This window comes from Bidens hawaiensis, unplaced genomic scaffold (assembly GCF_021521415.1).
Source record: "Bidens hawaiensis isolate Kalapana, Puna unplaced genomic scaffold, B.hawaiensis_p1.1 tig00041170_1, whole genome shotgun sequence".
Classification (NCBI taxonomy): domain Eukaryota; kingdom Viridiplantae; phylum Streptophyta; class Magnoliopsida; order Asterales; family Asteraceae; genus Bidens; species Bidens hawaiensis.
The window spans coordinates 24675-96763 of NW_027497284.1; the positions used below are offsets into that span (position 1 = coordinate 24675).

At 37.4% G+C, this 72089-nt stretch overlaps 1 protein-coding gene and 3 pseudogenes across 1 annotated transcript; 2 read left to right on the plus strand and 2 right to left on the minus strand.

The window, feature by feature from the left end:
• Positions 1–35826: 35826 nt before the first annotated feature.
• On the plus strand, positions 35827–43039 carry LOC143592731 (subtilisin-like protease SBT1.7 pseudogene; annotated as a pseudogene).
• A 223-nt stretch (positions 43040–43262) lies between these two features.
• LOC143592727 (subtilisin-like protease SBT1.7 pseudogene) lies at positions 43263–45559 on the minus strand (annotated as a pseudogene).
• A 7733-nt stretch (positions 45560–53292) lies between these two features.
• On the minus strand, positions 53293–55788 carry LOC143592733 (subtilisin-like protease SBT1.7). Its single transcript, XM_077072579.1, has 2 exons — positions 55292–55788; positions 53293–55187 (listed from the first exon to the last, which is right to left on the minus strand). Exons 1-2 carry the CDS (start codon positions 55773–55775, stop codon positions 53392–53394), a joined length of 2280 nt encoding a protein of 759 aa, XP_076928694.1. The 5' UTR covers positions 55776–55788; the 3' UTR covers positions 53293–53391.
• A 12144-nt stretch (positions 55789–67932) lies between these two features.
• LOC143592729 (subtilisin-like protease SBT1.7 pseudogene) overlaps positions 67933–72089 on the plus strand; it is a 7280-nt pseudogene continuing 3123 nt past the window's right edge.

Sequence of the window (72089 nt, forward strand, 5' to 3'; positions counted from 1 at the left end):
AAGAATTTGAAGTACTTTAGATGATAGATAGATTGTTGTATGCTTGTTAAAGACCCAACAAAATTTGTTTGCTAATTATTATGAATAGCAAAGGTATCAATTTGATTATCATTTATAGAAATCCCCGATTAGTTATAAATCTTAGAAGAAAATAAAGAAAAAGATGTTGTAAAATTAAGATAATATAACCACTAAGATGATAATTATTCTTCCTAATTGAGTAGAGACCTTCCAAGCCTTCTAATCAACTCCAAAATGCTTGATTATAAGTGCAAAGTGTGTGCGCTTAAGTAGAATTCCCATCTAAACAATGAAACAAGTTTCTTTATTTATAGGCTGAGCTAGTAACCAGACAAGGCCCAATGCTTCACAAGCACAGCCCCGTGCTATGATATTTGCATGCGCATTTAATGCTTGTCAGGAAGCACATTCAAGGACTAAGCACGAGGGTGTGGAAAGGGAAGCACGGTCTCGTGTTTCATGTGTCAGGTCTACACTTTTGTCTTATTTATGACATCTGGACATGGGGACGTGGAAAGGGAAGTATAGCCCCATGTTAGAGTGTCTGGAAGTTTGAAATTTGTCATTTTCAGTCCCTGAACTTGTTGAATACCCAAATAACGAATATACTTGAATAAATTTGATTATAACACATGATTGAGTTAGTTTATCATGAATAAACATAAAACCACATAGTATAACATGAATCCATCGATTTATTGGTTGAATAATGATTCTAAATACAATATGGATCGGGTTTTGTCACACCCAAATCTAGACCATAAGTTGGTACCTGTTTTGTAAATATATCAGAATTTAAGGTTGCAAAGCGGAAGACTTGATTAAAATATTATTATATTTCAAAAGTCGAGATTTAAACACCCAATGGTTGGTAAAAAAGATTTTGGAATTACAAAACCATAATTTGCATTATTTTATTAACAAAAACTCTATCCGAGCCATCAGATCGTCTAATGGCTAATCATCCTCTCCAATCTCCTATTCTTGATTACCTGTAAAACAGTTTATAAAATACGTCAGTAACACATGCTAGTGAACACGTTGACACAAAACATTTTGATACTCAATTATCCCCTTGAGACATCGTAGGCCTTGGCCCAACGTGGCTTAGAAAATAACCAAGTTCTAAAAGTCTAAATTACTATTATAAACATTCAGCTCAACTCGAAACCACTCAGCAAACACCGCAGTGTTCGAGGACTTAGCAACTACCCATATGCGCAAGATAATCCCCTCTCGAACATTACTTAGGTCCGGCCCAACGTGGCGGAGGCATTAGCAAGTGTGGTGTAGTGTGCCCACCGTCTACCCGCATATGTAAGGATCCAGACAAACGTATACGATAGCCTGAGTGCCAGCGATTACCTTTGTTTATAAAGTTTTAGGGATACATAATCCCATGTAAACATTTAAAGACTCGATTTATAAAGTTGTAAAAAGTTTGGACGTATTCAACATTGTTCTTGATCAGTGTGTCTCATTGATTTATGCTTTATTGTTACCTCGGACTTATAGTATGAGAATAACGTTTTATAATACTAGATCAATGATATAGCTTCAGACCTTTAGTCTGTTTACATAACCTTTACTAGGGCTGCCACTTTTACCCGAAATCTGACCCGAAAAAACCCGTACCCGAACCCGAACTAACCCGACCCGAAGAACCCGAACCCGATAAAAGACTAACCCGAACCCGAACCGAAGTAATTTGGGTTGGTTCTCGGGTTTGATTTATAAGTTTTGGGTCAACCTGAAAAACCCGAATAAACTTTTAGTTTTAAAATTAAATAAATTTTTAGGTATAATAAGCTAAGTCTTAGATACTAAAGTTATCATTATCTAACTCTAATTGACTGTTGTCATTCTAACATATTTATTATAAATTTATGTTTTCCGTTTATTACTAATAGCAACCGAAATCGAACAACCAAATCACGCCCAATTGAATACGATTAAGACGCGAGTTAGTTTTACTCTTCTATTGAATTGTTTTATCAAGTTATGTTGGTTTGTTATTTGATTATTTGTGTTATAAGCAAAAAAGTATATGTTGTTTTAATTATAGCATTGTAGTTTTTAATTTTTTTTGTTTTTGTGTTTTTTTTTTCTTTTGTTTGTTTGTTTTCTAGGATACTCGAAACCCGATTAACCCAACCCGAAAAAACCCGATCCTGAAAACCCATGAGAGATTTGGATTGGGTTTCGGGTCAAGATTTAAAACTTTGAAACCCGAAGAACCCGACCCGAAAAACCCGAAACCCGAAAAACAAACCCGAAGAACACCCCTAACCTTTACCTTGATATTTATATCTTTATAAAACATAAGGACCTCTAGTCCTTTCTTTGTTCATCATTTATGCACTATGTTGAAGAAGAAACGTATATATTAAGTTTCTTCTGTCATAAGAAACATTTATAAAATCTTTATATAAAATAAAGAATGATATTTCATCTATAACCTCGTCTTATGAAATCTATATTTCACTTATTATATGATCAAGGTATGGGCTATATCCTTGACTAGGGTCTAAGCCATTTATAATGAAATAATCGGTCAGAACCCCTACCTTGTATGGCTTGTTTATAAGAAATGCCTAAGCTTGACGAGGGCAGCACCTCTACTTATCGCCGGGTAATCAATAGAATAAACAGATAGAGGTTCTACTTCTTGCACGTACTTCGAGACAACGAACGCCTTTGGAACGTCGGAGTCATGGCATGTATTTCGAGGTAATATGTGTGATTGGGTGGGATTGGACGAATGAGGATTCATCCTATGGCCACCTATTTATAGGCAGAAAAGGTGTTCCATCGCGTAGCGCGTAGGACAATCATATCGTTCGTTCGCGTAGCGTGAACGGCTAATAAGCCGCCTCAGGTTTCTTTTGTCCTTTGCATAGGGTGAAGCATCCTTCGCGTCGCGCGAAGTACACCCATAGGTCTGATGAGTTGACAATTAGGCTTTCCACGTGTCACCACGTGGTGACACATGTCCTATGACGTGTTGCCACGTGAGCTATCAAAGCGCCACATTGCACCATCGCCTGAGCCCATGCCAGTGCGTGTGCGTGTCGGGTGCTTCGCACCCTCCACTAGGACTATTGAGAGTGGTTAGTCACATAAGAATATTACAATGAAAACTTTCTTTCTTATAAAGGGCTTCCACTTTCTTCCCTCTTTCCATTCCATGTGGGATGAAGTTTCTCTATCTCCTTAACATAAAATTCTTTTATTTTCTATTTCTTATTTTTTTTCTATTACTTATCTTGAAAATATTTTTGGTCCTTATCTTTATTAACTTGTCAAATTTAAACCAAATTTTTTGTGGATGTTACAGGTTTCTAATATGAAAAGTTGACGAATGTCACACGGGTAACCTGCTAAAAAACTCACCATAATTCCTGACTTCAAATAGTGTACCACAAAACTCTAAGCTCAATAGATTTAGAAAATTATGAAAACTAGCAAAAGAATGACAACTAGTATGAAGAACTTGATCTTATAAATCCATTTTCTAATAGTTCGTCTAACTGTTTCTTTAATTCTTTTATATCCGTTTGAGCTAGTCTACACGAGGATTTGGCTATTGGAGCGGTTCTAGGCATCAGGTCTATTCTAAATTCAACATCACGCTCCGGTGGTATTCCTGATAATTCTTTTGGGAAAACTTCATGTAACATCGTGAAAATACCCCATCTAATTTTGGGCTAAAAATGTAAATTCTGAATGTTAGAGGGTTGAAAATGAAAATTTTGAATTTTAAGACTCATCGCGCTACGCGATGGTTTATTGATAATACCATCGCGCTACGCGACAGACAATTACACAAATCAAGAAAGGGGGGGAGGGGGGGGGGCGCCGCGCTACGCTACGGCCAACCCACATGGTCCATCGCGCTATGCGATGACCATGTTAAGTAATCTGGTACAGGTGTCCAACCACGTGGCAACACGTGGCACGATCTGATTAATTGTGGCGTCACGCTACGCGATGGCCACTAGGGAAAGACCATCGCGCTACGCGACGTGCTGCAAAACTCAAGTATAAAAGGGCAGCTACGGGTTCAAACCATTTCATCCCAATTTCACCTTCACTCTCACACACTTAACCTAGGAGTGTGTGCAAAGGTTTTCCGAGGTTCCGAGGGCTTGATTTCGAGAAGAAACGAGGTGCCGAGACGTTGTTAACGACCTGTTGCTCCAATAAACGAAGCACTGACTGACGAGCTGCCGATTTTCTTAGTTTATAGTTTCCAACTAGCTGCTTAAGGTAGGAATTATGTTATAGTTACTTTATTACATAGTTAATTAGAACCTAGTTAGGGTATAGTCGTTAAACATAACTGATTTTCTAAATAATGTTTTACAAAGTAAAGACGTTGCTTCCACAAGAAGTAATGTTATCAAAACTATATTTTTGACAGGCATGTAGTAACTGGAAGGAGGATATCATTAGTAGACTCTTCTTGCCTAAGGTAAGTAATTTGTACACATCCCAATCAACTGCAGAACCCGTTTACTTACCTGGAGAAGTTTGCCAACGTGATAGACTCTATTAGGCCAAAGCGTGCCATACCAAACGTCATTATATAAATACAAAGTATTTTTGTAAAATAACTATAACTCTACTAAGGATAAAGCCTGCTGAATAAGTTAAGTTATACAACTACGTATTTATGCATACCTATTACAAATATAGGTTAATAGCATATTGAGGAAGAGATTCTGATATCACCGAACTGACAATACAAGGTGAACATGTTAAACCTTTTATGGTCTGAACTGATTTTACTCTTATAATAGGCAGGTTGTTTATTGCAAAGAGTCTAATAAATGTTTGCATGAGATTATTTTTCTAAAATCTTTATAATACAAAATAGATAATAAAAAGCAACTCAGACATAATACACATGTGTCTGGATCCGTACATAGCTGATAATTGGCATACAAAACCAAGTCAGTCATAACCAGTTATCCAACAGGGTTACATAGCCTAGGGGAATGTTGTCTCCGAACAGGGGCTATGTACTCGGGGAACCTTTGAACAGGGGCAGTGGTACAAATCTCGGGAATGACAGGCGTTCCTGCTGAGTTTATGAAACAGAAAACTATATTTGTATTTGACGACTATTATAAACTGTTTTATAGAGTCAACGTTTCACCATCATATAGTTGGCGTGTTTTTCCACCCATGCAGGTAACTAGGTGCTGATAGTAAATACAAGGATATGAGTCATGATGTTAGAAGATCGCACAAGATGGCTCTATTTTGATTATATAAATCCTTGTAATAATAATAACACTGTTTTGTAACAGAAAATCTTGGGTATTTAATTCCCAAGAAATTTTGCAATGTAAATTAATATTTTAATATTTTAGACTTCTGCTAAAATGAACCCACTACTCTGATATATTTACAAAACAGGTATCAACTCGGGATGTCGCACCAGGCCCTGAACCGAGGTGTGACACGTCAGGAACTTCTGAGACAATTGAATTTCTTCTCTTTGGGTTCTTCTGTCACATATACCATGAATGCTAAGTATCCTTTACGCAAACATTTATTAGCTTTAATTATCGAGATTAAGCTAGCATGACCTGCATCTTTGTCTCCAGCGATTTGAATTGTATTCCATTGATTATATGAATTTCAATGGCTTTCTTATCACATAAGATACGAGCTTGGTTATCAGATAACCAGTTCATACTTAAAACAATATCAAATCCTGCCAATGTCATGGGTAACAACTGGATAGGTATGACATGTCCTTCTAATGGAATTTTGCCCTTATTTAAGACTTCATATATTCTTACCAGATTACCGTCGGCCGTTTCGACTATAAGGGATTTGTCTAACTTAACTAAGGTTCGTTTAATATACTGCAAAATCTCTTATCTATAAAACTTTGGTTTGCACCAGAGTCAATAAAACCCTAGCATAGACATTATTAACGAGAAACGTACCGGTTACGACGTCCGGCACTTCAGCTGCCTTTGGGTGTTGAGCACAAAGACACGTGCATTTCCCTTTTTGCCTTCATTCTTGGTGCCATTACCACTTGCACCATCTCCACCAGTCTTTCTCTTCTTCGGACATTCATTTGAAAATGTCCCATATCACCACAGCCATAGCATGCGATCTTATTCTTCCAACAATCAGTTGTTGAATGACCCACTTGTTTATAATTAGTACAAGTGACTGACTAATTAAACCTGCACTTTTCAAGTGTCTTCGGTTGCATATCCTACACAACGGAATTGGTGACTGGGAATTTTTCTTCTCTTCACGATATGGTTTCTTATTTTCCCTATCATTTTTCTTGAGCACAGCTTCCTTTTTTAATGTACTTTCTTTCTTTTCCTCTTCATGGGTTCTGATTAAGCCATTCATCATATACCCAGCCAATTCCATGGTCGAATCGATGGTTTAAGGTAGAGATGATCTGACCATATCTCTAATCTCTTTTGTCAAACCCTAGATATAACAAGTGACCTTATTGTTTTCTGGCATTACCAAGTGTGGTACTATCCTACAATACTCCAGGAATTTAGTATGTAGTATTTGAGATTCGTTCCTAACACCTTATGGTTTAAAAACTTGATATGAATTTCATCTTCTCGTTCATCAGACAAAACTTCCTGACTACGAGATCTATGAATTATTCCGAACTCAGTTTGTACATGTTTAATCTACCCTTGGATTGTATAAGGGTATTCCACCATTGCAAAGCTTCTCATTTGAATGATTGGAGGAATACTGAATTGCTTCTTCTTCAATACACTTACTGATGACTAGGGGTGTTCACGGTCCGGTTTTGACGGTTTTTGGGTCAAACCTTATGCCAAACATTAGTACGGTTTTTGCTAATCAAAAACCGAAGCCAAACTGTTGAAAATAAAAACCAAAGAGAACCGAACCGTTACTGGCGGTTGGCTCCGACCGGTGTCACGGTTTAGGCATTAATATGCTATTGTCAAAAACTTAAACTCTAATTCACAAGTTCAGATTTCAAGTTGTCCAAAAATAAAATAACCAAAATGCAAGTTCCCCATAATTAATCATATTGTCCAGAATTTAAGCCTAGAACATGACGGATACTAGACTTTTAGTAAAGTTGGGCTAAATTACACACTAGCATCTTATAGTGGGCTAAGACAAGAAGCCCAATTTTTAAAACATATGATATATTATAAATAATTATATAAATCTAATATCAAAAAATAAAATTTACATATAAATCAATCCTATGGTCCGGTCCGGTTTTTTACGGCCGGTTTTCAATAAAAACCGAAAGCCAAACCGTTCATTACGGTTTGAAAATTTTGAAGCCGACCGACCGAATGTAAAAAAAACGACTGTGAAGCCAAACCGATGACCGGCTTGGGCGGTTTCGCGGTTTTAAACCGATCGCTGAACACCCCTACTGATGACATTAATGGCTTCAATTTCTTCAAGCCATCCTAGTGCAACAATAACACCATCGCTTGTAAGGCCCCGAACCCGGTAGCCCTACTTTAGCGTTGGATTTACTCATAAACGCAGTTCTAAATATCATAGTTAATTAAAACATTCGCGGAATATAAAAGCTTTCATAAAACATTTCGTAACAAAACACGTCTTGTCTTAAAACATCATTTTGTCTTTCAAAATTAACGAACATTAACTTAAACGTCTTGAGTCTTCCGATGCCAGCCTCTTATTCAGTGCCACGTGTCTCCTCAAGCGAGCTGCCTCATCCTACTCACCTGCGTGCATACTAAAAGTCAGCTACGCTGAGTGAGTTCTAGTTAATCGTACGCCATACAATACAGCACATACATACATATCCGAAGATACATATCCATACTTCACTAGTTACCCTTCTGTTCTACATACATACTTGCTACCATACATACATACATATCTACCATCACTAACCTCAGTCTACCGAGAGTACGTTCATAGTCCGCCGTCTATACCTGCACTCACGATCGTGAACACGTAAAAGGTCCGCAGTCCTTACCTATGTTCACCATTCATGGTACGTACAAGGTCCGCGGTCCTTCCCTATACCATCATACATCCACAACACGTACAAGGTCCACGGTCCTTCCCTATGTTGCAACCTAATTCATAGCACGTACGAGGTCCGCAGTCCTCCCCTATGCTACAAATAAAGCACGTATAAGGTCCACAGTCCTTTCCTGTGCTGACGCCTATCTACATTACGTATAAGGTCCGCAGTCCTTATCTACGTTACGTATAAGGTCCGCAGTCCTTATCTACGTTGGCGTCTATCTCCTATAACACGTATAAGGCCCACCGTCCCTATCTACGTTTACATCTATCATCTACATCACGTATAAGGCTCGCAGTCCTTAACTACGCCATCACCTGCCAAGTCTATGTCCAACAGAAGTTAGAGGGATTTGCCATCCTAACTTACTATGTCGAACGTAGAACTCACATACCATTCGTGTACCTGTATACACATACTTCACATATACAATAATTACATTATAGCATAAAAACACTCTAGGCGTTCTTTACATCATTCATTAACAACCATACCCCTTGTCGATACGTGCAATATCCGAAGATCGTTCACGCCCCGACAAGTATTCATTTGTAATGTTCATACATCTTCGATATAGTATTCGTACTTTTATTTTTAACCTGACAGTGTACGCGCAATATCCGAAGATCGTTCGCGTACCGACAAGCAATCATTCATATCCATCACATATATCACATATGGCATACACTTATCACTTAGGATAAATGTATTAACAACACATCGAGTATGCACACAGCCCCGAAAACATAACAAGGAATGGGGCTAGAAACTCACCTGAACTCTGCTTCTTCCTCTGATAGTTGTAAATCCCTTCTTTAACTGTGCTCGGCTGACTGTATAAGTTACACGTATCAATACTCGCCTGATCTAATCTGGTGGCCTAGTATTAGCTTACTTTTACTTATCGTTTTAATCTATTCTCTAATCGAACTTGACTTTAGGCGAAGTTAAACCTTAGGCGAACTTAGCTTTAGGCGAAGTTAAACCTTAGGTGAACTTAGCTTTAGGCGAAGTTGTCATCAGGCGAACTTGGCTTTAGGCGAAGTTGTCATCAGGCGAACTTGGCTTTAGGCGAAGTTGTCATCAGGCGAACTTGGCTTTAGGCGAAGTTGTCATCAGGCGAACTTAGCTTGCAGGCGAAGTTGTCATCAGGCGAACTTAGCTTGCAGGCGAAGTTGTCGTCTGCAGCTACTGTTCGTTCTTAAATCCCTTAATCACCTTCGTTTTTTAACCAAATAACTCGGTTTAGGTACCCACGGGATCGTCTGACCGGCGCCTACAAACCCCAACCATCAAATCAACCTAACATCGATGTTTAAAGGGTGCGATTTAGGCATATAGGTTACGGGTTCTTTTTATCAATCGATTAACCCATCAAATCATAACCATTTTCAGTAAGATTAGCTTTGTTGGATTCGTTTTTACCATACAAACTCAGATCTATCATTTCTCAAATCAACCCGAACCTACACGAACTATTTCTAACTATAAACATACCTTGAACGAGTCGAACTACGAACACGGTTAAGCCTTGATGTTGTTTTGGTCCGTCACAACGTTCCAGCACCAACAAGCTCGGGTTTTCGCCTTCGGATCTTGGTTCGGGTCGTGTGTGTTTTGGGTGTGTGTGTATGGAATATGTGAGAATGAGGATTAAATGGTGGTTAATGGTATTTATATTTAGGGATCATGGGCTTAAGCCCATGGACTCTCCTTCCTTCTTTCATAACCCAAGTCCATAACCCATATCCATTACCCAACACTAGCCCGACCCATACCAACTCCTACTCTATTTATTTATTTCCCGATAACCCGAGTAAACTTTCCCTCTATTATTAAGTAATATAATTAATATCATTTTGGAAATTTCGGGATGTTACATCGCTTCCATAAAAATCTCTAGGCTTAAACGTTTGGTATGTCTTATAACTACATCCTTTCTTAGTCTTCTGTTTCTTAGGTTTCTTCTCTTCATAATCACTATCAACATTAGAGCTGACATGTTCTTCCTCATCTCTCCTGGACTTGATAGATTTTTCATTGCTTGATGTTTCTTTCTTTCTCATAGCCTCGAGCATAGCTGGGAAAACCTCAGCAATTCCTTTTGCAATTAGTTGTTGCATATCCTCCTTTCGTACGAATTGATCACCAGTAGGAGGGGTAGCATTTACTTCCTGATTTTCGATGTTTTTCTTCAAACTCCCTCTCGTATTCCTTGAGGTCCACTATTAACGTCAAAGTTTGAATTTCCTCCTTTTAACATGCTATAGACGAGAAATAGGAGGTAACTATTAGTTACTATGTCTAAGAACTTTTTCCAAATACATATATCTCTTATCCGTACTTTCATGCACTTAAATTGGTTAAAGCCTAAGTACTTTTATAAAATACTTAATTCACTAAAACCGATGGCTCTGATACCAACCTGTCACACCCGGCCTTCGGGCCTAAGCGTGTGACCAATAGTTGGCACCAATTATGTCAATTTATCAAAGTTAGAGTACGCAGCGGAAAATGTTTAAGTAAAATATTTACTTTTCATAACATAAGGAATTAAATACCCTTTTTTTTTACAAAATTACTTGTTTAAAAACAAGTTTCATATGTGCTTCATTACAAAATTTAGCTGAGCCACCAGCTGTATTCTATGCCTAGTGATCTTCTATCTCCACCAGCATATCCACCTCTATAATTTACTCCTGATTACCTGAAAACACTTGTAAACATACGTCAGCTATATGCTGGCGAACACGCTGACTCGATAAAAGGTTTTTACAATTCGTTATGACACAACATCAATAGCATTCAACGACTCAGTGGGTCTCAATCCTATCTCATCGGAACTAAACATACGCACAAAGCACTTAATTGGACTTCACTCTCCCTAGAGACAGTTACTTGCCTCATGGTCAATATGTATGTAGTGTGCCCACTATAGTATATATATATGTAAGGATCCAGACACATGTGTATTTTAGCCTAAGTGTTTGGTACTACCTTGTATCAAAACGTTTTAGAGGATTTGAACCAACCCTCACGTAAATACTTTTCTAACTCTTTACATATGGATAACCCTCCATAATCTAAAAGAGTAAATATCTTTTAAAAAGACAGTACATAGACGTATTCACGTCGTAAAGAAATTTCAACATGTTCATATTATAAAAAGGTTGAGCGTATTCACCTTTTGTTATAATCAATGTATCTCACCGATGTATGCTTGATCTTTATCTCGAACCTATACTACGATAATAATATTTTATAAATAACTAGATTTACAATCTAACTCTATTAGCATAATCTTTACCTTGATGTCCATTTCATTTATAAAACATAAGTTTAACATTTATACACTACGTTTCTTTTTCATGAAGAAACATGTATATCAAATTTCTTCTTTCATAAGAAATATCTTTATATAAAATAAAGAATAATATTCCATCTATAACTTTGTCTTATGAAAACTATATTCCACTTGCTTATCTGATCAAGGTATAGACTATACCCCAACTAGGGTCTAAGCCATATATAATAAAATAATCGGGCAGAACCCTATCTTGTATGGCTTGTCTATACGAAATGCTTAAACTTGACGTTGGAAGCACTTCTACTTGCACGTACTTCTATACAACGAACACTTCAAAACGTCAGGATTTTGGCACATATTTCGAGGTAGAGTGGGTGTGGATGAATGAAGTGGTTCCCACCCTAGTGCCACCTATTTGTAGGCTGAAATGTGCTCCTTCACGTACCGCAAAGGATTTCGTTTTAGCCGTTCACGTAGCGTGAAGTTGATTCGATAGCCATTCGCGTCGCACGAAGGACAAAGATTACTTCGTGGCTACTTCGCGTAACGCGAAGTTTCCTTACCTATTTTCTTCACGTCGCGCGATGGAACTTAAATCTCAAAATTTTCATTTTTAGTTCCTAGTAGCTCGTCACGTCTTGATCTATCTTCCACAGTTCAAAAATACTAATGCGTCTCTCAAGTGTGCGAAGTGCAAAGTGTACCATCAAAACGCCACATTATGCTCATCGCCCGAGCCCGTGCATGTTGAGTGCTTCGCACCCTCCGCTAGGACTACTGAGAGTGGTTAACCACATAAAAATATTACTATGGGAACTTCCTTCCTTATAAAGTGCTTCCATTTCTTTCTCTTTTTCCATCTAGGATGAAGTTTCCCTCTTTATTTCCTTAACATAAGATGCTTTCATTTCTTTATCTTATTTTCCCCATTACTTGTCTTGAGAATATTTTTGATCGTTCATCTTTTATAAATTTGTCAAATTTGAACCGAAACTTTGGGGATGTTATAAAAGCAACAACAAACAAGCTTCAAATGTTTTAACTGCAAACATCAGAAGAGATAGGTAGGCAACTTAGGTAGTGATCCACTATTCTCGAAAAAGGTGATATCCTTAACTCCTTTGGTATACAAGAAAAAAATCCAATGGTTAATATCTTCATCATCCAATACCCCCCCCCCCCCCCCGGTTTGTGTAGAGCACAAACTTTCTTATGGCACCTTTAATATGAAGAAGAATCCTACTGATAATTCTCCCATAAGGTTTTTTATTGCATTCTAGTTTTGATAAATACATAAAGAAGTTGTCAACAAATACAAATTGGCTAAGCATAGTCCATTTTAGCCAAGATAACGGCCCTTAATGCATCTTTTAAAGGCAATTAATCCTGACGATCCATAATATTAGTTACCACATTGTCAGACATGTTGCTAATGAAATCTTCTGGTGAATGCTTTGGGGATTTATGTGTCCCCTGAATCACTTTCATTACTCTAACAAGAAGATCATAAACATAAAAGTAGAGATGACGTTACAAGAAGAGATTTAAACTTCAATTTATAAATTAGTATCCTACATATAAGTGTCTTTGTCATATTTTCATTTCTAGCGTTTCTTGAGTCACTCAAAATTCTGTGTTATGCTTATTTTTTTAAGTTATACTTAAATTACTTCTTAAAAACGTTTTTGTTGTATTAAAACTTTTCCTGTTATAGGTTTTGATTAATTTCGGGACAAGATTTCTAAAAGTAAGGTATATTGTGACATCCGTCAATTCCCAAAAAAAAAGTTGGTCTTAAGTGCACCGCGTGTCGCGGAGTGTAACAACTCAGGTTTTCACATACAAATTTATATCTATTCACTAACCCGTTTTATGGCTCGAGAAATTTTAACAATAAAAGTATCACGTTTATCAAGAATTTATATTTATTTATTATATTCGTTAAATATATATATAACTTTGGAAAATATACGTTTTTAGCCCAAAACTAAACTTAAAACCCTTATTGTTCCCACCTTGAATCTCCAAGGATTTAATTGCAATTTCTTCATATTATCTTTATAACTCTTTTGGTCCCCGACCTGTAACCCGTATCCGTTTACCAAAATCATGACTCGATGGTTGCTTGACCATTAATCTTCGTTCTATAATCAAAATTGATCTTCCGGTATCGTTTCTACGACGTAAATCGTCCTAATCCTAATATAATTAGGTAAAAATATCATAAACTGATTTTAATTCCAAATTAAACGAATCCGTCATAATCTCCACATGTGATTTGCTACCTAAACATAATATAGTTCAATTAAACACATCTGCACCTCCTATATAACTCGGCGATCAAAACCCCTAAACTTAATTGCATTACTTTTGGCCGTAATCCTCTGTTCAATTCTTGTTCTAGCCAAAGCGACGAGTTCGTGGTTCTCCCTGGTTTCATCATCATTAGAGGTAATTAAAACATGGATTCAGTTCGTCTAACATCGTTTTACATTAACCCTAACTTTAATTCAATGAACAATGAACGGATTGATCGATTGTGTTATCTAGGGTTTATAATCAAACTGGTCTTGATCTGTTTCTGTATATAGTTATCTGTTTACAAGCTTAAACCAAATGACTCACCAGCGCAGACGGCTGGTGTGTGTGTGTTCGAAAACGGGTCCGGCCACTGGCGCGGGTTCGAGTCCCGGCCAACCTATAATTTTTGGTTATTTCTATTTTTATTGTTTTTAAATGGTTTTAATGGTTTATAAAGTATTATATTTAATATTAAATATTAAATAAACAATATTTTATTAAATCCGACATCCTAAAGTTAAACGTTTTGTGTCAAATAATCCCGTTACAAGTTTTCGTGTATATATATATACATATATATATATATATATTTATATAGGGGATGGTTCAGGAGAGAAATGCGAGAAATTAATATGAGCCACTAATTTTAATTTAGGTTTTAAATGCTTAAAGATAAATAAGGAAAGTATTAATGCATGCTCTCTCTTCAATTAATATAACTAATAAATATAATAATTATCTATTTAATTAATATAACTAATCAAGTTATTATAATTGGAAAATATAAAGAATTCATTTATTTTTATAACTTATTTTTTTCTTTCTTGAATTTTTATCCTACACAAGTACAATTTATTCATACATTAAAATTTCTTTTTATCCAAAACCAATTTCTTCCAACTCAATATATTAATATCCATCAACACGTATTTACATTGTGATGAATAGTATAAAAAACTATCTTACACGTGTTTACATTAAATATCAACAAAAAAGTACACAACCTACACAAAAACATATAACCTACACTTGTTCTAAGAATAAGAAAACATATAATCTACACACGAAAAACATATAACCGATACACAAAATTCAGCATCAATAAACTACACACGCACACGAAAACGTATAACCTACAAACGAAAAACATATAACCTACACTCGAAAAATTTTATCCTACACATTTAAATACAATTTATTCATACATTAAATATTTTTTCTATCCGAAACCAATTTCTTCCAACTCAATATATCAATATCTATCAACACGTAGGTACATTGTGATGAATAATACAAAAACTATCTTACATATGTTAGCATTAAATATCAATAAAAAATATACAACCTACACAAAAACATGTGACATACACTTGTTCGAAGAATAAGAAAATATATTACCTACACACGAAAAACATATAACCTACACACGCATAGGATGTGTGTATCCTTTTCTAGTTTATATAATTGTTGATGTCGAATTACATATGTAAGTTGTATACTTTTTTGTATGCTGTACATTTTTATTGCTCAAAACAAGTGTAGGTTATATAATTTTGTGTATGTTGTATATTTATTATTTATATTTAATGAACACATTTGTATGATATTTTTTTTATTATTATTTATAACAATATTTTTTCCAAGTATATCAATTGAAAAAAAAAATAATATGTTTTGATAGTTATTAATTAGAGAGAATTTTTTTTGGTTATATTAGTTGTATTAATTGAAAAGAGAGGGATTTATTATGGTTAGCTTAGTTGTATTAATTGAAAAGAGAGAATTCATTTATTGTTGCATTTACATTTTTTTCATTTATTTTTAAACATTTAAAACATAAAATAAAACTAGTGGTCCATATTTATTTCTCACAGTAATTTCATTTCTCTCCTGAACTTAAGCCTATATATATATATATATATATATATATATATATATATATATATTATTAATAATGAACCAACAGTTACGTTATTAAAATCTAACGCCAATATTGATGTTTCTCGTCGTTGACACGTTTTCATAAATATATATATATATATATATATATATATATATATATATATATATATAATATAACTAAACGTTTATTGTTATAAAATATCTTAAATCTTAGTTATTTAAACTAATTATTCGTAAATCCGATTTTATGACAAACAATTATTTTTATAATTAAGGAATAACAAAAATCCGTAGCAATCAATCGTTCAATCCATAACGTACTAATAATAATTGTAACTCAATCCACATCGAAATCTTAAATTCTATACGTATCATATCATTTATAATTTACTCATAATATCGTTTAATTAGGATTCTTGTCGGTAATTCTCGAAGAGTGCGCTTCTACTTTCTTGTCGCATTCATTCTCGTTAGCTGATTCGATCAGGTGAGTTTGATCATTCCCCTTTTTATATACTGTTTTCAAACGTTTTGGTTACATATGCGTACTTATTCATATTTTCTATCATATATATATCTCAAACAATCGCAAACATGATCATTGTGGGTTGTATCAATTAAATGCTATTTGCTAATTGCTAATTGCTAATTGTTTAAGTGTGTTTGTATCTATCAAGTCTTGGATTCTCATTAGTATGATCATATGACTGTCTTAGTAACCTGAGACCGATTCGCTTGGCGAAGGTAAACCGATAATTTTAGTCATTGTAATCAATGCCCGATTCACTTGGTAACGATTCATTGGCACACTAGCACGATTTGGTTATATACATGTTTTGTTATGATTTGATTGATTACTATCACATGGTTGGTTTGCGTATTTATCACTTACTTATCAATTATCTATCATATGTATATATATATTATTATTTGTTTTGTCAAAATTGGTGATCATCTCACTCAACATGTGTTGTTGAAAATCCATTTTCTACGCATATGCAGGTTGCTTACATTGAAGTATGGATATTTAGTAAAGACCATAGGTTATAATGAGGACGATCGTTAAATCATGTTTAGAACCATTTATTTGAATTGTTTTGTAATGTTTGTAAACGTGTGTGTATATTTGAATTTAAAATAATTAATTAGATACTGTCACTTTTACAAGTATCTTTGAGCTATGAACAATCGAATCACGCCCCGACAATTCCGCCTTAGGTTAGGGTGTAACAGATTGGTATCAGAGTCGAAGGTTATAAGATAGGTTGTTAGAAATGATCATAGACATATGTTAGGAACCCTGTACGTGCTTATCTGAACTGTCTTATGTGCTATTTAATAAATTGTTTACAACTTGCTTAGATTAATTATTGAATCGTATTTATCTTATATATTTATTGCACACATACAAAAATTTCGAGGCTATGCCTCACATTCATAATATTTTTCAAAATTCTTATTTTGGTAGATTATCTTTTATTGTGGGAAATTCCTTAAGAATTTCCGTGTTTTGTTTTGTTCCTTCACCTTGTGTAAGGCCCCGACACCCGGTGACCCTACTTTAGCGTCGGATTTACTCATAAACACAGTTCTTCAAATCAGAGTTTATTAAAACTTTTCGCGGAATATAAAACATCAATCATTTGTTACAAAACATTAAATCTTTTCTTTGATACCATAACACAAAACTTTATATTTAAAACATCTTTACTCCTTTCTTCAGATGCCAGCCGTTCAATCCATGCCGTGTGTCATCCTCATGCTAACTCTATAATCAGCTCATCTGCGTGCATACTAAAAGTCAGCTACGCTGAGTGAGTTCTAGTTAATCGAACGCCATACAATACATACACATTCATACATATCTGTAGATACATATCCATACTTCACTAGTTACCCTTCTGTTCTACATACATACTTGCTACCATACATACATACATACATATCTACAATCACTAACCTCAGTCTACCGAGAGTACGTTCATAGTTCACCGTCTATACCTGTACTCAAGGTCGTGAACACGTACAAGGTTCGCAGTCCTTACCTAAGTTCACCATTTATGGTACGTACAAGGATCGCGGTCCTTCCCTATACCATAGTACATCCACAACACGTACAAGGTTCGCAGTCCTTCCCTATGTTGCAACCTAATTCATAGCACGTACGAGGTTCGCAGTCCTCCCCTATGCTACAAAATCAGCACGTATAAGGTTCACAGTCCTTTCCTATGCTGAAATACGTCCACAACACGTACAAGGTTCGCAGTCCTTCCCTATGTTGCAACCTAGTTCATAGCACGTACGAGGTTCGCAGTCCTCCCCTATGCTACAAATACAGCACGTATAAGGTTCACAGTCCTTTCCTATGCTGCAACTTAATTCATAGCACGTACGAGGTTCGCAGTCCTCCCCTATGCTACAAATACAGCACGTATAAGGTTCACAGTCCTTTCCTATGCTGCAACCTAATTCATAGCACGTACGAGGTTCGCAGTCCTCCCCTATGCTACAAATACAGCACGTATAAGGTTCACAGTCCTTTCCTATGCTGACGCCTATCTACATTACGTATAAGGTTCGCGGTCCTTATCTAAGTTTACATATATCATCTACTTCACGTATAAGGCTCGCAGTCCTTAACTACGCCATCACCAGCCGAGTCTATGTCCGACAGAAGCTAGAGGGATTTGCCATCCTAACTTACTATGTCGAACGTAGAACTCACATGCCATTCGTGTACCTATATACACATACTTACATTATAACATAAGAACACTCTAGGCATTCCTTACCTCATTCATTTAACAACCATACCCCTTGTCGTTACGTGCAATATCCGAAGATCGTTCACGCCCCGACAAGTATTCATTTGAAATATTCATACATCTTCGATATATAATATTCGTACCTTTATTTTTAACCTGACAGTACGCGAAATATCCGAAGATCGTTCGCGTACCGACAAACAATCATTCATATCTATCACACATATCACATATGACATACACTTATCACTTAGGATAAATGTATTAACAACACATCGAGTATGCACACAGCCCCGAAAACATAACAAGGAATGGGGCTAGAAACTCACCTGAACTCTGCTTCTTTCTTCTGATAGCTGTAAATCCCTTCTTTAACTGAGCTCGGCTGACTGTACAAGTTACACGTATCAATACTCGCCTGATCTAATCTGGTGGTCTAGTATTAGCTTACTTTAACTTATCGCTTGATAATTTATTTTCTAATCAAACTTGGCTTTAGGCGAAGTTAACCCTCGGGCGAACTTGGCTTCAGGCGAAGTTAAACCTCAGGCGAACTTGTCATCAGGCGAACTTAAACCTCAGGCGAACTTAGCTTTAGGCGAAGTTAAACCTCAGGCGAACTTAGCTTTAGGCGAAGTTAAACCTCAGGCGAACTTATCATCAGGCGAACTTAAACCTCAGGCGAACTTGTCATCAGGCGAACTTAAACCTCAGGCGAACTTGTCATCAGGCGAACTTAGCTTGCAGGCGAAGTTCATCAGGCGAACTTAGCTTGCAGGCGAAGTTCATCGCTTGAAGGCGAAGTTGCCCAGATGAAGGCGAAGTTGCCCAGATGTCCGCTGTTTCGGTTGCTGATCAACATTTCGGGCGATTTTAACACCCTTGCTATGGTTCAATATCACCCACTACGCTACCCGACCATTTTTTGGTCGTTTATACACTAAAAAGCTTGGATCTTTAAACTTCAAATATCAAGAATCATACCTTTTGAGCTTGTTTGGATCTCGTTTATCTTGGTATCACCACTAATCTTTCTCTCTTACCCGGGCCTCGCTCGATCCTTCCTTCTTTCTCGGCCCGGCCGGCGGCGGTTTTGGGTGTGCTTGGTGTGTGTGTTAAGGAGTTTGGTGAAAAATGAAAGATATTTTGGGTTTAGGGGATATTTATATCCCTGAAATCCCATGGACCTAAGGCCCATTCTCATTTAACCCATTTCTATTAATCCAAGTCCATAACCCACATCCATTACCCGACACTAGCCCGACCCATGCCAACTCCTATTCTTTATTTATTTCCTGATATCCCCAGTAAACTTTCCCTCTATTATTAAGTAATATAATTAATATTATCTTGAAATTTCGGGATGTTACAAGTCTTCCCTCCTTAAAGAGGTTTCGTCCCCGAAACCTAACTTATTCCCTATAAAAGGAAAAACTTCTTATATTTACACGCTTTATTGAATCGCCTTCGCTTTCTGAGTTATCCTTCTTACTTCCGACTTTGCAGTCATCGAATGGTGGTCATGTGTTTTAGCTATTTAAGGTAGCTTGTCCATGAGACCGTCGATGTACCACAACTCATCTCATACCTCCAAGGGCTTCGATTAGTACTTTTAACACTATTGTCTAAAACAACATTTCATCATAACATAATAATCATTCATAACCTACTCAATATATTACACGTCACTGATAACCATAAGTTTTAAACCTTAACACACAACAAGTTCTTAAGCAAAAGCAACTTAATAAAACCATTGCATGAACAATTATTCCTTCATCAAGCGTTCCTCTCTGCAGTTTCCCCAAGTCTTTATCTTTCCGCACCTCCCGCCCCTGATTCCTTGCAATCCCTAGCCATGTGGTCAGCTTTTCCGCATTTGTAGCACTTTGGACGATCAGGGCAGTCTCGAGAGTAATGCCCACCCTTTCCGCACCGATAGCACCTGTTTGTCCCAATCCTGCATTCCCCCGGGTGCACTCGCCCACACGTCTTACACGCATCCTTGTTCCCAACCTTGGCCTTCCTCTCATCAGTTGTTGTCACCATCTCGCCAGACCGCTTAGCAGAGGTAGCCCATTTCTTCTCCTTCTTTTCCCCCACCACCACATCGTCCTCAGCCAGGTCAGCATAAACCACTTCTGCAAGTTCAAAAGCAGAGTCAAAAGTAGCAGGTTTATTTGCCCTGACCAACATGCGGACTTTTTGTGGCAATCCCCTCACATAACATTTGATTCTTTTGACCTCAGTGTCAACCATATCAGGCACCAACCTAGATAGTCGGTTGAATTCAGTAGTATACTCACGATGCGTCATCATACCGGCCTTTAAATTCAAGAACTTCATCTCCGTCCTTTCAACCTCGGCATCTGCGCAGAACTTTTTCATCACCAACTCCTTCAGATCGTCCCATCTCAACGCCTTGATCTCATCCCTAGTCTTTCTCTGCTCCACACCTTCCCACCAATACATAGCTTCTTCCTCAAATGACTGAGTAGCATAACCCACAGCTTGGTCGGGACGGCATTCGCTAATGCGGATAACTTTGTCCATTGTGGCTATCCATTGGAGAGTAGCGATTGCGTCTCCCAAACCAGTCAGCTTTGGCGGGTCGCATCCTTTGAAGGACTTATAGTTGCACCCACCTTGGCCTCTTCTTTTGTCATCGACTTTCACAGACTTATCCTCACTCGAGGCCCCTCTTTCTCCTTCCCCATCCTTCCTACCATCACCTCCCGCCCCTTCAGCAGTTCATTCACGGCTTCCAGCAGATCCTTCGGGATTCAGGTTCTTCACAGCAGCAACTACAGCTTGAACAATGGCTGCTTGAACTGCAGGGCTAAGTTGAACTTCTTCGTTGTTGTTCTGGTCTCCTCTAGCGGCGCTTCCTTCATCTTCGGTGTGGGAAGCTTCTTCTACCGAGGGTTGCCGAACAAGACGAGGCCTGCCACGACGTCCAGTGCGACCCCCAGTTCCCACAAATTCTCCAGCTCCAGCCATCAGTATTCTTAAAGGGACAACACAAACATCATCACTCAAGGAACTATTTAGTACAAGGATAGCAAGGCTAACAGGTAATAACAGTGGCCAGCTGTGACTAGCTGATCACATTGCTTTCCGTGTCCTATACACTTCCCTTTATGAGTCTCTTTGTGCTGGTTCTACTTAAGCAGTTAGTCACATCAAACAATCAATTACTTCTATCCTTATCGTTCACATATCTTTCCTTTCTCATTAACATATATCATTTAATCATGCACTTTACCTTTACTGATCTTGCTTGAGCGACACATGGCATTCTTGAACTGGCATCTTCTTTCCTTTCTTACTTAAATCTCATTCTCTGTTCGAGTCTAAGCATGTAGGATGCTTAAATCTCTCGAACTTATGCTCTGATACCAACTTGTAAGGCCCTGACACCCGGTGACCCTACTTTAGCGTCGGATTTACTCATAAACACAGTTCTTCAAATCAGAGTTTATTAAAACTTTTCGCGGAATATAAAACATCAATCATTTGTTACAAAACATTAAATCTTTTCTTTGATACCATAACACAAAACTTTATATTTAAAACATCTTTACTCCTTTCTTCAGATGCCAGCTGTTCAATCCATGCCGTGTGTCATCCTCATGCTAACTCTATAATCAGCTCACCTGCGTGCATACTAAAAGTCAGCTACGCTGAGTGAGTTCTAGTTAATCGAACGCCATACAATACATACACATTCATACATATCTGTAGATACATATCCATACTTCACTAGTTACCCTTCTGTTCTACATACATACTTGCTACCATACATACATACATATCTACAATCACTAACCTCAGTCTACCGAGAGTACGTTCATAGTTCACCGTCTATACCTGTACTCAAGGTCGTGAACACGTACAAGGTTCGCAGTCCTTACCTATGTTCACCATTTATGGTACGTACAAGGATCGCGGTCCTTCCCTATACCATAGTACATCCACAACACGTACAAGGTTCGCAGTCCTTCCCTATGTTGCAACCTAATTCATAGCACGTACGAGGTTCGCAGTCCTCCCCTATGCTACAAAATCAGCACGTATAAGGTTCACAGTCCTTTCCTATGCTGAAATACATCCACAACACGTACAAGGTTCGCAGTCTTTCCCTATGTTGCAACCTAGTTCATAGCACGTACGAGGTTCGCAGTCCTCCCCTATGCTACAAATACAGCACGTATAAGGTTCACAGTCCTTTCCTATGCTGCAACCTAATTCATAGCACGTACGAGGTTCGCAGTCCTCCCCTATGCTACAAATACAGCACGTATAAGGTTCACAGTCCTTTCCTATGCTGCAACCTAATTCATAGCACGTACGAGGTTCGCAGTCCTCCCCTATGCTACAAATACAGCACGTATAAGGTTCACAGTCCTTTCCTATGCTGACGCCTATCTACATTACGTATAAGGTTCGCGGTCCTTATCTAAGTTTACATATATCATCTACTTCACGTATAAGGCTCGCAGTCCTTAACTACGCCATCACCAGCCGAGTCTATGTCCGACAGAAGCTAGAGGGATTTGCCATCCTAACTTACTATGTCGAACGTAGAACTCACATGCCATTCGTGTACCTATATACACATACTTACATTATAACATAAGAACACTCTAGGCATTCCTTACCTCATTCATTTAACAACCATACCCCTTGTCGTTACGTGCAATATCCGAAGATCGTTCACGCCCCGACAAGTATTCATTTGAAATATTCATACATCTTCGATATATAATATTCGTACCTTTATTTTTAACCTGACAGTACGCGCAATATCCGAAGATCGTTCGCGTACCGACAAACAATCATTCATATCTATCACACATATCACATATGACATACACTTATCACTTAGGATAAATGTATTAACAACACATCGAGTATGCACACAGCCCCGAAAACATAACAAGGAATGGGGCTAGAAACTCACCTGAACTCTGCTTCTTTCTTCTGATAGCTGTAAATCCCTTCTTTAACTGAGCTCGGCTGACTGTACAAGTTACACGTATCAATACTCGCCTGATCTAATCTGGTGGTCTAGTATTAGCTTACTTTAACTTATCGCTTGATAATTTATTTTCTAATCAAACTTGGCTTTAGGCGAAGTTAACCCTCGGGCGAACTTGGCTTCAGGCGAAGTTAAACCTCAGGCGAACTTGTCATCAGGCGAACTTAAACCTCAGGCGAACTTAGCTTTAGGCGAAGTTAAACCTCAGGCGAACTTAGCTTTAGGGGAAGTTAAACCTCAGGCGAACTTATCATCAGGCGAACTTAAACCTCAGGCGAACTTGTCATCAGGCGAACTTAAACCTCAGGCGAACTTGTCATCAGGCGAACTTAGCTTGCAGGCGAAGTTCATCAGGCGAACTTAGCTTGCAGGCGAAGTTCATCGCTTGAAGGCGAAGTTGCCCAGATGAAGGCGAAGTTGCCCAGATGTCCGCTGTTTCGGTTTCTGATCAACATTTCGGGCGATTTTAACACCCTTGCTATGGTTCAATATCACCCACTACGCTACCCGACCATTTTTTGGTCGTTTATACACTAAAAAGCTTGGATCTTTAAACTTCAAATATCAAGAATCATACCTTTTGAGCTTGTTTGGATCTCGTTTATCTTGGTATCACCACTAATCTTTCTCTCTTACCCGGGCCTCGCCCGATCCTTCCTTCATTCTCGGCCCGGCCGGCGGCGGTTTTGGGTGTGCTTGGTGTGTGTGTTAGGGAGTTTGGTGAAAAATGAAAGATATTTTGGGTTTAGGGGATATTTATATCCCTGAAATCCCATGGACCTAAGGCCCATTCTCATTTAACCCATTTCTATTAATCCAAGTCCATAACCCACATCTATTACCCGACACTAGCCCGACCCATACCAACTCCTATTCTTTATTTATTTCTTGATATCCCGAGTAAACTTTCTCTCTATGATTAAGTAATATAATTAATATTATCTTGAAATTTCGGGATGTTACACCTTGATGCGTGGGGGTATGACAAATGTCGTGCAACCATGACTTCAAGTGGTAGATTGTCTGTGTACCTCCACGTCATCCTTAGCCATCAATTGCCTCTCTCAAAATCTTCCAAAGTCAGAGATAGTCTATCGTTTCTAATTTTCTTTCACAAAGCATCCTTTCCCTTCACGGCCTGTCCGTAATGACAAATTTCTCTCTCCTCAATCTTGGCTCTCTCTTTCATGACGGACTTTATTATATGTTATCTAAGTTTAATGATTTTTGTTATTTAGTCTATCTTTTAGAAAAAATCTTTAAAATGTCCATATCACTTCTTCGACTCCTTAATCTGTCAATTAACTCTCTTTTATATCTCCAAAATGTCCATTTATCCACTCGTCTATCATCGTTGCCTCCACTCGTGTTGGGGGGCATTTTGGCACAATATATCAAATGGACATTTTAGAATTTTTTCTAATTTTTCTTCCTAATTGAATGATTGAAAAAAATGTCAAGGGAGTAGGTCAAGACATTGTGCCATGGTAAGCTAAGCAAACTAACATGTATTAGGTTTATGTCAATTCAAATCTCGGTTGTTAGACCCAAAATGATGTTACATGATCTTAAATAGCTTCTATATTTTTCTAAATAAGAATTAAGAAATTTTATGGTGCTTAATGTTACACGTGTATTTGCATATTCTACCAAGGTTATTAGATGGCTTTTCTAATAAAAGGACACAAGTAAAATACTTATATAATTCAGTGCAGACTAGACTATAAAAATCGTCGGTTGAAAGTAACGGGATTCGTTTCTCTTGGTATGCTTGCTCCGTGGCCTTACCAAACCAAGGACAACTAGGTTTTTATCTCTAAACTTAGCCTATTACACCGATCATTTCTATTTTAAGGTTTCGTAACACTTTGAATACCTTGCCTGGATGGACTAAAATATTTTTATTTCTAATTGATACCCGGTGGTGATGGTGTTTGAGGTTACAGTCGATCAGTTATTATGTAATAAATATTTAAGTGACAAAAATATAATAAGTCTAATGAGATTAATTATATTTTTATCGAGAAAAAAAAAACAAATTGATATCACCGTATCAACAAAAAATGTCAACATACACACGGGATATATTTAACCTTAAACATAAAAATATATAAGTATGGCACATTTCTTATATTAAGTATAGCACACTCCTTATAATAAGTATGGCACATTTCTATATAATATACATTGCTGACCTCAATATGTATAACATCGAACCTATATATTCAACATTGTAAGATCCAGAAATTTTTAGTATGGAAAGTTAAAAAAAAAATAATGAATCAAAAGAATAGACCGGGTTAAAAAAAAACAGGAGGTTCCGATTTAGAAACCGGCAAACCGCTTTTAAGTCCCTAATGCATTTTTACTTTTTATGATGGCATTTTTACTTTTTATGATGTCGACTTTACCCTTGTGTTATTAGTGGGTGAAAAAGAATTGTGTATAGAAAAGGGGCAAAGGGCCGAGTTCTTGATGGGCTTCAAGGGTTTTAGTTTTGAAAGCATATTTGGGGTTAGGCTGTTAGCTTTTTCATCACTGGAATTGGGCTAATAGCTATAAGCCTATAACTCAACTATTAAATCACTTAATTCAGCCGAACTAGAATAATCGTTTATTGATTGCTTGGTTATTATTCACGCCTTATCCAAAGCTAGTAAACTTCCCTGTGCGTTGTTAAGGTTAGGGTTAGGAAGAAGCTAAGAGATTGAAAAAAAATACCGATTCTATGAATAATCTTCCCAGGAACTAAATTAAGGTTCTTAAACCAAAAAACCATAATAACCAAAGTTCACAAAACAAACCGACAAGAATAATAAAAAGCCATAACAGTCCCTTGCTCCACCAAAAAAAAAATATAAAATAAAATAAATAAAAGCAAATTACTAAACGTATCAAGACTCCCTCCTTAGCCACTTTATCCTCAAGATAGCTCGGTGAAGTACGGAAAACGCAATTTCAATTCATCCAAGAATTCCCACGTAGCATCTTGAGTAGTCTGATCCTTCCAATGCATTAGCACCTTTATAACTGCTCGGTTACCCCCTCTTCACCAACTTGCGATCCAGCACCGCATGCGATTGAAGGGTAAATCGTGCCTCCACCGGTAGTGGGACAATCTTTTCCGGAGGCCCACTCGCATCCTTGAGCAGCGACACATGGAAAACCTGGTGAATATGGGCCTCTTTCGGTAAGTCGAGTTTGTATGCCTGATGCGGTCTAATATATATATATAGGGTAAGGTTAAAATGAAAACCCATTTGAGTTGTGAAAACCCGCGAAACCCTATGTAACATCGTTTTATTTTTGTTACATGTAATATATTTTGTAACATTTAATACAAAACATCGAAAAATAAAAAAAAAATGTTTTGCTATTTTTTAACATTTTTTTACTAATTTTTATATATGTTTTCAAGAGAGAGAAAAATTTATATTTATATTTACATTTTTTATTCACTTTAATTGTGGACCATAAGATTTAAACATTAATTAAAAACATGTGGTTGAGAATGGGTTTCTAGAGTTTTCACAACTCAAGTGTGTTTTCATTTTATACTTAGCCTATATATATACATATATATATATATATATATTATATATATTTTATACACTTTATGTACTTTTGAGCCAGATTTTATTGAATATTATTCTTAATTGACTCATATTAAGATTTTAAAGGTTTCAAAAGTTAATGAGCTAAAATGGATTAATTTTACTAAAACTGTGTCGGTCAAGTAAACAATAAAAATATCATTGTATTTAGTTATTATCAATCTTTAAACACTTTCTCACATGAACGTAAACTAGATGTGATCTAATAAAGAAAGAATAGAGTTATTTGAACTAGAGTTTATATTAAACTAGATTTTCACTCGGCGTGTTGTGTCGGAGTAATTGGTAAAACCTCAACGTTGAAACCCGGACGTTGGTAGAACCCGAGCGTTGGTAAAGCCCAAGCGTTACATCGGTGAGTTGACGCGAATTCAGTTAGTGTCGTTTACGTTCGCTACGGCACAGACACCATTAACATATAAAAAGTATATTTGTCAAATTAACATATAAAAAAACTAAATTCTTTAAAACGACGTTTGTTTGGTCGGTAAACTTGCGTGGTGGTAGATTAAACCCAATCGTTATCGGTGCCGGGCATTAAGGCAGTGACTTGACACAAATTTCTTTCGGTTCCGACTAGGCTACGTTTGTCAAGGTACTGGAGCTATAAAAGAGAAAAGAGTATAAAAATTGAGTGGACCAATAGAGTGGTGTCGATCGGTAAACTTGAGCGTTGGTAAACCGAGCGTTGTTGGTCCCGGGCGTTGAGACGTTGAGTCTATGCGAATTCGGTCGGTTTCCGTCACGTTTCTTATGATATCGGAATTAAAATAAACAAAAAAAACTAGAATTGTCATTTGGTCAGCTTCCGTTATGTTCGTTACAATATAAAACGAAAAAAAAAACAGATGTTGTGGAAAGTATAGTGTCGCCAAATAGTCCAATGAAGGCTTAGCAACACCAAACTTGTGTTTTATATATATTAGATAATAGATAATTATGTATATTACATACATGAATTGATTCGCAGTGAATGCATATGTCCATGTTAAAAAATTACAAGAATAAATATTACTGACCGGCCTAAAAAGATTAAACTCCAACATATTTAGAATAGAAGCCCACGTGATGTGCACTCAAGATGGAAGGCCATAACTATATTTTTTTCCGTCAGTTGTTACATGGCTAAATAAAGAGAGAATGAGCCCACTGGTGAATACACAAAGCCCACGATGACCATTCTTGTTAACCAACTTTAATATTCTAAATTGACATAACCCAGAGGTCACGACTACAATAAAGGGGGATATATTCTTTTGGGGGGTTGGCACACTTTCGGGGAGGCATTCTGACAAAGGGTTCGACAAGCGGCTCATCTAAGAAAATTACAAAGGGAAGCCAGCACTCTTCAACCCCACCCATTCAAACATTATTATTTTCTGGTTTGATTTTATTGTTTTCTTCATTAATTTGTATAATTATGATTGTTGGCTAAACCCTATTAAACCGCCTAGACTTGTGATGAACTTATGTTGGCATTTGATTTTAGTTTGGATTTTGTTTTTATTATGGCTTTATGATTGAGTAAGAGATTTATTGTTATTTATTCCATGCGTATGTGTTTAGGATTGTTTGATGAGTTTTATTGTTTCATAGTTTTTTTGGTGATTGTTTCATATGATAGGATTATGTTAGGCCATCTACTGTGTGCTTTTTACTTGTTTGTGGTTGATTTGCAAAAAAACCATAGGAACAATAATAATTAATCAAATAGACCTAAGTGTGCTGCTAATATAAATAGTTGTAAGGTGATATATTATGTTATAGGTCTTGGTTGGTTAAGTTGTTAGGTTTAGTTCTCTGTAAGGAGTCCGTCTAGGCTTGATTTATCAGCTTTGTTTATCTAGTCGAGTGAGTTCATTAAACTACCTTTGGTTTCCATGATGTAATGTAGGATTTCTTATAGAGGTACTTGTCATAAAATAAATTAGTGACCGTGAGCGAGTTTAATCATACCGGTAATTTTAATAGATAATTAGGGTTCCATAGGTGTCTCATTGAGAAGGGTCAAAGGTCCTGTTCGATTTCCCATTAAGCAAATACTTTAAGATCCCGGTTCCAAAAAATGACATTTTCCAACTACTTGATAATTGATACATTAAGGATTCTAGCCTAGGTGGGTACTTGCCATTATCTGAATTAAATCCGAGTTTTAAGTTAAGTCATACCTAGCTTTATTAATTAGTTTAATTTAGTTTATTAGTAAAACTTCCATTAAAAATAATATAAAATAAATAATCGTGTCAGTTAATTGAGTCTAGTTAGCTAGTTAACGTAATTTGAAGAGTCTGTGGGTTCAATATCCAGACTTTCTAAATTGTACTAGAGTCGACCGATACACTTGCCGGTTGGTAGTTTTGGTTAAGTTTAAGAGTCTAGAATTACTAGTAGTGTCTACTTTAGCGTATTTTAGTTAATAAATTATATAACTACTTTTAGCACATCAATGCCACCACTCCCACCTTCTCCACAATCAAGAATGGCTTGAAATACTTAGGAGTGAGTTTCGAATGCTTATGGACTCGTAAAGAATTCTGCATATACGGTTGGAGCTTGAGATATATCCACTGACTCGGTTCAAAAATTCTCTCTGAACGACGTTTATCCGTTTGTTGCTTCATGCGATTTTGGGCTTTTAGAAGGGATTGTTTAGCACCCGAGCAGCCGCTTCTCTGTCTTGCATTACTTCGTCCATTTCGTGATTAATTGCATCTTTAGGGATGTAAGGAATATGCAAAAGGGGTCGATATCCATAAAGAGCCTCGAACGGAGTCCAGCCCAATGAAGAATGAAACATAGTGTTATACCACCACTCTGCTAGCGATACCTATTTGATCCATGCGTGTTGACGTTCCATAACGACACATCTCAAGTACCCTTCTAGACATCGGTTCACCACCTCGGTTTGCCCATCCGTTTGGAGATGGTACGCCGTTGACAGTTTGGCCTTGACTCTTTGAAGGTGCAAAAACTCTGTCTAAAATGAACTCAAGAAGATCGGATCACGGCCCGAGACGATGGAATTTGGGTATCCGTGAAACTTGTAGACATTATCTAAGAAACTTCAGTCATATCCTTCGGTGAAAAAGGATGACCCAACGTCATAAAATGCCCATATTTTGTGAGTCGATCCACCACCACGAAGATAGTATCTTTACCCTTAACATACGGTAGCCCGCTGATAAAATCCATTGGTATACATGTGAAAAATCATATCCAGTACCAGTAACGGTTGGAGAAGACCCGACGATGCAACATTTTCACTTTTTGCCCGCATGTAAACGTCACAACTCCTTAACACACGTCCCACCACCTTGTTTATCCCCTTCCAGGAAAACAACCCTTTAACTCGTTGTACCGTGGCTCGGACTCCAGAATGCCCCCTGCCAGTGATTCAACACAGTTTTACCATTTTTTCTCAAAGGCTATATCATTTCCCACCACCATTCGATTTTCCCGAATTTCTCATTCCAACTGTACTTAGAGAGGCCCCCATAATCTCTTATTTTTTTTATCAACTGTTGCACGTCAATGCCATTCTTTTGGCTTTTTATTACCAGACCTAAAATAAGCGGTTCGATTTGTGAAACCATGGTAACAAACAAATTTGCCCCTTGCACAGGTGATAGGGCATCCTCCGCCACATTTACTCACCCTTTTTGTACTCGATGCAGTAATCGTAACCCATGAGCTTTGCTAGCCACTTATGTTGTAAGGGGGTGGTTACCTTTTGTGTAAGCAGGTGTTTGAGGCTTTTCTGACCCGTACGGATGATGAACGGGCCTGTGATAAGGTAGTAAGCCCACTACTTCACCACCATCATGGCGAATAACTCCTTTTCGTATACCGATAAAGCATTCTGTCTCGGCAATAGAGCTCGGGATAAAAAAGAAACCAGGTGCCGATCTTGCATCAGAACTGCACCAATTCCACCCGCGAATGCATCGTCTCAACAACGAATTGCTTGGTGTGATCTGGTAGCACAAGAACCGGTGCCGAAGACGGGGCACTCTTGAGTCTATCGAACGTGTTTTGTGCCTCAGAACCCCATTTGAACGCGTCTTTTTTAGCAACTCGGTAAGTGGTCGGACAATCATCCCAAATGAACGTATGAACCGCCGGTAATACCTGGCTAACCCCAAAAAATCCCGTAACTGTTTAATTGTTTTCTGTGTCAGCCAATTTGTACAGCTTCAATATTTTCTGGGTCTGTATTTACTCCATCCTTAGCAACGATGTGGCCTAGGTATTCCACTGCCCGACCCCCAAACACACGCTTTGATTCTTTAGGAAATAATTTGTTATCTTGCAAAATTGTAAGGACCTGTTCCAAATGTCAAAGGTGGTCTTCCTCGTTCCGGCTATACACGAGGATATCATCGAAAAAGACCAATACTCCCTTCCTAAGCATGGGCTTAATGATATGATTCATAAGGGCAACGTCGTCGGGGTGTCAGTAAGCTCAAACCGCATGACGAGGAACTCGTAATGTCCCTAGTGAGTGTGAAAGGCCGTTTTAGGCACATCTTCGGGTGCCATCCGCACCTGATGATACCCGGATAGTATATCCAATATAGAGAAAAAATGCGTCCCTCCCAACTCGTCCAATAATTCTTTGATAAGTGGAATAGGAAATTATCTTTTATTGTTGCTTCGTTGATTCTTCTATAGTCCACTCACATCCGCCATTGCCCAACGTTTTTTTTCTTTACCAGTACTACCGGAGCTGCAAAGGAGCTATGACTGTTTTGGATGACTCCCGAGTCTAGCAGTTCATGGGTGGTTTTCTCAATCACATCTTTTTGTACAACGTGGTACCGGTAAGGGCGTATGCTAATAGGTTTCGTCCCTTCTTTCAACACGATTTTATGGTCGAACTGGCGTTGTGGAGGCAGACCCGTTGGCACCTGAAAACCCCAGAAACTGCGCCGCCACCTCCTTTCATCGCTTAGTTTTTTCCTGTCCGCTAGGGACATTTACCATTCGAGATTGGTAGTTGTTTCCGGGTTCCCCATTAGTTAACCGTAAACTAAATAATTACTAGTCTCCTCATTTTGCATGCTTAGTTATCCATTCTCCCGTTTTCTAAAGGGAACATACAACTAACAAGTTATTTTGTAGCCCCTTAAGTTCATATCCCTTGCCCTCTATTTCAAATATCATAGTCATTTTCAGAAAATTCCACTGGATGTTGTTTAAGGGTAGAAGCCATTGCACCCCTAGTATTTCAAGAGACAATAAAAAGTACCTTGGTGGTAAACCAATTACCTTGCTTATTCCATTGGAAATTTCAACACATCTGAGTACTCGTGAGGCTTTGCCAACCTATCGTTAAGAAAGTTACGAGTCGACCTGAAATCAATAAGTATGTGATGTTGATGAGTTCCCATGGACCCTCACACTCGCATATTCGAGTAAGACGGAATACCCGTCAATGCATGAGTAGAAATCTAAGGCTCGGCCTCATTCCTCCTCTTCGTCACCCCCCTCATCCATTATTAAACTTCCTCGTTAACTTCAGCTTCAATGATGTACAATTGCTTACGCGGACGTGCACATGTAAGACTGGGAATAAATTTTTCTGTGCACCAAAAACGCTCACCCATCGCTCTCTTTTGTTCCAGCTCCTTACTAGTAAGGTGACGGGTGTCACACCCCAACCTAAGGCTTAAATGGCGGGGCACGAACTGATTGCTCACGGCTCACAAGAAACTAACATAACAATATTAGTGACAATATCTAATTTTTTTATTAAATTCAAATCAAGTACACAGTTTTCAGAAGAAATTACAAATAAATCTAAAAACAAATAACCAAAATATCCAAACAAATTATCTCTTTATTTAAATAGCCTAAAGTCCGGTATAAGTGATCTTCACCTTCACTTGAAACCATATGATAACCTTCAATATGCGTACAAAATAGAATATATATATATATTGTCAACACAAGGTTGAGTAAGTAATCACAAGATTTTAACACTAATAGTATAATACGTAAGAATAAGCAAATCATTATTGTGAGCATCAACAATTAAACAATGAGTAAATGATTGGTGTCGCTTGATCGTTTTCTTTCGAATCGGGCTTTGGCTACTAAGACGGCGTATGGTAAACTTCAAATGAAAGACTTTAATGACAGACCTCCAATGAAGGACTTTAATTACAGACCTTTCCAAGTGCGATAAAATAAACAAATAAGCAAGTAAGTACGTAGCACATATGCATTTAATTGTTTAACACATAATAATCATGATTTACTAGTATGGATAATATGTAATATGAAAATATAAATAAGTATACATAAAGTCCCCAAAAAGGTTTTAAAAACGTTAAAATAGGGGAGTGATTACGCACCTTATTAATTAGGTGAGATAGAGTTAATAATATTGAATTAGCTGAAGCTCGAGTCTTTAACGTGCTGACTGATCCAACATTTGTAGGAGAACTATGCATCTTGTACAATGTGCATACAAATTTGTATCATGTAATATTTGCTTTATCTGTTTTTTTTTCTTTTGACCCCTACACTTTACATAGTCTACAAATATATTACAAAATATTTTTTGTTTTAGCAGCCAACATTTTCCACTTTCAACCTTGGTCTCATATATTTTCATCTTTTACAGTTTTTTGTTTAATGTTTACGCCTAAATTTAATGTGTCAACACGCTGCAACGCATGTTTGTGGTTCAACGCTTTTATGTATTTTTCCCGTCTAACGACCCCAGCACAACGCATAGATGTTAAGTTGACTTAGTTACTTTTTTTTTTTATGTATTTTACGTTTCGGTCTAATTTTGTGTGTTCATACGACGTAATGAACATGTGTGGTTCAACGTTTTTACGTCTACTTTTTGCTCAGGTTCTTAATGGTTAACGTTAATTATTGATTGGGGAAGAGGGGATGACGAACGAAGGCGATGGTGGTGGTAACTTTATGTTTTTGAGCAGAGTGGATAAGTAAATATACGGTTTACACCCGGGTGTTAATACTAGTTTAAGTTCTAATATCAAGCACTCTTTAAAAAATATAAAATGAATGGATCAATCCGTAAACTTGTACGATTGAATAGATAACTCAAATTAACCGGTATTATTCATGATAGGTTCATGTGTGCCACGTCGTCAATTTAAACTTTAATTCAAAGTGTTAAATGTCTCTACGATATAAATTGAAGGAACAAGAATAGCATTTGCTTTATTAATTTCTTTCCATGAGTATGTAGAGATGACTTTCTTTTTGATATTCTTTTACATATTATATCCATTTCTTTAAACAAAAGCCAGACAACAATGCATTTACTAAGTTTATAATGCCATAGTGCTTCAAATAGATTTGATCGTGTTAGTATTTTAGTGTAATTGGATTAAGTGGTCGATCAATTTAATCATAGTAAACATTAAGCAAGTTCGGGATGTGCGGAGTGCACGCTTTCTTTAGTTTACTATGATGTTAGGGGCGAAGCCCCTAACGAACGGGGGTCCGGGGGCAGCGCCCCCGGTTGCGGGGTTCTAGGGGCAGCAGCCCCTAGCAGGGTCCAAGGGGCAGCGCTCCTGGCTGGGGTTAAGCTGCCAGGTCAGCTAGAAAAAATTTTATTTTCGTTAATATTGCTTCATTAAAATTTCATTAGAAAAATGAATTTTATGATTATGTCACACATAATCATAAGTTTAATTTGGAGTTTATTTATTAACGAATTTTGAATAGATAACTGCTTAAAGCAGTTATCTAACTTTGAAACTGCCCTAGGTTAATATATCGTTCATATTTGGATTGACGATGGTTTTTTTCTCTGGTTCATCTTCCTCACAAATTCCATATGAAATTCTTGTCTTAAGTTAGAGTTTTATCCGATTAAAATATTTTGAAGAAGTATCAAAATAACTTTTAATCTGAAAGTTATCACACGACTCTCTAAATAATCCAGGTTGCTATTTTTAAATCCCCAACAGATTGCTCATTCTAAACTAAAACCAATCACCACTTACCCTTTTTATTCAATTATTAGAGTGAGAAACGTTAAAATACCAAAATTTGAATAAACATCTTCATATTCACATGTGTTTTACAAGGCATTGGAATAGAATTGAAAGTCTAAACAATCCTCAACAAAAATTATAAAACAAAATTATTCCACTTGATAAGCGCATCAACTGTACTACAATAATATTAATTATTTATTTATCACTCCCACGGTCCCACCCCATAAATTGAGTTACAACAACTTATATCCTCCGGTAAAAATCACCAATAGCAAAGCTATTAGCGTATTAATAGAGTATGAGAAGGATGAGATGCACACAATCAGCATACCTCTATTTCAAAAAACAGAAAGATTGATTTCAGAGAGACCCTTGACTCTAGAATAGACTTGTGTCAAAAGAGTGAAAGACATGGCATACAAATATATGACGCTAGTGAGCCAATGATGGTTTCAAAACTCCAGAAACATTATTATACCCGTAATAGTATAACAATATATCATTGGTAGACTACCAATAATCGAGACAAAGTATAAAGGTAGTAGACAAAACTTCAAAGGAAAACAACCCTATAAAAGATGAACAAAAGTTTGATAATGCTAGCCACAAATGAAGCATTAGATTCATTTCCAGTGACTTTTTAGCGCAATACATGATTAGGATAATAACAACTTATATTATGCACGTCCCGTACTATATATATTAACAGCAGCGAGTACCATTGTCACATCATAATTAAACTCATTCAATCTTAATCTCTTACGTTCTCCATCACCAGTTATAAAAACACCCAACACACTTGAGAACATGAAGCCAAATAAAATGGTTCTGATGGCGGTAATCATGGCGTTTTGCTACCATTATGTGACGGCACACCGCCAGAAGACATATATTGTTCACATGGACAAAACCATTAAACCATCGGTGTTTCCCGACCACCTGGACTGGTATGAAACGTCTATGAGATCGATATCCAAGTCCACATGTATGTTGTATGCTTACGACAAGGTTATGCACGGGTTTTCCACAAGGCTAACAGCTGAGGAACCGGGTTTAATTGAGAAACAACTCGGGATTATTTCGGTTCAAGAAGAGGTGACATACCAGCTTCATACAACTCGGTCACCCGAGTTTCTTGGGCTAGAAAGGAGTGGCATGATGCATTCTGGGTCAGGAATATCAGGTGGTGATGTCATCATTGGAGTGGTGGACACTGGTGTGTGGCCCGGAAGTAAGAGTTTAGATGATACGGGTTTTGGACCCGTTCCTCGTTGGTGGAAAGGCGAGTGTGAAACCGGTACAGGGTTTAACATAACGAGCTGTAACAAAAAATTAATCGGGGCAAGGTATTTTTGGCAAGGGTACGATGTGACTTATGGGCCGATTGATGAAAATCTCGAGTCTAAGTCTCCTATAGATGATGATGTGCACGGAACACATACTGCAACTACAGCAGTAAGTTTTGTAGTCACCGGGGCAAGTCTTTTCGGATTTGAAAAAGGGAAAGCCCGTGGGATGGCCCCACGTGCGAGGCTGGCGGTTTATAAAGCATGTTGGATGAGTGGATGTCTGACTAGTGACCCATTAGCTGCAATGGAGCAGGCGATCATAGATGGTGTTCATATATTATCACTCTCGATAGGTGGTTCGATTTCCGATTATCCCAATGACGTTGTAGCTTATGCGGCATTTAAGGCCGTATCCCATGGAATATTCGTATCCTGCTCAGCTGGTAACGACGGGCCTTCGCCTCTAAGCCTATCAAATGTGGCCCCATGGATAGCTACAATGGGAGCTGGAACTCTAGACCATGATTTCCCGGCTTATGTTACCCTTGGGAACGGAAAGAAATTATCTGGAGTATCACTTTACACTGGGAAACCATTACCAGGTCCAATGATTCCACTCGTGTTTGCTGGTAATCTCACTAACATGACAAATGGCAATACATGTGTACCCGGTTCATTGCCAAGGGGTCGCGTTACTGGGAAAATTGTGTTGTGTGAACGCGGGGTGATTTCTTGGGTGGAAAAAGGGATGGTGGTGAAGGCGGCTGGTGGTGCAGGGATTATTGTAGCAAACACTGAGGCATATGGTGAAGAAATGGTGGCTGACAGCCATCTCATACCAAGCAGCACCGTAGGATATAGAGCTGGTGATGAAATCAAAAGATACATAGTCTTGAATCCTAATCCAACGGCTACGATTACACCCGGAGGAACTAAATTAGGGATCTAGCCATCACCAGTAGTTGCAGCATTTAGTTCCCGTGGTCCGAATCCAATCACACCAGAAATACTCAACCTGACTTCATAGCACCAGAGGTGAATATCTTAGCGGGTTGGACCGACAGAGTAAGTCTAACTGGCTTTACCGAAGACCCACGGCGTACTGAATTTAACATCGTGTCTGGAACGTCGATGTCTTGCCCGCATGTAAGCGGGCTAGTCGCCCTAATCAAGGTAGCTCACCCAGAGTGGAGCCCAGCAGCTATAAAATCAGCACTTATGGCCACCGCATATAGCACATACCAACACGGTAAAGGCTTGAAGGATGTTGCAACCAGGATGCCATCAACACCATTTGACCATGGTGCAGGGCATGTGGACCCCGTCTCAGCGCTGATCCGGGTCTTGTATATGATGCCTCGGCTGACGATTACCTAAACTTCCTTTGTGCATTGAATTATAGTTCTAATACTATTAAAATGTTTGGGGGTGGAAGTGCCACGTGTACAACGGGAAAGAAAATGTTGGTGATCAAGAGCTAATTTGTGAGACCAAAAGAATAGAATAAGAACAAGTAATATAAAGAAAGCTTTCAATCGTTTATTGCTTAGTGGAAAGAGTCCATAAACTGGGAAACAAAGATGGCTTATATAACCAAAACCCTAACATTAACAAACTGGAAATCAGGAAAGAAACAAACAATACGCATAACTAGGTCAATAACAAACTTATTGACAACGTTATGATTTATTGAATTTCAAATAACTTCACTGGATCTGGCCCATGCACTCCATCAGCCCATTAACTAACTTGTTTATCCCTTTTGTGAATTATCAACAACACTCCCCCTTAATTCACAATCCATAACACCCAACTTGAATCTGAGGTGAACAAATTTTTCTTGAGAAAGAGCCTTTGTTAACACATCTGCCAATTGATCATGAGTGTCACAATACTCTAGTTTCACTTGCTCCTGATCAACCATGTCCCTGATGAAATGAAATCTTAACTCAATATGCTTAGACTTGTTATGAAACACAGGATTCTTTGATAGACAAATTGCTGATTTACTGTCACAAAAAATGGTTGTTGCCTTGTCTTGTTTCCAGCCCAAATCAGCCAACACCCTTCTAATCCAAATTGCTTGACAAGTAGCACTTGTGGCAGCCACATATTCTGCTTCTATACTTGATAAAGCAACTGTATGTTGTTTCTTTGAACTCCAAGTAATAGCTGCACTTCCAAGAAAGAACACTTGTGTTGAGACACTTTTCCTATCATCCAAACATCCAGCCCAATCACTATCAGTGTACCCTGTGAGGGTTACTACTTGTTTATTCTTCTCAGCTCTTTCAAACACAGCCCATGGTTGTTAGTTCCTGCAAGATACTTCATAATTCGTTTGACAGCACCTAGATGCAGTTTTGAGGGTGCCTGCATAAACCTTGAGACATAGCTCACAGCAAAACCAATATCTGGTCTAGAATGTGTGAGATACATGAGGGCTCCCACCATACTTCGGTAATTAGTAGCATTAACTTTTTGAGCTCCATCTTCCACTTCTAACTTTTCGTTTGTGTTCATTGGAGTGCTTTCAATTTTCTCATTCATCATAGCATACTTCTTTAGCAGCTCTTCGGTATACTTAGCTTGAGACACAAAAATTCCTTCAATAGTTTGAGTGACTTGTAAGCCAAGGAATTAGCTTAGAAGCCCGAGGTCAGTCATCTCAAAGCTTGCCATCATACCCTGCTTGAACTCATTAGCCAAACTGTCACATGAACTAGTATAGATAATGTCATCTACATAAATACAAACATAGATAACTTCATCAGCACTAGTTTTTTTTTATGTAAAGTGTAGGTTCATTGTCACTTCTTCTATAACCATTCATGCAAAAATAAGAATCAATCTTTGCATACCAAGCTCTTGGTGCCTGCTTAAGGCCATAAAGAGCTTTGTACAATACATACACATAATCTTCCTTTCCCTTTGCCTTGTACCCTTCAGGTTGTTCAACAAAAACCTCCTCTTTAAGTTCACCATTCAAAAACGCAGATTTTACATCTAGTTGATACACAGCCCAACCTAATAAGGCAGCAATAGATAACACTATACGAATTGTTTCAAACCTGGCAACTGGTGCAAATGTCTCCTGAAAATCGATACCTTCCTTCTGTGAATACCCCTTAGCTACTAGCCTTGCTTTGTACTTAATTACTTCACCCTTTGGATTCAACTTAGTCTTGTACAACCATTTAACTCCTACTATGTTCTTGTTGTGAGGAGGTTTCACTAGCTGCCAAGTTTTGTTGTGATTAATGGCTTCAAGTTCTTCTTTCATTGCTTCTTTCCATTCAGCCCTTTTGCTAGCTTCATCATAAGTTTGTGGGTCTGTAGTAGAAAGAGCAAACTGACAGGAGTGTAAAACATCTTCTAGATTTCTTACTTTCAACGGGGATGTGCTTGAATCAGTAGGAGCAATCTGGGAATTTACATCAGTTGGGGTGACATATGAAGTGGAGGTATTCATTCTTCCACTTTGTTCAGTAGTTTCATGCTTGTGTTGAGCTTGAGAACCAACGGGAGATTGATTAGTATAATACATAAAATTAAATGAATCGTCACCTGGTGTTAGTTCTTCAGAATCATCGTCAACCAACTGATAGGACTCCCCAATAGTTTTGCCTTCCAGTCCCATTTCTCATTTTCAACAAACTCAACATCTCTCCTTGTCTAAATCTTCCTTGTAGCTGGATCATAAAGCCTATATCCTTTGGTTTGATTTGAGTAACCAATAAAGATACATTTTTCTGATCTTTGATCCAACTTCCTTCTAAGTTGAGATGGAACTAGACCATAAGCAATACAACCAAAGACCCTCATGCTAGTTACCACAGGTTTTCTCCCCATCCGTACTTCAAAAGGATTTTGATTTACAAGAGATTTAGTAGGGGACATGTTAAGGACACGCACTGCCGTGGCTGCAGCCTCTGCCCAAAAATAATTAGGCAGGTGCTTAGCCTTTAACATGCTTCTGGTAAGGTCCAGAACAGTTCTATTACGCCTTTCTGACACACTATTTTGTTCTGGTGTGTAAGGGGCTGTTAACTCTCTTTTTATACCATTCTGCTCACAATAAGAGTTAAACGCATTTGATGTGTATTCCCCACCCCTATCAGTTCTTAATACTTTGATACTATGCCCACTTTGCTTTTCAACAAAAGCTTTAAAAACTTTAAACTTTGTAAATGCTTCAGATTTGTTTTCAATGAAGTAAATCCAACACATCCTTGAATAGTCATCAACAAACAAGATAAAGTACCTACTTCCACCCAAACTTGGAATTTGCATGGGTCCACACACATCAGAATGAACAAGTTCTAATTTGTGTGAAGCCCTCCAAGTATTAATATAAAAGGATTCTTTACTTTGTTTTCCCAACACACAACCTTCACAGAATTCAAAAACTTTAATAGATGGTAAACCATGAACCATACCTTTGTCATGCAACATTTGCAGCCCTCTGTAGTGAATGTGCCCATAACGATTATGCCACAGAATTGACATGTTGTCTTCTGCTATGACTTTAGTGTAAGGCTTGGTCTTTGTAGCATCAAGTAAGAACATATTGTTTGGTGCAAGCATCACTCTAATCATCTCAGTCTGTGATTCTTTGTGGACTATAGAACAAGCACCATCATCAAAGTGTAAGGCAAAGCCCCTTCTCATCAACTGACCAACACTCAAAAGATTATATTCCAACTTAGGTGCATAATAAACATCACTAAGGATTTTAAAACCACCATCAGTTATGTTGATCTTTATATCACCCTTACCTTCAACAGCCACCTGTTTCTTATCTCCCAAATTTATACTAAGCTTGAATGTTTCATCAAGTTTAGTGAATCCCCCTTTAACTCCTGTCATGTGATTACTACATCCCGAGTCTATGAACCATAAAGCGTTGTTAACATGTGAATCAGTGTTAGCCATTAACATAAATACCTCATCCTGTTGTGGCTCCTCTATGCATCCAAGGAACAACATATTGTCTTCATTACCATTTTGTCTTTCATCTTGTTCAGCCACATTTGCATGAGGCTCATCATTGTACCAGCAGTCACGCTTGACATGACCAAACTTATTGCAATGGTAGCATTGAGGACCTCGATTAAAATTAGGATTTCTTGCTCTCCCACGTCCTCTAATTGTTCCACGGCCTCTCCCCCTGGAACCACTATAACTTCCCGCATCGGGATTTCTTCTAGTATTCTGCATAGCCTGTAATGCTTGCTCATCGGTCTTGACCTCAGTATTCACCTCAACTGATCGCCCAATCATTCTCTCTTCCTGGGACTGAAGAGATCCCATTAGTTTTACAGGAGTTAGTTTAGCAAGATCATAAGCAACCTCAATTGAGGGCACCACATAATCAAACTTGGATGTGAGACTCCTTAAAACCTTCTCTACTATCTTCTGATCTGTAATTTCTTCACCAAAGGCACGTTGCTGCCTTACTATTGCCATGACACGAGAGAAGTATTCTCCTACCATCTCTCCATCTTTCATTTGCAGATTCTCAAAATCTCTCCTCAAGCCTTGGAGTTTAACAGCTTGAACTTGAGAATCTCCTTGAAACTCCATTTTTAGGGTTTCCCATGACTCTTTAGCACTTGTTGATGAAGCAATGCGAGAGAACAGCTGATCGTGCACCCCTTGCTGAATAAAAACCAAAGCTTTGGCATCCTTCTTCTTAGCTTCTTTATAGGTCGGTGAATTCCTGTTTGTTTCGGTGATACCCACTTCAATCATATCCCACAGATCTTTGGACATGAGGATAGTCTTCATACGAATGCTCCAATGTTCATAACCCTCCCCCTTAAAGACTGGAACAAAGGATTGGGATGGACTACCAGACACCTCACTCATGATACAATTGATAAACCAAACCCTACCCAGGAATTGATGTACAACCAATGCTCTGATACCACAATGTTGGTGATCAAGAGCTAATTTGTGAGACCAAAAGAATAGAATAAGAACAAGTAATATAAAGAAAGCTTTCAATCGTTTATTGCTTAATTGAAAGAGTCCATAAACTGGAAAACAAAGATGGCTTATATAGCCAAAACCCTAACATTAACAAACTGGAAATCAGGAAAGAAACAAACAATACGCATAACTAGGTCAATAACAAACTTATTGACAACGTTATGATTTATTGAATTTCAAATAACTTCACTGGATCTGGCCCATGCACTCCATCAGCCCATTAACTAACTTGTTTATCCCTTTTGTGAATTATCAACAACAGAAAATACAGGGTGGAAGATCTTAACTACCCTTCGTTTTCAGTTCCTTTGATGACGGTTTATGCGGAAAGTGTCGGAAGCAATGCAGTAGTTAATACTGTTAAGTACACAAGGACTTTGACAAATGTGGGCCCACCTGAAACTTACAAGGTTTGGATATGGTCAAACACAAGGGTTGTGAAGATCAAAGTTGAGCCAGAAGAGCTGATGTTTATTGAAAAAAATGAGAAAAAGGTGTACACTGTGACATTTACAGCTGCTAGTTCCATGGAATCTGGGACTACCGCTTACGGTCGCCTGGTATGGTCTGGTGGAAAATATGTTGTAAGTAGTCCGATAGCTTTTAGCTTGGAACTATTGCTGTAATAATATTGCTTAGATCAAGCAATTTAAATCTGTAACTTTTTCTTCCTTGGCAAATCAAGAAGAGTAAATCAAATAAGTTTTATAAAGTATAACGGTTGATGCAGTTGGAAAAATCAGCTGATGCAGGCATATAATTAGTTACCAATATAAAGATGTCTTAGCTTACAGATTTATGAGGCACCTCATGGTGTGAGATTCAACCATTAACCGAATGTTATTACTGAAACTTATCATTTTATTTTTAATTTAGTATTTTTAAGTTCGTTACCTTATATAACAAGTTATTTTTGAAACTTATCATTTTATTTATTAATATCACATCATTTGAGCAGCATTAAGTAGCATATTCTTTACATGGTCATCAGTCCCAGCTAAAAGCAATTGGACTAGTGACGACGTATTTTCCACCAGACCATGCTAGACGACCAAAGCTGGTAGTTCCTGGAGGCATGGAGCCAGCAATGAATGTCACGGTATACACCTTCTTTTCATTTTTCTTGGTGAAAGTTAGCACTTCTGGCTCAACTTTGATCTTCACAGCATGCGATTTGGACGACGTTGAAACCCTATACGTTGTCAGAGTGCCTACATTGGTCACGGTTCTCGTGTACTTAACCGCGGTTTGTCCTGAATTTGCCGGAAAAGAAACCCCAAAAGATGGGTAGTTGAGATCTTCTGCCCTGTATTTCTTTCCTTTCACACATTCAAAATTTTTATCATATATATTTCTAATATCAGTAGAACTATAATTCAAAGCACAAAGGAAGCTTAGGTAGTCGTTAGTAGAGGTGTCATACACAAGACCCGGATCAAGCATGGAAACAGCGTCAACGTGTCCTGAACCTAGATCAAAGGGAGTTGCTGGCTCTCCAGTTACAACATCCAGTAGCTCTTTACCATTTTTGTATGTGTTATATGTAGTGGTCATAAGTGCAGATTGCATAGCTGCCGGACTCCACTCCGGGTGCGCTATTTTGAGTAGCACTGCTAAACCACTTACATGTGGACAGGCCATCGATGTTCCCGAGTTGAAATTAAACTCGATGCGTGAGCCTGTGGGACTCCGTCTACCGGTCCAACCAGCAAGAATATCCACTCCTGGTGCTATGACATCCGGTTTGAGTAAATAAGGTGTGTCCGGATTTGGTCCCCTGGAACTGAAATTTGCGACAATGGGGGCTGGTTGGACGCCTAATTTGATACCCAGAAATGTAAAATTAGCTTTTGAATTATGATATGTGGCCATATAACTCTTGACCGCATCGTAAGCTCTATTATCTATGACCACCGTTGGTATGACCTCGAACCGGATACCAAGCTCTTTGTAGCGGCAAATCGTATTAGCTAGAATCACTCCTACACCCCCGGCTGCCCTTACTGTCGTACCCTCTAGACCGTGTGGACGCAACCCCATTTCACATATTACAATTTTTCCAGTAGCACTTCCTGGTGGAAAGGAACCCGGAAAACATAGACTACCATTTGTTTTGTTACTGATACTACTAGCAAAGACCAGTGGCACCATGGAACCAGCTGATAGTGGTTCCTCACTAGTATATAATGATGCTCCGGATATTTTCTTTCCATTGCCAAGGGTAACATAGGCAGGAAAATCGCGGTCCAGAGTTGATGCTCCAACTGTAATTACCCATGGGGCGACATTCTTTAAGGTACCAGGAGTGAACCCGTCATTACCTGCAGATGTTGATACGAATATGCCATGGGATACCGCCTTAAATGATCCAATAGAAACGAAATCAGAAAAAAAGTCCAAAACCGAGCTTCCAAGGGACACTGATAATATATCAACACCATCGGTAATTGCTGTTTCAAATGCCGCTATTATGTCACTGCCAGTACATCGTGGTCCTCTGAGCCAGCATACTTTGTAAACAGCCAACCTAGCATGAGGAGCCACCCCACGTGCGGTTCTGTTTGCATAACCAAAGAGATTGGCCCCGGTGACTGCTGAACCAACTGCTGTTGTCGCACAATGTGTTCCATGTCCTTCATCGTCCACCGGAGACCTAGATTCCAAATTCTTATCAAATGTTCCATTGAGCGCGGCTTCATATGCATTCGAGAAATACCTCGCACCGATTAATTTCATATTACAACTAGATTTGTTGAAGCCTGGACCGGATTCACACTTACCCTTCCACCTGCTAGGAACCGGTCCAAACCCGGTATCATCTAGACTCTTACTGGCGGGCCATATACCGGTGTCCACCACTCCAACAATGACATCACTTCTGCAGTTGGACTCCGGAAGCGATATCACATCAACGTCGATTCTATCTAGTCCAAGAAACTAGGTGATCGTGTTGTATGAAGCTGATATACCGGCTCTTCTCGAACAGACACAATCCCGTGTTGCTGTTTAAGCAACTCGGCTTCATCAACGGTGAGCCTTGTGGAGAAACCGTGCATAACCTTGTCGTAGGCATACAACATATCTGTGGGCTTGGACACCGATGATCTCAGTGTCTCTTCATACCAGTGCAGGTGGTTGGAAAAAGGCGATGGCATCACGGACTTGTCCATGTGAACGATATATGTCTTCAGATGGTGTTTTGGGTCTGCAGCCGCCTGACGGTAGCAAATTAGTGCCATAATTGCCATCAGGACAATCAGGACAATAATCCTAATTGGCTTCATCGTTTCTTCTTAATTAGATTTTTATATTTCAGTGAGATTGCTGTTGCTATTTATAAGAGAAAAAGATTTATTCTTTGTGTGGTTATTAAGAACAAATATAATAAAGACTGAAGTGTAAGTTTTAAAATTCTAAGCAGAGGAATGAGCCAAGCTTAACGGGTCAGGAGTATCTAGAATTATTGAATAAAGTCATTGGTCAAGGCTAGCTATTGCCAACGGAGCTGTTTATTTTTGAAAAGTAGGTATAATTAGTTTGCTTTTAGTTTCGCTAAGCGTTTATATTTCAAATAATTGCTAGATGCATTGAAAAATTAATACGAATCTTCTGTCTAAGTTCTTGAATTTTATGCATTATATACAATCCAATACCCTAACACATAATGGGTGGTTAAAAAATAAAATATAAGTCAGAGCAGCCACAAATGGCATCCGAACCCGAGGTCCGGCTGAGGTGGCTTGGAGGAGGACGAGGGGTGGGATGGACTCCACCACTGTGGAGGAAAGTCTGTGAACGGAGGTATGTGGCTGCGGACTATTGAGCGGGCAAGGAGTGTGGACTGATGGGTCAATCCCTCTCACATATACATTTTATATGTACAGTTTTAATATTTTTTTAATAGGGTTTGTGGAGGTCTATTGTTGTGGAAGGACATTAGGTTTTTTTTTGAAAAAAGTTGGGAATCTAAAGTAGCGGACGGTTTGTAAAAGGTTTGCTGTTGTGGGTGCTCTCGTTGAGTTCGGACCTGGAAGAAAACCATCATTATTGGGCCTCTCGCATGGGACATAAGTAGATTAGAACCATTCATGTGTACTTCCACAATCATTATCATATTACTAAGAGTGAAGTTTTAGTTTTGAAATCTATTCGATATCTTCATTAAAAATCTGAAATGGCAGGTTTAGGATGTAACCTAATAACCCTATCATGTACATTAATCAAGTCAGAAAATGATGGATAACTAATGACTTGAATGTAATGTTGCGAATAATCTAGACTAGAGGAATGGGTCAAGCATAACAACAGGGTTGTCTCTTAGATTTCTGGTGCCCAAGATGATACCTAAAAACTGGCGCCCTTATGGGCCAAGAAAACACACTATTAGGTTATATTTCCAAATCAATTAATAGGCTTAGATCAAATAACATATTATTTTATCATTTTGTGTTTAATAATCTTATTCAGAATTTTTGAGCCATTATTGGTTTTTATAAGTCATTTTCAGCCCAGTTCACCTATTAATGTTAATAAACAATCGTGCTCTAGGTGCCGGGCGAGCTCTGTGTGAGGTCTGGGCTAGCCCCGCCTAACAAGTTGCAAGTATCTAATTAAGGAATATATATGTTTACTAGCTTTTGAACCCGTGTATTACACGGGTTTTGTCAAATGATAAAGATAAATAAGGTCTGTTATTTCAGTTTTGATTCTCAAAATACTTGTGAATTATTAATGTATACTTAATGGAAAAAACAAACAGGGTTAACGAAAGGTACTAAAATAACATGATTTTGGAAACACCAGGTGTTAATTCGTAAGAAATTTAAAAAAAGAGACTAAAGTTGTGTAGTTGGTCAAACCTTAAGTATGGAAATGACACTTAACAATAATGAATATGATTCACACTATGTTATAACCCATTTGACAAAATGGTTTTGACCCATGGCCCATGATTAGCTAGAATGAATGAGATGAGAGATTAGGAATTAGATGAAATGTAGGCTTAACACCTAAGCTTTAACATTTTCTTTTATTAGTATTGTAAGATAAGATAAGATTTATGTAAATTAGTTGGTTTACTTTCACTTCCTTTGCTCTATTTAAACGGTTTGTATTCCAAATAAATGCTGAAATGTTGGTGAAAAGGTTTAGTCTAAGCCCCACACCTCCTGTTGGGTTTGAAGTAGACGAGCCTCAGATGGGCAAGGATATTGATCTCGTAGGCGTTTCATAACATTCTAGGTGGTTGGATAACACCAATGATCAAGGGCTTTGTCCATGAGAACAATATGTCTTGTGGTGGCTGTCAACACATTATTGTAGCAAGAAATGAGGTAAACATTCATTGGCTTCATGTTTTTAAATTTTTTTTGGGTGTTTTTGACACTGGTGGTGACCATAAGATATTAAGACTGGATGAGGACTGTAACTGTGAAATGATAATGTTATTCATTGATTTAAAGTGAGTGGACCAAGTGACAGGACCCCTAGTTAATGCTGAAATCAAAGTTTAAGGATGAAATTGATTATATAAATATAGATGAAATTAATTTAGGGGGATGACACCTTCATCGGCAGTGAGAAGAGGGGATCAGCCATTTTGAGGATCCCAAGTAAAAAATCCGAGTTCTTTCCCTTAATAAAACCAAAGTTGTCCATATATATAATATATTTGACATAATGGAACTTATATAACATCTAATCTATAATAATATATATAAACGAAGACCCTAAAATCCTACGTGTCGTAATGTGGTCGCTCCCCCTTTTATGGAACCACCGGATTTCTTAATTTTTAAATGGAGGCCTCTCATTGATTTAACCCAAATTCATGGGTATGGGTCTTACCAAAACCAGATAGCTCTTAAACGGGTTATAACATCTCATTAAATTAAAAATTAATCTTACCAATTATTTGATATGAAAATCCTATAAACTAGGGATATAATAAAATTTAATATCCAACTTAAAAAGAAAAAGATATTATTTATAATTAATAAACAATTTTATAGTAAAAAACATAAGCGGGCGATGGGTCACCAAATCCAGATACCTTTTAAACGGATTATAACATATTATTTATTTATGAAACCCTTTTATCATCAAACCCTTAGTATATTATTAACTTTCTTACAATAAAGAAAATTAAAATCCAAAAAATAAATATTAAAAAATGAAAAATGTAAAACAACCATTCTTTCAAGCCATTAGATTGCTTTATTTGTAAATGAAGGTTTTTCACGCATTTGACACGAATTCACGAGTAAAGGTCTCACCAAACCTAGATAGCTCTTAAACGGTTTATAACATCTGATTATATTAAAAAATAATCTCATCAAATATTTGATGTGAATATCCTATAAAATTAGAATATACTAAAAATTAATATCCTATTTATTTTAAAAAAAAAAAGATATTATTTATAATTAAGAAACAATTTTATAATAAAGAAAATAAACGGGTAATGGGTATCACCAAACTCAGATAGCTTTTAAACAGTATTATAACATATCATTTATTTGTGAAACCATTTCATCATTAAACCTCAAGTATATTAATTATTAACTTTCTTACAATAAATAAAATTAAAATCCAAATATACATATATAAATATTAAAAACGAATAATGTAAACGAAGACCCTAAAATCCTACGTGTCGCTCCCCCCTTTTATGGAAGCCACCAGATTGCTTAATTTTTAAAGGAAAATTGGTTTTTATTGGTCCCAACTTTTTCATTTTTGTCGGCGCTGGTCACAACTTTCATTTTGGCTGGCAACAGTCCCAATTTTAACATTCGTTTCTTCCACCAGTCCGCGACTAACGGAGTACTAACTCCGTTATGTTTTTGCTGACATGTCCGTCTGAGTTGTCAAAAAAATGTTACGTGGCAGCCACCTCCCCACACCACCGTCCCACCGCCACTCCCGCCACCCCCACCACCACCGCCCAACGCCGCATCGGCAATTCCGTCGACTTCTCCGACGAGTCCACCTTCGCTGTCAAATGGGCCGTCAAGTCCTAATTGGTATTCCCGGTTCTCTCTTAAGTCCTAATCGAATAATCGATTCCATTACACTACAAACCGGTCTAGTCCCAACTCACAAATCACAATTCACCGTCAATTGTTATCTTCTTGTAGCTGTAGATGATGAAAATGGCGACTCTCGCCGGAATTGGCATCAACGCCGGCTAAGGCACTCGATTAACTCTCCCATCGTCAAGGCTACTCCGTTCGTCAGTACAAACCCACAAAACTAGCAACACTTTTTTTGTTAGTATCTCCATTGTTCGAAACTGACGTTCTCAATACCCGCATCAATTTCAGACGACAACAACATTGTGTACAACCGACAAGTCCTTGTTCGATTCACTCCGTCTCCCACCGGTTACCTCCACTTAGGCGGCGCCATAACTTCTCTGTCCAACTACCTTTACAGAATTAGGGCTTACAGAGTGTGATTAGGGCTTGAGAGTGTAATGGATTCAATTATTCGTTTAGGGCTTGAGAGAGAATTAGGGATACAAAAGTGTGAATGAACATTTAGAGAGATTATGGTTTAGTATAAAGAACATAAACAGAGTTATAGCCACGTAGGCTGCCATGTCATAGCCTTTTGACAACTTAGATGGACACGTCAGCAAAAACATAACGGAGTTAGTACTCCGTTAGTCGTGGACTGGTGGAAGAAACGAATATTAAAGTTGGGACCGTTGCCAACCGAAATGAAAGTTGAGACCAGCGCCGACAAAAATGAAAAAGTTGGGACCAATAAAAACCAATTTTCCATTTTTAAATGGAGGCCTTTCATTGATTTAACCCAAATTCATGGGTATGGGTCTTACCAAAACCAAATAGCTCTTAAACGGGTTATAACATCTCATTAAATTAAAAATTAACCTTAACAGTTATTTGATATGAAAATCCTATAAAATAGGGATATACTAAAATTTAATATTCAATTTAAAAAGAAAAAGATATTATTTATAATTAATAAACAATTTTATAATAAAAAACATAAGCGGGTCATGGTTCACAAACTCCAAATGGCTTTTAAATGGGTTATAGCATATCATTTATTTATGAAACCCTTTTATCATCAAACCCTTAATATATTATTAACTTTCTTACAATAAAGAAAATTAAAATCCAAAAAATAAATATTAAAAAACAAAAAATGTAAAACAACTGTTCTCTCAAGCTATCAGATTGCTTTATTTGTAAATGAAGATTTCTCACGCATTTGACCCGAATTCACTGATAAAGGTCTCACCGAACCCAGATAGCTCTTAAACGGGTTATAACATCTCATTATATTAAAAATTAATCTCATCAAATATTTGATACGAAAATCCTATAATATAGGGATATACTAAAAATTAATATTCTATTTTATTTAAAAAAAAAGATATTATTTATAATTAAGAAACAATTTTATAATAAAGAAAATAAACCGGTAATGGGTATCACCAAACCCAGATAGCTTTTAAACCGGATTATAACATATCATTTATTTGTGAAACCATTTTATCATTAAATTTCAAGTATATTAATTATTAACTTTCTTACAATAAATAAAATTAAAATCCAAATATACATATATAAATATAAAAAACGAATAATGTAAAACAACCCCCGTAATACGAGGAATAAAATCTAGTCAATTTATAAAGCAGAAGGTGCTTTTGTCATGGAACTCAGACCAGAGTTTTAAAGAAATTTTGACCTAATGAGGTGTAGGATAACACCTCGATCAACAATTCAATAAACAAAGGACCGTGTCTAAATAAGTAAAATCAAAGAAATCCCTATACAACGACCACAAGGTAAAAAGGGGACCACATTATCACACCAGAATAAACAAATCCCTTTATTATGTGTTCTCTCTCTCTCTCAAAGATCTCTAGTTCATTAATCGTTTTAACATTAACAAGAGTCAAAGAACGACTTACGTGAATTGAATTTGTTCTAAGTAACCATGGCCACATTATATATATGCCAACAGAACGAAACAACTTGCGAACAAAAAATGTGAAACAAGGCTACACATTTAGAGAAAAATATGAAACAACCAATACAAATACAAACATGATAATTATATCAAAACTAATGGGTGAACCCGTTCTATAAGTTGTAATTTTCAAACATAATAAGGTCACTACAAACACCAATCTGATAGTGCTACCAATCAACCATCACGTATGTTATTCATACCTGCAATATAGTCTGGGCAGAGCTGGACACCGTGGGCTCTCCAATTTAGGGAGTGTGGTGGTCTAAACACAATCAAGTCGTTGTTCCAAAAAAATAAAATATCCAACAATTAAGTGCCTACCTTTTTTTGAAGTTTTGTTATTGGTCCAAGCTAAATTCAGAATTACCCATTTGATCCAATTCTACACAAGTTAGTATCCATAAACATTACCATAGCCTTTTCGTTTGGCCCAATTTTCTTTGTTATCATCAAGATTAGCTCAATACTAAACAGCCTTCCATTCTCTTAACATTCGGTCCAACCACTTTAAATTACAGTATTTATTTACTCTTATAAGAAAAACCGGTAGTTTGTCTTGAAGGGTTAGAAAATGTTTATACGGGACAATGAAATCCTTAAAAACATTATAACACAAGAAATAAAGTAAATACTCAAGCAAAATGTACATGCGTCTGGATCCATATACAATTGGCAAATAGCGGACATGTCATTGTGCCATGCGCCAGTCTCAAGTCATATGTCATGGGCGTCGCTCCCTGAGAATGGTTCAGACATATAATGGTTTTCTTCTCTTGCCTTCCTGTTTAGTATTCTTCCCATCTATATAATGGTAATTTATATGCATATATAAGATGGTTTTTAGAGCAGATGGTCTCCCTAGAAGGTTTGCATACATCCCATTATTTGCCAGGCTCTACTAATAGCAATTGCAATTGATGGAATTTTCACCGGATAATGATTAATCTTTATTTCACAAAGTTCTTTGTTTAACAATACGTACTGTTATTTACCTTTAGCTATAATATATATTAGTTCAATTGCTGTTAAAAAAAACAAACATATTAGTTCAATTAACAAATCAAATATTCAAAATCATGACACTGTTATTTATTATGTAATATTTATTTTATAGTATGTTACCCATATTGAAAGTTCTCTCAAAATTTTGTTAAACTCTCACATTCTATATCTTTCTTTTTTTTAATCTCTAGCTGTCTATATATTTTCTTTTTTCTTTTTCATTCTTCAATACTTGAGTTACAAACTCAAATGCTTATTATACCATTATAAGCTATAATGATGAGGAAAGATAAGTCTTATGATTATGGTCCGTTTGATTGATGAAATTTAATAAAATTTATGTTGGAATTGGAAAACATTTCATTCATGATTCTGTTTAATTGTCATTAAAGGAAATGCATATGAAAAATTTTCCATTAATCAATGGAATTCAACTTTCCTTCACTAGGGTAAAGGATTTTCCATTAATCAATTACTAGAGTCACCCGCACGTCCCCAACTAGGAATCCAGCAGCGCTGATGAAATATAGGTCAAGTTGTAGGTGAGCACAATCATTGTATCGAGCAGTGAACCGAGACCTAAAACAATGATCCGATGGAGCATCCATGATGAAAAATACATGGCGAAGGATACGATTGAGCTTCTGAACAATTCTGGAAATAAACGATGATGACATGTGCGTACAAGAAAACCCAGGAGGAGATGTGAGGGATTTGTGGGATAATCTAGCAAATTTAACTTATTATATTCCAGTTTCATTAACAACTTTTCAAACCAAACACAATACAATTTCATGTTGGAATTAATTCCAATTCCAAATGCAATTCCATCTCTTATCAAAAGAAATTCGGCGAACCAAATGAGACCTAAGAATCACTATTGTAAAAGCTCTAAAATTTAAAGATAGAGATATATAGAGATGGAAGATGAAAAGCGAAACAATCACTTAAATTTAGAGACAAGGACAAAGAAAGAGACACAATGATAACATCTTTACCAATATCATATCACTAGTTTCAAACGAATATTGAAAAAGAAAACAATGCATTATTTATTACTTAGCTTATGGGTCGGAGTCTCTTTTACTCAATAGTTTGATAGTCAATCCCAGCTAAAAGCAATTGGACTAGTAACAACATATTTTCCACCAGACCATGTTAGATGACCAAAGCTAGTGGTTCCAAGAGGCATGGAGCCAGCAATGAATGTCACACTATACATCTTCTTTTCATTTTTCTTGATGAAGGTAAGCTCTTCTGGCTCAACTTTGATCTTCACAGAATCCGTCTTTAACGATGATGAAACCTTGTACGTCATCGGAGTGCCTACATTAGTCAGAGTCCTTGTGTACTTAACTACGGTCTGTCCAGACACTGCGGGCAATGGAACCGCAAAAGACGGGTAGTTAAGATCTTCCTCTCTATATTTCTTTCCTTTCACACATTTAAAACTTCCATCAAACACCTTGATAGAGTTAGAACTGTAATTCAAAGCACAAAGGAAGCTTAGGTAGTCGTCGCTAGAGGCATTATAAACAAGACCGGGATCAAGGGCAGAGACTGGGTCAACATGTCCTGCACCTAGATCAAAGGGGGTTGCTGGCTTCCCGGTTGCAACGTCCAACAGCTCTTTGCCATTTTTGTATGTGTTATATGCAGTGGTCATAAGTGCAGATTGCATAGCCGCTGGACTCCAGTCCGGGTGCGCTATTTTGAGTAGAACTGCTAACCCACTTACGTGTGGACACGCCATCGATGTCCCTGAAATGATATTAAATTCGGTGCGGCGAGAATCAATTGTGAGGCCCGTAGGACTCACTTTACCAGTCCAACCCGCAAGAATACTCACACCTGGTGCTATGACATCCGGCTTAAGTAAATGTGGTGTTAATGGATTTGGACCCCTGGAACTGAATTTTGCTACTATAGGAGATGGGTGAACGCCTAATTTGGTTCCTTGAAATGTAAATTTAGCCTTTGAATTATGATTTGAAGCTATGTACTTCTTGATAGCATCATGGGCGATGTTATTTACAACCACGGTTGGTAAAACTTGGAGGTCGAGTTCCAGCTCTTTCAACAGGTAAGCAGTGTTCGCGAGTATCATTCCTGCACCACCGGCTGCCTTTACCACCATACCCTTTTGCACATCTGAAAACAATCCCATCTCACACATCACAATTTTTCCTGTAACACTTCCAGGTGCGAATGAGCCTGGATAACATACACTACTATTTGTTTTGTTACTCACACTACCAGCAAACACTAGTGGCACCATGGAACGTGATAATGGTTCCTCACTAGTGTAAAATGATACTCCAGATAACTTCTTCCCATTTCCAAGAGTAATATACGCAGGAAAATCACGGTCCAGACTTGCTGCTCCAACCGTCACCACCCATGGGGCGACGTTTTCTACCGTTAACGCACCAGGCCCATCATTCCCAGCAGAGAATGAAACAAATATTCCATGGGATACCGCCTTAAATGCACCATAAGCATAGGTATCCTCAAAATAATCCATTACAGGTTTGCCAATTGAGAGTGATAATATATCGACACCATCAATAATTGCCTTCTCTAATGCAGCGAGGACGTCACCGCCAAAGCATCCTCCGAGCCAGCATGCTTTATAAACGGCCAATCTCGCATGTGGAGCCATCCCACGTGCGGTTCCTTTTGCATAACCAAAGAGACTAGCGCCAGCGACTGCTGAACCAGCTGCTGTCGTCGCAGTATGTGTTCCATGTCCTTCATCGTCTAAGGGAGATCTCGATTCCACACTCTCGTCAATTGTCCCGTTGTTCCACACTTCATATGATTTCAAGAAATATCTTGCACCGATTAACTTTCGATTACAAAATGATTTTTTGAAGCCTTTACCGGCCTTACACTTGCCTTATTAAACACAATGTAATTAAAGAGATGTTAGAGGTAGTGCTATGTAAATATAGAATTAAATATATATAATATTCTTTCTTTGTAAATTATCAATAACTTACCTTTCCACTTGATGGGTATAGGACCAAACCCGGTATCATCTAGACTCTTTCCGGGCCACACACCGGTGTCCACCACTCCAACGATGACATTGCTTCCGGAGTTGAACTCCGGAAGCATCACATCACTTCTTTCTAATCCAAGAAACTCGGGCGACCGTGTTGTGTGAAGCTGGTATATAGGCTCTTCATGAACAGACAAAATCCCATGTTGCTGTTTAAGTAGGTTTGCTTCATCAACGGTGAGCCGGGCAGAGAAGCCATGCATAACCTTGTTGTAGGTATACAGCATATTGGAGGACTTGGACACCGATCTCATTGTGGTTTCATACCACTGCAAGTGGTTAGAAAATGGGGACGGCATCACAGACTTGTCCATGTGAACGATATACGTCTTTTGATCAAGGTGTTTCCAGTCGGAAGCAACGTAGCGGTAGCAAAATACCGCCAATAGTACTGCAATCAGGACAGCATTTCTAAGATTCATAGTTATAAAGATTTTTGGGTTTGATCTGAAGTGTGATGAAACATGAATGTGCTATTGTTATTTATAATCATTTGCCACTGGAAAAGAATAATCTTATCTAGTATGTGTGTGGTATCACCATTAAAGTTTTTTTTTCCTCCTTTCCAAACAAGATGCCATCATCAATAAAAACAAACAGTACGTATTTGATATTATTTTTTGGCCAAAAGAGGGGATCTATCCTTATGAAAGGATGTCTTAAGGATATTTAGTGTGTAATGTGCCTCTATATCCATATAAATAAGGTATTCTACTGTTGTCGAGTGTTAGCGACGAGTCACGTATCACCTTTTATTTATGCACTATCCCTCAGCAAAACACCTCACGTGTATTGCCTGTTTGTCACGTATGATCAATAGAACGTACGTTTATAATTAAAATGAGTATAAATCATACGTGGATAAGCATTGTGTATTCCCGTAATATTTTGGGTATCTAGTTCCTATTTAATGCATGAAGTCTGCAATTAAAATGAGTTATACTTTACATATTTAGGATATCTGGTTGCTAAAACACCATGATGATAAAAATGGGAATTAGGATGTACGTTCATGGTTCGGTTATTATTATTATTATTATTATTATTATTATTGTTATTGCTGCTGCTGTTATTGTTGTTGTTGTTATTATTATTATCATAATAGTATTATTAAATAACTCTTAAATTATTTAAGAATTTGAAATAACTCTTAATAACTGACATTTTTTATAAAAAATTTGTATGTTAATATTATTTGAGTGTAGTTTTATCCCTTTTTATATCTGAATTTACGATTACGTATAATTATGAAAATTAGTTTTTATACATATCTAAATTTTTATTTACATATATGTAAATTTGTTATTACTTAATTTTATACATATATAAACTTGTGATTTTTATATGTAATAAAAATTTTTAAATAAAATATGATAAAATTAGTCCCAAACAATATTAATATATGAAAAAAATTTTAAAAAAATGTTTGATTGTTATGAGTTTCAAAAAGTTCTAAACTTTTTTAGATTTTTGAAATGATACTAACCGTATATATATATATATATATATATATATATATATATATATATAAAGAATGAGTTAAAGGATCTCTTAAATTTTTAAGAGGTGCATAAGACCATGCAAAAGTATGATACACAATACATAAGTTTATGAGATTTTAGTATTAATATAGTATTTTGTCACCTCTTCTACGATTAGCAATATTTGATTAAAAATATTTACAAATATAGTTCTTTTAATTTTAATTATATTTTATCAATTTATATAATAGTCACACATTTACTTTATGTTCTAAATTAATTACCCCTACGACTTTTAAACAGCTATAATTTTTTAACACGTTAATATTTTTTCAAAAAAAAAATTACATCATAAAAACGAACATTTTATTCTCTTTAATTTGAGTATAATATTGTTATACTTCGTAAATTTTAAAACTTAACATGTTAGTGATTACCAGTTAAGACCGGCAAACGGGTCGGTTCGGGTCATGGGTCATAAATGGTTACGGTCAAACATGTTGTTTTGGGTAAAACTCAACAAGTGCAATTTCATAACTAAATTAGTAAGTGAGGTATGGTGCTTGATCGAAAATGAATGTAAAATGCTATAACACAAGGATTTGTTGCGAGGAAAAAACCTGTTATTCTGAGGATAATAAGAAAAAAAACTCTGGGCAGTGAAAACTATCACCACCAGTTTATTAATAATCGAAAAAGGTTACAAGTGTTAGAGCTTTTCTCTTTGGATCGTGTTACAGAGTAATGCTATAGCTAGAGTGAAAGTTGTGTATGTGGAATGATCCAAGGTTAGCTCTATTTATACAAAATAAAAGCTAACAATAAGTCCTAAAAAACAGGAAATGAAAGATTAAATCAAAAAATGTCCGTTGTCTTCCATTTAGCACGTTTTTTAAGTAGTTGCCGAGTGGTCCGAGTCTTCAGGAGATCATGTGAACGTTATATGCCTTGTAAACATCAAATAAAATGATTGAACCGTTAGTTAAACAATATATTAAGAAAACCTGTTGCTTGTGAAGATACTATATCCCGAAGTTATCCTGAATATATTGCCTGTTGAGGATACCGAAGATTTGATGCCTAACAATTGTCCCCAAAATTGATGGCTGTAAAAGTGGTTTACAGCTGTTGATTTTTGAATTTCGAAGATTAAGTAGATTATCCGCACGTGTCGATCATCCATAAAACCTGTCAGAACCCTTGGTTATCCTTATATTTATCCCGGATAAATAATTCAAACCTTATCCGATCACTTATCCAGGTAATCTACTCTCTCTCTCTCTCTCTCTCTCTCTCTCTCTCTTTATTCTTCATCTTCAAACGTTATGAGTATCAAACTCCAACCCTCTGGCATCGAGGATTTTGCCTCGCAAGACCTTCTTAAAAATCTTGTTAATGAGGTGTGTACCTACAATAACACGGATATTGAAAATCTTAAAGCCAAAGTATGTTTTCCTCCAGGAACCATCTTTAGACCCTTTGATCATTCAATTACATCTGACATGGTTTCGAAATCTTGGATCTGCTTTCCTTATTTGCCGTTTAAAATTGGCTTCACCTACCCTTTTCCAGCTTTTTACCATCGATTTTTTTAGGAAGACCGGCCTTAGCTTTATCCAAACAATGCCCATGGTTTGGAGAACCTTGTATGTACTCGAGAAACTGATCTCCGACCATGCTCTTGACTTCACCCTTTCAGAGTTGGCCTTTGTTTACGACCTCCGCAGCCATGGTTCCTCTCGTTACCTTCTCAAGACCAAATCTGACCGAACCCCTCTTGTTCTGAGGAATACTCAGAACAATGATCAGTGGAAAAAACAGTTTTTCTTTATAAAGAGGGATTCTCTTCTGGATCCCGCAAGCCTTCGTTATGTTTGGGTTACAAAAAGTAGGATACGTTATCCTGAAACAGTATGTTGAAATGTATCATACTAACATGTTTCTCTTCTTGTTCTTTCTGCAGCTCTAAAGTATATCACTGTTAGAAATAACCGAATCTACCCATGTAGAGGTTCCCGAGTATGTTGGAAGTTTTCCTCTGGATTGAGTGTTCTTATTCGGAATTGGCGGAGGACCAGGGTTAACATTTGAAGCAGTGCTGACCACCACAGCAAAGATGGAACTGTTTTTGGTTATGAAGACATGATGAGGGGATAAAGGTGATGGATAACGAAATAAACGGTTTTGAAAGATTGAAGCATCGGTTGCCCCACGATGTGCACCAAATTGTTTTGGGTAAAAATCAACAAGTGCAATTTCGTAACCATATTAGTACGTGAGGTATGGTACTTGATCGAAAATGAACGTAAAAATGCTATAACACAAGGATTTGTTGCGAGAAAAAAACCCGTTATCCTGAGGATAACAAGAAAAAAACCCCGGGCGGTGAAAACTATCACCACTAGTTTATTAATAATCGAAAAGGGTTACAAGTGTTGGAGCTTTTCTCTTTGGATCGTGTTATAGAGTAATGCTATAGCTAGAGTGAAATTTGTGTGTGGAATGATTCATGGTATAGCTCTATTTATACAAAATAAAAGCTAACAATAAGTCTTAAAAAATAGGAAATGAAGGACTAAATCAAAAAATATCTGATGTATTCTATTTAGCACGTTTTTGAATTAGTTGCTGAGTGGTCCGAGTCTTCAGGAGATCATGTGAACGTTATATGACCTGGTAAACATCAAATAAAAGTGATTGAACAGTTAGTTAAACAATATATTAAGGATACCTGTTGCTTGGGAAGATACTGTATCCTGAAGTTATCCTGAATATATCGCCTGCTTAGGATACCGAAGATTTAATGCCTAACACACGTGATACGAAAAAGGTTATTTGGTCCAGGTCTAGTTGAAATCAGTTATGCGCGTACCGACACCGAATTGCCCACGTACAATCGTTGTGTGGCGCGTTTACCGACACCGGTTACACGTCCGAAGTTAGACGCATGCTAACACCAGTTACGCATTCAATATCATGTTTGCACGCATACAACGCAACTATCGCGTGACACTCAGCTAGTTATTATTAATGAAGGCTACTATTACCTTTTAGTGGCCATGAAATGACAAGCGGAACACCCATTTTATAATAAAAGCTACTATAAGCTACTGTTGACGCGTAAAACATGTTTAAAATTCTGTTGGGCATGTTACGGTTTCATTTTCAAGTACCATTGTAAATAAACGTTTTTATATTTTGTAATATAAACAGAGAATTTTCACTAGTTTATTATAATAAACTTTGGAGATGGGTGTAATGTTACCAAGAAGTAAGGAGAAGCATCCGAAAGCAAAGATGTTCCAAACACCAACAACAAAATTCACAATCCAAAACCCTTCATGACGTCCGGACCCGGACCTATCCTTTAAACATGGCCGGCTTGGGGCTAGGGCGAGCTGGACTTCCGTCCGAGAAACCTTATTTCCGGGGGCACTAAATTCCGGTCGCCGGATTTTATATTGTACTTGTCAAGGATCTTTTGTTCCCCTGTTAAACCAGCAACTACTCTGTCCGGTCATGAACTTACAAAAAAAAAGTGAAGCCAAGAGGGAAAATAGCTTATTAGAATGTGTTTTCTAGATGGTGGAAAATGAATTGCAGAAAAAGATGAAAAGAGAGAAGGAGAAGTAGGAAGTTGCTAACGGATTTTAGACTCTAACAACTAATATTTTATCTTATATTTAATTCTTTTTTAATTAAATACTTTTCACGACTTACAATGCTCAGTTTTGTACTTTTTAATTTTTTATTTCAAAAGAATTTCGTATAGATTAAAGTTTAAAAATCATAAATACATTTAGTTTTTCGTTGTTTATGCTGTTTCAGTTATAAGTTATTATACAATTGCTTATATGTTATTAATTATTTATGTATGTATATATACATTACTATTTTATTGAAAAAAGGTATCATCCTTCAACAAATATATCACTTAAATAACATTTTTTTCACATAAAATGTTTGTATAAAAATATACATTATAAAAACAGCTCAAATCATACTGATATATGTTAGCAAGGTTGAAAATGAGATAATTTACAATGGTTCAAGAATTCATAATACAAGACTGGGCCGACAACTGGTGGTCGGTAATTTTCAACAGCCATTTTTTTTTCTTTTTACAAATTTGGCATTGATCTTAATCATCTTATATGTTGAGCCCAAAACATTTTTTATTCATAACCTTAATCATTATTAAAAAAAATAGCTTATGTACTTCGTTTCTGTTTAGGGCCTACAGGCCTTTTTATTGCGGCTCGGCCGAGATATTTAAATCCTCAGAGCTGGCCTTGCCTTTAAACCCGAATATAAGAAGATGTATGTACGCCTTCAATAAGATCATATCCATGAAGCACATGATGTTAACTAGAAGAAACCACCTTTATAAAACACCAAAATTGGACAGAGATGCATCCTGTAGTGATTAAGAACAGGTGATGAGGGTATTTAATTAAGGATGTGAAATTGTGAATGCTGTTTGTCTTTGAGTTTCAGAAGTAGTAATAGTGATTCGCATTGAATGAGAAGAATAGATGTATTTTGAACAATTGGTCATTCAATAATCAACATGATACGAGTTTTGTTTAAATTTTATTATTAAAAATAGCATTATTCAAGATTTGTGAAGCTAACTTAAGTGTATGATAGTTATGGACCTATAGTTCTCTAATTATAATGTTTGTTATTATATTATTAAGTTAACTACTGAATTTTTATGGTGTTGATTTTTGTTCATATTTTTGAATTTGGCTTATACTGTTGGATATCAAGAGCAATAAAGAATAAAGTATTGAATCAAATTAGGGTTTTCTCTCTTTCAATTGAAATCAGATTGCAGCGTACATAAAATAGAAAATATCAAAGGCTTAAATAGCCATACACATAACGTAAATAAACATGAAAGTAGGAAACAAAATTGAACTAATCTTAAGCAAAAAAACCAGGTCTTCAACTGCCCAGCTCTTGATTTATTAAATACTTAAATAATATTCACTTAAAAGAGAAAACCACGTGCCAATTACTCATGTGAATTATTTTCAACACTCCCCCATAATTCACATTCCATAACTCCTAGTTGATACCTGAAGAACACAAACTTTTCTTGTGGAAAAGCCTTGGTTAGGATATCAACCAATTGATTATACAATACTCCAACTTCACCACTTCTTGTTCCACCATATCACGAATGAATTGATATTTCAACTCGATATGTTTTGATCTACTATGTAGAACTGGATTCTTAGACAAACAAATAGTGGACTTGTTGTCACAAAACACAGTAGTAGCTTCATTTTGTTCCCATCCCAGATCTTGCAGAACTTTTCTAATCCATATAGCAGGACATGTAGCACTTGTGGCCGCTACATACTCAGCCTCAGTACTCGACAATGCAACCGTGGCTGTTTATTTGTATTCCAAGTCACAAATCCATTACCAACTGAAAACACCTGAGCTGAAACACTTTTTCTATCATCAACACATCCTGCCCAATCACTATTCGAGTATCCAACCAGCTTAATCTTCTCTTCATCTTCTGCTCTTCCATACCATATTCCAAATTTCCTTGTACCAGTCAAGTATCTCATGATTCTTCTAACTGCTCCCAAATGTAACTTGGATGGAGATTGCATGAATCTTGAAACATAATTTACAGAGAATGTTATGTCAGGCCAGTGTGAGTCAAATACATTAGACCACCAACCATGCTTCTATACATGGTAGCATTCACCTTATCAGCACCGTCTTCAAGTTGCAACCTTTCTTGAGCATTCATAGGAGTGCTTTCTTCATTAGCCGACGCTAGCCCATATTTCTTCAACAATTCTGTAGCATATTTTTCTTGAGACACAAATACCCCTTGGCTAGTTTGCTTCACTTCTAAGCCCAGGAAGTAATTAAGCAACCCCAAATCTGTCATCTCAAAGGTAGTCATCATGCCTTGCTTGAATTCATTTGCCAACAACAAACAAGAACTAGTGTAGATAATATCATAACCCATGGCGAATAACCCATGAGCAGTAATCGTAACCCATGAGCTTTGCTAGCCACTTATGTTGTAAGGGGGTGGTTACCTTTTGTGTAAGCAGGTGTTTGAGGCTTTTCTGACCCGTACGGATGATGAACGGGCCTGTGATAAGGTAGTAAGCCCACTACTTCACCACCATCATGGCGAATAACTCCTTTTCGTATACCGATAAAGCATTCTGTCTCGGCAATAGAGCTCGGGATAAAAAAGAAACCAGGTGCCGATCTTGCATCAGAACTGCACCAATTCCACCCGCGAATGCATCGTCTCAACAACGAATTGCTTGGTGTGATCTGGTAGCACAAGAACCGGTGCCGAAGACGGGGCACTCTTGAGTCTATCGAACGTGTTTTGTGCCTCAGAACCCCATTTGAACGCGTCTTTTTTAGCAACTCGGTAAGTGGTCGGACAATCATCCCAAATGAACGTATGAACCGCCAGTAATACCTGGCTAACCCCAAAAAATCCCGTAACTGTTTAATTGTTTTCTGTGTCAGCCAATTTGTACAGCTTCAATATTTTCTGGGTCTGTATTTACTCCATCCTTAGCAACGATGTGGCCTAGGTATTCCACTGCCCGACCCCCAAACACACGCTTTGATTCTTTAGGAAATAATTTGTTATCTTGCAAAATTGTAAGGACCTGTTCCAAATGTCAAAGGTGGTCTTCCTCGTTCCGGCTATACACGAGGATATCATCGAAAAAGACCAATACTCCCTTCCTAAGCATGGGCTTAATGATATGATTCATAAGGGCAACGTCGTCGGGGTGTCAGTAAGCTCAAACCGCATGACGAGGAACTCGTAATGTCCCTAGTGAGTGTGAAAGGCCGTTTTAGGCACATCTTCGGGTGCCATCCGCACCTGATGATACCCGGATAGTATATCCAATATAGAGAAAAAATGCGTCCCTCCCAACTCGTCCAATAATTCTTTGATAAGTGGAATAGGAAATTATCTTTTATTGTTGCTTCGTTGATTCTTCTATAGTCCACTCACATCCGCCATTGCCCAACGTTTTTTTTCTTTACCAGTACTACCGGAGCTGCAAAGGAGCTATGACTGTTTTGGATGACTCCCGAGTCTAGCAGTTCATGGGTGGTTTTCTCAATCACATCTTTTTGTACAACGTGGTACCGGTAAGGGCGTATGCTAATAGGTTTCGTCCCTTCTTTCAACACGATTTTATGGTCGAACTGGCGTTGTGGAGGCAGACCCGTTGGCACCTGAAAACCCCAGAAACTGCGCCGCCACCTCCTTTCATCGCTTAGTTTTTTCCTGTCCGCTAGGGACATTTACCATTCGAGATTGGTAGTTGTTTCCGGGTTCCCCATTAGTTAACCGTAAACTAAATAATTACTAGTCTCCTCATTTTGCATGCTTAGTTATCCATTCTCCCGTTTTCTAAAGGGAACATACAACTAACAAGTTATTTTGTAGCCCCTTAAGTTCATATCCCTTGCCCTCTATTTCAAATATCATAGTCATTTTCAGAAAATTCCACTGGATGTTGTTTAAGGGTAGAAGCCATTGCACCCCTAGTATTTCAAGAGACAATAAAAAGTACCTTGGTGGTAAACCAATTACCTTGCTTATTCCATTGGAAATTTCAACACATCTGAGTACTCGTGAGGCTTTGCCAACCTATCGTTAAGAAAGTTACGAGTCGACCTGAAATCAATAAGTATGTGATGTTGATGAGTTCCCATGGACCCTCACACTCGCATATTCGAGTAAGACGGAATACCCGTCAATGCATGAGTAGAAATCTAAGGCTCGGCCTCATTCCTCCTCTTCGTCACCCCCTCATCCATTATTAAACTTCCTCGTTAACTTCAGCTTCAATGATGTACAATTGCTTACGCGGACGTGCACATGTAAGACTGGGAATAAATTTTTCTGTGCACCAAAAACGCTCACCCATCGCTCTCTTTTGTTCCAGCTCCTTACTAGTAAGGTGACGGGTGTCACACCCCAACCTAAGGCTTAAATGGCGGGGCACGAACTGATTGCTCACGGCTCACAAGAAACTAACATAACAATATTAGTGACAATATCTAATTTTTTTATTAAATTCAAATCAAGTACACAGTTTTCAGAAGAAATTACAAATAAATCTAAAAACAAATAACCAAAATATCCAAACAAATTATCTCTTTATTTAAATAGCCTAAAGTCCGGTATAAGTGATCTTCACCTTCACTTGAAACCATATGATAACCTTCAATATGCGTACAAAATAGAATATATATATATATTGTCAACACAAGGTTGAGTAAGTAATCACAAGATTTTAACACTAATAGTATAATACGTAAGAATAAGCAAATCATTATTGTGAGCATCAACAATTAAACAATGAGTAAATGATTGGTGTCGCTTGATCGTTTTCTTTCGAATCGGGCTTTGGCTACTAAGACGGCGTATGGTAAACTTCAAATGAAAGACTTTAATGACAGACCTCCAATGAAGGACTTTAATTACAGACCTTTCCAAGTGCGATAAAATAAACAAATAAGCAAGTAAGTACGTAGCACATATGCATTTAATTGTTTAACACATAATAATCATGATTTACTAGTATGGATAATATGTAATATGAAAATATAAATAAGTATACATAAAGTCCCCAAAAAGGTTTTAAAAACGTTAAAATAGGGGAGTGATTACGCACCTTATTAATTAGGTGAGATAGAGTTAATAATATTGAATTAGCTGAAGCTCGAGTCTTTAACGTGCTGACTGATCCAACATTTGTAGGAGAACTATGCATCTTGTACAATGTGCATACAAATTTGTATCATGTAATATTTGCTTTATCTGTTTTTTTTTCTTTTGACCCCTACACTTTACATAGTCTACAAATATATTACAAAATATTTTTTGTTTTAGCAGCCAACATTTTCCACTTTCAACCTTGGTCTCATATATTTTCATCTTTTACAGTTTTTTGTTTAATGTTTACGCCTAAATTTAATGTGTCAACACGCTGCAACGCATGTTTGTGGTTCAACGCTTTTATGTATTTTTCCCGTCTAACGACCCCAGCACAACGCATAGATGTTAAGTTGACTTAGTTACTTTTTTTTTTTATGTATTTTACGTTTCGGTCTAATTTTGTGTGTTCATACGACGTAATGAACATGTGTGGTTCAACGTTTTTACGTCTACTTTTTGCTCAGGTTCTTAATGGTTAACGTTAATTATTGATTGGGGAAGAGGGGATGACGAACGAAGGCGATGGTGGTGGTAACTTTATGTTTTTGAGCAGAGTGGATAAGTAAATATACGGTTTACACCCGGGTGTTAATACTAGTTTAAGTTCTAATATCAAGCACTCTTTAAAAAATATAAAATGAATGGATCAATCCGTAAACTTGTACGATTGAATAGATAACTCAAATTAACCGGTATTATTCATGATAGGTTCATGTGTGCCACGTCGTCAATTTAAACTTTAATTCAAAGTGTTAAATGTCTCTACGATATAAATTGAAGGAACAAGAATAGCATTTGCTTTATTAATTTCTTTCCATGAGTATGTAGAGATGACTTTCTTTTTGATATTCTTTTACATATTATATCCATTTCTTTAAACAAAAGCCAGACAACAATGCATTTACTAAGTTTATAATGCCATAGTGCTTCAAATAGATTTGATCGTGTTAGTATTTTAGTGTAATTGGATTAAGTGGTCGATCAATTTAATCATAGTAAACATTAAGCAAGTTCGGGATGTGCGGAGTGCACGCTTTCTTTAGTTTACTATGATGTTAGGGGCGAAGCCCCTAACGAACGGGGGTCCGGGGGCAGCGCCCCCGGTTGCGGGGTTCTAGGGGCAGCAGCCCCTAGCAGGGTCCAAGGGGCAGCGCTCCTGGCTGGGGTTAAGCTGCCAGGTCAGCTAGAAAAAATTTTATTTTCGTTAATATTGCTTCATTAAAATTTCATTAGAAAAATGAATTTTATGATTATGTCACACATAATCATAAGTTTAATTTGGAGTTTATTTATTAACGAATTTTGAATAGATAACTGCTTAAAGCAGTTATCTAACTTTGAAACTGCCCTAGGTTAATATATCGTTCATATTTGGATTGACGATGGTTTTTTTCTCTGGTTCATCTTCTTCACAAATTCCATATGAAATTCTTGTCTTAAGTTAGAGTTTTATCCGATTAAAATATTTTGAAGAAGTATCAAAATAACTTTTAATCTGAAAGTTATCACACGACTCTCTAAATAATCCAGGTTGCTATTTTTAAATCCCCAACAGATTGCTCATTCTAAACTAAAACCAATCACCACTTGCCCTTTTTATTCAATTATTAGAGTGAGAAACGTTAAAATACCAAAATTTGAATAAACATCTTCATATTCACATGTGTTTTACAAGGCATTGGAATAGAATTGAAAGTCTAAACAATCCTCAACAAAAATTATAAAACAAAATTATTCCACTTGATAAGCGCATCAACTGTACTACAATAATATTAATTATTTATTTATCACTCCCACGGTCCCACCCCATAAATTGAGTTACAACAACTTATATCCTCCGGTAAAAATCACCAATAGCAAAGCTATTAGCGTATTAATAGAGTATGAGAAGGATGAGATGCACACAATCAGCATACCTCTATTTCAAAAAACAGAAAGATTGATTTCAGAGAGACCCTTGACTCTAGAATAGACTTGTGTCAAAAGAGTGAAAGACATGGCATACAAATATATGACGCTAGTGAGCCAATGATGGTTTCAAAACTCCAGAAACATTATTATACCCGTAATAGTATAACAATATATCATTGGTAGACTACCAATAATCGAGACAAAGTATAAAGGTAGTAGACAAAACTTCAAAGGAAAACAACCCTATAAAAGATGAACAAAAGTTTGATAATGCTAGCCACAAATGAAGCATTAGATTCATTTCCAGTGACTTTTTAGCGCAATACATGATTAGGATAATAACAACTTATATTATGCACGTCCCGTACTATATATATTAACAGCAGCGAGTACCATTGTCACATCATAATTAAACTCATTCAATCTTAATCTCTTACGTTCTCCATCACCAGTTTTAAAAACACCCAACACACTTGAGAACATGAAGCCAAATAAAATGGTTCTGATGGCGGTAATCATGGCGTTTTGCTACCATTATGTGACGGCACACCGCCAGAAGACATATATTGTTCACATGGACAAAACCATTAAACCATCGGTGTTTCCCGACCACCTGGACTGGTATGAAACGTCTATGAGATCGATATCCAAGTCCACATGTATGTTGTATGCTTACGACAAGGTTATGCACGGGTTTTCCACAAGGCTAACAGCTGAGGAACCGGGTTTAATTGAGAAACAACTCGGGATTATTTCGGTTCAAGAAGAGGTGACATACCAGCTTCATACAACTCGGTCACCCGAGTTTCTTGGGCTAGAAAGGAGTGGCATGATGCATTCTGGGTCAGGAATATCAGGTGGTGATGTCATCATTGGAGTGGTGGACACTGGTGTGTGGCCCGGAAGTAAGAGTTTAGATGATACGGGTTTTGGACCCGTTCCTCGTTGGTGGAAAGGCGAGTGTGAAACCGGTACAGGGTTTAACATAACGAGCTGTAACAAAAAATTAATCGGGGCAAGGTATTTTTGGCAAGGGTACGATGTGACTTATGGGCCGATTGATGAAAATCTCGAGTCTAAGTCTCCTATAGATGATGATGTGCACGGAACACATACTGCAACTACAGCAGTAAGTTTTGTAGTCACCGGGGCAAGTCTTTTCGGATTTGAAAAAGGGAAAGCCCGTGGGATGGCCCCACGTGCGAGGCTGGCGGTTTATAAAGCATGTTGGATGAGTGGATGTCTGACTAGTGACCCATTAGCTGCAATGGAGCAGGCGATCATAGATGGTGTTCATATATTATCACTCTCGATAGGTGGTTCGATTTCCGATTATCCCAATGACGTTGTAGCTTATGCGGCATTTAAGGCCGTATCCCATGGAATATTCGTATCCTGCTCAGCTGGTAACGACGGGCCTTCGCCTCTAAGCCTATCAAATGTGGCCCCATGGATAGCTACAATGGGAGCTGGAACTCTAGACCATGATTTCCCGGCTTATGTTACCCTTGGGAACGGAAAGAAATTATCTGGAGTATCACTTTACACTGGGAAACCATTACCAGGTCCAATGATTCCACTCGTGTTTGCTGGTAATCTCACTAACATGACAAATGGCAATACATGTGTACCCGGTTCATTGCCAAGGGGTCGCGTTACTGGGAAAATTGTGTTGTGTGAACGCGGGGTGATTTCTTGGGTGGAAAAAGGGATGGTGGTGAAGGCGGCTGGTGGTGCAGGGATTATTGTAGCAAACACTGAGGCATATGGTGAAGAAATGGTGGCTGACAGCCATCTCATACCAAGCAGCACCGTAGGATATAGAGCTGGTGATGAAATCAAAAGATACATAGTCTTGAATCCTAATCCAACGGCTACGATTACACCCGGAGGAACTAAATTAGGGATCTAGCCATCACCAGTAGTTGCAGCATTTAGTTCCCGTGGTCCGAATCCAATCACACCAGAAATACTCAACCTGACTTCATAGCACCAGAGGTGAATATCTTAGCGGGTTGGACCGACAGAGTAAGTCTAACTGGCTTTACCGAAGACCCACGGCGTACTGAATTTAACATCGTGTCTGGAACGTCGATGTCTTGCCCGCATGTAAGCGGGCTAGTCGCCCTAATCAAGGTAGCTCACCCAGAGTGGAGCCCAGCAGCTATAAAATCAGCACTTATGACCACCGCATATAGCACATACCAACACGGTAAAGGCTTGAAGGATGTTGCAACCAGGATGCCATCAACACCATTTGACCATGGTGCAGGGCATGTGGACCCCGTCTCAGCGCTGATCCGGGTCTTGTATATGATGCCTCGGCTGACGATTACCTAAACTTCCTTTGTGCATTGAATTATAGTTCTAATACTATTAAAATGTTTGGGGGTGGAAGTGCCACGTGTACAACGGGAAAGAAAATGTTGGTGATCAAGAGCTAATTTGTGAGACCAAAAGAATAGAATAAGAACAAGTAATATAAAGAAAGCTTTCAATCGTTTATTGCTTAGTGGAAAGAGTCCATAAACTGGGAAACAAAGATGGCTTATATAACCAAAACCCTAACATTAACAAACTGGAAATCAGGAAAGAAACAAACAATACGCATAACTAGGTCAATAACAAACTTATTGACAACGTTATGATTTATTGAATTTCAAATAACTTCACTGGATCTGGCCCATGCACTCCATCAGCCCATTAACTAACTTGTTTATCCCTTTTGTGAATTATCAACAACACTCCCCCTTAATTCACAATCCATAACACCCAACTTGAATCTGAGGTGAACAAATTTTTCTTGAGAAAGAGCCTTTGTTAACACATCTGCCAATTGATCATGAGTGTCACAATACTCTAGTTTCACTTGCTCCTGATCAACCATGTCCCTGATGAAATGAAATCTTAACTCAATATGCTTAGACTTGTTATGAAACACAGGATTCTTTGATAGACAAATTGCTGATTTACTGTCACAAAAAATGGTTGTTGCCTTGTCTTGTTTCCAGCCCAAATCAGCCAACACCCTTCTAATCCAAATTGCTTGACAAGTAGCACTTGTGGCAGCCACATATTCTGCTTCTATACTTGATAAAGCAACTGTATGTTGTTTCTTTGAACTCCAAGTAATAGCTGCACTTCCAAGAAAGAACACTTGTGTTGAGACACTTTTCCTATCATCCAAACATCCAGCCCAATCACTATCAGTGTACCCTGTGAGGGTTACTACTTGTTTATTCTTCTCAGCTCTTTCAAACACAGCCCATGGTTGTTAGTTCCTGCAAGATACTTCATAATTCGTTTGACAGCACCTAGATGCAGTTTTGAGGGTGCCTGCATAAACCTTGAGACATAGCTCACAGCAAAACCAATATCTGGTCTAGAATGTGTGAGATACATGAGGGCTCCCACCATACTTCGGTAATTAGTAGCATTAACTTTTTGAGCTCCATCTTCCACTTCTAACTTTTCGTTTGTGTTCATTGGAGTGCTTTCAATTTTCTCATTCATCATAGCATACTTCTTTAGCAGCTCTTCGGTATACTTAGCTTGAGACACAAAAATTCCTTCAATAGTTTGAGTGACTTGTAAGCCAAGGAATTAGCTTAGAAGCCCGAGGTCAGTCATCTCAAAGCTTGCCATCATACCCTGCTTGAACTCATTAGCCAAACTGTCACATGAACTAGTATAGATAATGTCATCTACATAAATACAAACATAGATAACTTCATCAGCACTAGTTTTTTTTTATGTAAAGTGTAGGTTCATTGTCACTTCTTCTATAACCATTCATGCAAAAATAAGAATCAATCTTTGCATACCAAGCTCTTGGTGCCTGCTTAAGGCCATAAAGAGCTTTGTACAATACATACACATAATCTTCCTTTCCCTTTGCCTTGTACCCTTCAGGTTGTTCAACAAAAACCTCCTCTTTAAGTTCACCATTCAAAAACGCAGATTTTACATCTAGTTGATACACAGCCCAACCTAATAAGGCAGCAATAGATAACACTATACGAATTGTTTCAAACCTGGCAACTGGTGCAAATGTCTCCTGAAAATCGATACCTTCCTTCTGTGAATACCCCTTAGCTACTAGCCTTGCTTTGTACTTAATTACTTCACCCTTTGGATTCAACTTAGTCTTGTACAACCATTTAACTCCTACTATGTTCTTGTTGTGAGGAGGTTTCACTAGCTGCCAAGTTTTGTTGTGATTAATGGCTTCAAGTTCTTCTTTCATTGCTTCTTTCCATTCAGCCCTTTTGCTAGCTTCATCATAAGTTTGTGGGTCTGTAGTAGAAAGAGCAAACTGACAGGAGTGTAAAACATCTTCTAGATTTCTTACTTTCAACGGGGATGTGCTTGAATCAGTAGGAGCAATCTGGGAATTTACATCAGTTGGGGTGACATATGAAGTGGAGGTATTCATTCTTCCACTTTGTTCAGTAGTTTCATGCTTGTGTTGAGCTTGAGAACCAACGGGAGATTGATTAGTATAATACATAAAATTAAATGAATCGTCACCTGGTGTTAGTTCTTCAGAATCATCGTCAACCAACTGATAGGACTCCCCAATAGTTTTGCCTTCCAGT

Coding starts and splice junctions, on each gene's coding strand:
- LOC143592733 (XM_077072579.1), bottom strand. CDS start 55,775: ATGAATCTTAGAAATGCTGTCCTGATTGCAGTACTATTGGCGGTATTT. Junction 55,188..55,291: donor TATACCCATCAAGTGGAAAG/GTAAGTTATTGA, acceptor GTGTTTAATAAG/GCAAGTGTAAGGCCGGTAAA.